The sequence below is a fragment of the Bufo gargarizans genome, chromosome 6 (genome assembly GCF_014858855.1).
Source record: "Bufo gargarizans isolate SCDJY-AF-19 chromosome 6, ASM1485885v1, whole genome shotgun sequence".
In the NCBI taxonomy this organism is placed as follows: domain Eukaryota; kingdom Metazoa; phylum Chordata; class Amphibia; order Anura; family Bufonidae; genus Bufo; species Bufo gargarizans.
This window is the reverse complement of record NC_058085.1, coordinates 107,511,114-107,583,202: the sequence shown is the minus strand read 5'-3', so window position 1 is coordinate 107,583,202 and position 72,089 is coordinate 107,511,114. Positions and strand designations below refer to the sequence as shown.

The following is a 72,089-nucleotide window of genomic DNA, read 5'->3' as shown; positions in this document are numbered from 1 at the left end:
GGTATATAATATTCAAGGTGCACATAGGGTCATTCAGAATAACTTCACACACACGCTACTGTGCATTTCCAAGTCTAATTCTGTCACTAAATCCATACCGGTCACCCAGCGCCTAAATACTAGGCCTCAAATTTATATCCCGCTAAATCTGTCATTACCGCTGTCCTGTTGTGGATGGGCAAGTTATTTAGTGTCCGTCAAAGCACATTTTTTGTTCTGGGTTGAAATACAATTCCCAATTTAGCAATTTCATAATTTAGTGGTTTCTGCTATATCAGAGCTATTTGAAATCTATCCCTAAAAGGGTATATAATATTCAAGGTGCACATAGGGTCATTCAGAATAACTTCACACACACGCTACTGTGCATTTCCAAGTCTAATTCTGTTAGTAAATCCATACCGGTCACCCAGCGCCTAAATACTAGGCCTCAAATTTATATTCAGCTGAATTTGAATACAATACATTGGGCCAAATAATATTTTTGTTGTTGTGGTGAACCATAACAATGAGGAAAACATCTAGTAAGGGACGCGGACGTGGACATGGTCGTGGTGGTGTTAGTGGACCCTCTGGTGCTGGGAGAGGACGTGGCCGTTCTGCCACATCCACACGTCCTAGTGTACCAACTACCTCAGGTCCCAGTAGCCGCCAGAATTTACAGCGATATATGGTGGGGCCCAATGCCGTTCTAAGGATGGTAAGGCCTGAGCAGGTACAGGCATTAGTCAATTGGGTGGCCGACAGTGGATCCAGCACGTTCACATTATCTCCCACCCAGTCTTCTGCAGAAAGCGCACAGATGGCGCCTGAAAACCAACCCCATCAGTCTGTCACATCACCCCCATGCATATCAGGGAAACTGTCTGAGCCTCAAGTTATGCAGCAGTCTCTTATGCTGTTTGAAGACTCTGCTGGCAGGGTTTCCCAAGGGCATCCACCTAGCCCTTCCCCAGCGGTGGAAGACATAGACTGCACTGACGCACAACCACTTATGTTTCCTGATGATGAGGACATGGGAATACCACCTCAGCATGTCTCTGATGATGACGAAACACAGGTGCCAACTGCTGCGTCTTTCTGCAGTGTGCAGACTGAACAGGAGGTCAAGGATCAAGACTGGGTGGAAGACGATGCAGGGGACGATGAGGTCCTAGACCCCACATGGAATGAAGGTCGTGCCACTGACTTTCACAGTTCGGAGGAAGAGGCAGTGGTGAGACCGAGCCAACAGCGTAGCAAAAGAGGGAGCAGTGGGCAAAAGCAGAACACCCGCCGCCAAGAGACTCCGCCTGCTACTGACCGCCGCCATCTGGGACCAAGCACCCCAAAGGCAGCTTCAAGGAGTTCCCTGGCATGGCACTTCTTCAAACAATGTGCTGACGACAAGACCCGAGTGGTTTGCACGCTGTGCCATCAGAGCCTGAAGCGAGGCATTAACGTTCTGAACCTGAGCACAACCTGCATGACCAGGCACCTGCATGCAAAGCATGAACTGCAGTGGAGTAAACACCTTAAAACCAAGGAAGTCACTCAGGCTCCCCCTGCTACCTCTTCTGCTGCTGCCGCCTCGGCCTCTTCTGCTGCTGCCGCCTCGGCCTCTTCCTCCGCCTCTGGAGGAACGTTGGCACCTGCCGCCCAGCAAACAGGGGATGTACCACCAACACCACCACCACCTCCGTCACCAAGCGTCTCAACCATGTCACACGCCAGCGTTCAGCTCTCCATCTCACAAACATTTGAGAGAAAGCGTAAATTCCCACCTAGCCACCCTCGATCCCTGGCCCTGAATGCCAGCATTTCTAAACTACTGGCCTATGAAATGCTGTCATTTAGGCTGGTGGACACAGACAGCTTCAAACAGCTCATGTCGCTTGCTGTCCCACAGTATGTTGTCCCCAAGAGAGCCGTGCCTTCCCTGCACAACCAAGTATCCGATAAAATCAAGTGTGCACTGCGCAACGCCATCTGTAGCAAGGTCCACCTAACCACAGATACGTGGACCAGTAAGCACGGCCAGGGACGCTATATCTCCCTAACTGCACACTGGGTAAATGTAGTGGCAGCTGGGCCCCAGGCGGAGAGCTGTTTGGCGCACGTCCTTCCGCCGCCAAGGATCGCAGGGCAACATTCTTTGCCTCCTGTTGCCACCTCCTCCTTCTCGGCTTCCTCCTCCTCTTCTTCCACCTGCTCATCCAGTCAGCCACACACCTTTACCACCAACTTCAGCACAGCCCGGGGTAAACGTCAGCAGGCCATTCTGAAACTCATATGTTTGGGGGACAGGCCCCACACCGCACAGGAGTTGTGGCGGGGTATAGAACAACAGACCGACGAGTGGTTGCTGCCGGTGAGCCTCAAGCCCGGCCTGGTGGTGTGTGATAATGGGCGAAATCTCGTTGCAGCTCTGGGACTAGCCAATTTGACGCACATCCCTTGCTTGGCGCATGTGCTGAATTTGGTGGTGCAGAAGTTCATTCACAACTACCCCGACATGTCAGAGCTGCTGCATAAAGTGCGGGCCGTCTGTTCGCGCTTCCGGCGTTCACATCCTGCTGCTGCTCGCCTGTCTGCGCTACAGCGTAACTTCGGCCTTCCCGCTCACCGCCTCATATGCAACGTGCCCACCAGGTGGAACTCCACCTTGCACATGCTGGACAGACTGTGCGAGCAGCAGCAGGCCATAGTGGAGTTTCAGCTGCAGCACGCACGGGTCAGTCGCACTGTGGAACAGCACCACTTCACCACCAATGACTGGGCCTCCATGCGAGACCTGTGTGCCCTGTTGCGCTGTTTCGAGTACTCCACCAACATGGCCAGTGGCGATGACGCCGTTATCAGCGTTACAATACCACTTCTATGTCTCCTTGAGAAAACACTTAGGGCGATGATGGAAGAGGAGGTGGCCCAGGAGGAGGAGGAGGAGGAGGAGGAAGAGGGGTCATTTTTAGCACTTTCAGGCCAGTCTCTTCGAAGTGACTCAGAGGGAGGTTTTTGGCAACAGCAGAGGCCAGGTACAAATGTGGCCAGCCAGGGCCCACTACTGGAGGACGAGGATGAGGAGGAAGTGGAGGAGGATGAGGATGAAGCATGGTCACAGCGGGGTGGCACCCAACGCAGCTCGGGTCCATCACTGGTGCGTGGCTGGGGGGAAAGGCAGGACGATGACGATACGCCTCCCACAGAGGACAGCTTGTCCTTACCCCTGGGCAGCCTGGCACACATGAGCGACTACATGCTGCAGTGCCTGCGCAACGACAGCAGAGTTGCCCACATTTTAACCTGTACGGACTACTGGGTTGCCACCCTGCTGGATCCACGCTACAAAGACAATGTGCCCACCTTACTTCCTGCACTGGAGCGTGATAGGAAGATGCGCGAGTACAAGCGCACGTTGGTAGACGCGCTACTGAGAGCATTCCCAAATGTCACAGGGGAACAAGTGGAAGCCCAAGGCCAAGGCAGAGGAGGAGCAAGAGGTCGCCAAGGCAGCTGTGTCACGGCCAGCTCCTCTGAGGGCAGGGTTAGCATGGCAGAGATGTGGAAAACTTTTGTCAACACGCCACAGCTAACTGCACCACCACCTGATACGCAACGTGTTAGCAGGAGGCAACATTTCACTAACATGGTGGAACAGTACGTGTGCACACCCCTCCACATACTGACTGATGGTTCGGCCCCATTCAACTTCTGGGTCTCTAAATTGTCCACGTGGCCAGAGCTAGCCTTTTATGCCTTGGAGGTGCTGGCCTGCCCGGCGGCCAGCGTTTTGTCTGAACGTGTATTCAGCACGGCAGGGGCGTCATTACAGACAAACGCAGCCGCCTGTCTACAGCCAATGTGGACAAGCTGACGTTCATAAAAATGAACCAGGCATGGATCCCACAGGACCTGTCCGTCCCTTGTCCAGATTAGACATTAACTACCTCCCCTTAACCATATATTATTGGACTCCAGGGCACTTCCTCATTCAATCCTATTTTTATTTTCATTTTACCATTATATTGCGAGGCTACCCAAAGTTGAATGAACCTCTCCTCTGTCTGGGTGACAGGGCCTAAATATATGCCAATGGACTGTTCCAATGTTGGGTGACGTGAAGCCTGATTCTCTGCTATGACATGCAGACTAATTCTCTGCTGACATGAAGCCAGATCCTCTGTAACGGGACCTCTCTCCTCTGCCTGGGTGCTGGGCCTAAATATCTGACAATGGACTGTTGCAGTGGTGGCTGACGTGAAGCCTGATTTTCTGCTATGACATGCAGACTGATTCTCTGCTGACATGAAGCCAGATCCTCTGTTACGGGACCTCTCTCCTCTGCCTGGGTGCTGGGCCTAAATATATGCCAATGGACTGTTGCAGTGGTGGCTGACGTGAAGCCTCATTCTCTGCTATGACATGCAGACTAATTCTCTGCTGACATGAAGCCAGATTGTCTGTTACGGGACCTCTCTCCTCTGCCTGGGTGCTGGGCCTAAATATCTGACAATGGACTGTTGCATTGGTGGCTGACGTGAAGCCTGATTCTCTGCTATGACATGCAGACTGATTCTCTGCTGACATGAAGCCAGATTGTCTGTTACGGGACCTCTCTCCTCTGCCTGGGTGCTGGGCCTAAATTTATGAAAATGGACTCTTACAGTGGTGGGTGACGTGAAGCCTGATTCTCTGCTATGACATGAAGACTGATTCTCTGCTGACATGAAGCCAGATTGTCTGTTACGGGACCTCTCTCCTCTGCCTGGGTGCTGGGCCTAAATTTATGAAAATGGACTGTTGCAGTGGTGGGTGACGTGAAGCCTGATTCTCTGCTATGATATGAAGACTGATTCTCTGCTGACATGAAGCCAGATCCTCTGTTACGGGACCTCTCTCCTCTGCCTGGGTGCTGGGCCTAAATATCTGACAATGGACTGTTGCATTGGTGGCTGACGTGAAGCCTGATTCTCTGCTATGACATGCAGACTAATTCTCTGCTGACATGAAGCCAGATTGTCTGTTACGGGACCTCTCTCCTCTGCCTGGGTGCTGGGCCTAAATTTATGACAATGGACTGTTGCAGTGGTGGCTGACGTGAAGCCTGATTCTCTGCTATGACATGCAGACTGATTCTCTGCTGACATGAAGCCAGATTGTCTGTTACGGGACCTCTCTCCTCTGCCTGGGTGCTGGGCCTAAATTTATGACAATGGACTGTTGCAGTGGTGGCTGACGTGAAGCCTGATTCTCTGCTATGACATGCAGACTGATTCTCTGCTGACATGAAGCCAGATTCTCTGTTACGGGACCTCTCTCCTCTGCCTGGGTGCCGGGGCCTAAATATCTGAGAATGGACTGTTCCAGTGGTGGGTGACGGGAAGCCAGATTCTCTGCTATGGGACCTCTCTCCAATTGATTTTGGTTAATTTTTATTTTAATTCATTTCCCTATCCACATTTGTTTGCAGGGGATTTACCTACATGTTGCTGCCTTTTGCAGCCCTCTAGCCCTTTCCTGGGCTGTTTTACAGCCGTTTGAGTGCCGAAAAGTTCGGGTCCCCATTGACTTCAATGGGGTTCGGGTTCGGGACGAAGTTCGGATCGGGTTCGGATCCCGAACCCGAACATTTTCGGGAAGTTCGACCGAACTTCTCGAACCTGAACATCCAGGTGTTCGCTCAACTCTACCCCTGAGCAAAGGGGACCTGAGATTGTGACTTTGGGGTTTCATAAGCTATAAGCCATAATCATCCAAATTATAACAAATAAAGGCTTGAAATATCTCGCTTTGCATGTAATGAGTCTATCTCATATGTTAGTTTCACCTTTTAAGTTGCATTACTGAAATAAATGAACTTTGCACGATATTCAAATTTTTCGAGTTTCACCTGTACTTACAAAAATGTGAGGGGTGTACTCACTTTTGTGAGATACTGTATAGATCATCAATTTTAGATTGCTGGGGGTCCAACTCTGGGAACCCCGGCCAGTCAGCAGTTTTATGGGGCCACAGAGTTCATGCAAGAACTGCAGCCTCTTCAATGTTTACCTCCATCTACCAGCAGCGCCACTATCTAGCACCGCTGTAATGATATGTACAGGTAGATGGCCCAAGGTAAGCATGTAAGAGGATACATAAGTATAGACCATCAATATGATTCTGAAAAACAGTTAAAAGGGTTTCCCCACTTTTTAAGTAAATAATTTTGCAATAGCTAAATGATAAAATACATGGAAGATATATACGATTTTGGACCAGACCTCCCAAGTGTCCCTCTTTTGGAGGGACAGTCCCTCTTTTTGACCCAAGTTTATCTGTACCTCTTTGCTCCTTAAATGTCCCTCTTTTTGATCTGAGAGATAGATTTTCATTATTACATTAACAATATTGACCCAGAAAGTGTTTGTCTGGTTCCTCTCTATATGTGAGCCCACCTTGTATATTATTTCATTATTTGATGCAGTTGGGATTTAAGAAATTTCTATATTCAGATTATTTGTGCAGTATTTTTTAAGAGAAAACAATTGAAGAGTATTGATATGCTGAAATTGGATATTTCACACAATGAACCATAATTGTATCCAAAAAGTTGCAAGGTATGTTGGATTGTAGTATTCAGGTTAAATTGCTGTGTTGGCACTTTGCGATAAATAAGTGGGTTTTGGGTTGCAGTTTGGGCACTCGGTCTCTAAAAGGTTCTCCATCACTGGTCTAAGCTCTCTGAGACCACCACCAATCAGGAGAGCTTCACTCTCATTTAGGTACAGTGCCACATCCATAATTGCAGTTGTTCCTGGTACTACTGTTCAGCTCTGTCCTCTTTGTTCTACTTATAAATGAGATTACCAGTTGTTAATCCACTCCTGATCACACATTGGTGGCCTATATGGCTACATTCACACACAACATATTTGTTGCAGACATTTCTGTGACTGTTCTGTGTGTCTATATAGGACTTCTAGAAATCCATGTATTTGATTATGAAAAATTCACAATAATGGAACAGATTTTTAGTCTGAGAAATGTCGGCAAAAGATTTGACACATGAATATTTCCTGTAAAGGATAAACCATGTCCGAGGAAAAGAGGAAAAGCTCTGATACTTTGTTTTCCACTTTCTTATCATTTTGATTGCTACTTGCTTTCTGTGAATGCAATATTTGTATTTATTTCAAGTGCCTGTAGCACTGTTGAGTCTCATTCTTCTTACAGCTAGGGATTTGCTGCAATTTTATATAGTCCAGATAATATTTTGTGACCTAAAGGCCAAGTTCACACTTGACATTCATTGCTCATTGCTGCATGTTATGAGAGCGGCTACTTCTCCTGCCAAAGCAACTGTACCGTGACCGAAGCCAAAGCACCTTTGCTCTTAATACTGTGCCCAAGTAACAATAGTTTATGGGGCTTTGCAGGATTAGAAAAACATGGCTGCCTTCTTTCACAAATAGTCCATAGGTTGTTTGTGGCATTGCATTTAAAAGGAACCTGTCACCAGTTTTATGGTGTCCTAACTAAGGGCAACATAAATAAGTGACTGATTCGCTTAGCAAAATGCTGGTTCACTTTCTTTAATTGACCCAGTCAATCTGCCAACATCTTGTATTGAAAAGCTCCAGCTGATAATGATGAGTCATGCATATTCATGAGCTCCTGACTCTCCCCGCCCACCTGCTGCTGAATGACAGTTATTTTCCATATGAATCAGCAGCAGGTGGGCAGGGGAGTGGCTATAGCTCTGAATTAAATATACGCTGGACTCAATGACATCACGCTGGACTCCAATCAGCTCATTAGCATGTGGCATGCGGCATCTTTGTGTGTATATTATGAGGTAACCATCTGTCACACCAGTAAGTGAATACATCTAAGGCACTTTTTAGTAGTTAATGATTGTATATAATTAGTTAGATTATAATCAAATATCCACATGACAGGTTCCCTTTAAGTCCCATGTACTTTAATAGAGATGAGCTCCAATATCACAAACAACCCATGGCACTTTTTTCAGCCATTTTTTTTTTTTTTTTATCCTGTACAGTGCATTTAAAGAAGTTGTCCAGTATTTAACAAGAAAAAGAGTCTGTGTGTGTAAGGAGGTTTCCCAATGAGGACTATTGGAGCACTTGCCATCCGCTCCAGGAGAATGTATTCTTGAACTGAAAGCCATACTTGCCAACTCCCCCAGAAAGTCCAGGAGGCTTCTGGAGAAAGGGGAGAGCTCCCAGACTCCCTCATTTCTCCCGACAACTTGGTTTCTTCTCAAATATTTCTCCCAAGGGCAGCATGGAGGCTGCTTTGTCCTGGAAGGCGGCCCACCACAAACTGTACCTGAATGTGAGCTTGGACTCTGCATCCTTGAATATGTCTATGGGGGCATGGTCCAAGAAAAGGGGAGTTTCAAAGCTGCACTCTCTGACCTCCTAAATGCCAGCACTGAAAATTTGGCAAATATGCTGCAACCAGCAGAGAAGTAGCTGGTGACCACCCTCTTGTTATGTTATATCATACTATGTACAGGCTGTGTAGCATATAGCAAAACATAATTTTTCTCAGCAATGCGGGCACATATGAACATGGGACCAACACAGATGCCTTCTGTTGCCAGGCGCACATGTAACAGGTCAGCCAGTATTATAGTAACAAATCTGATGATAGATGCCCTTTAAAACTGTAGTGGTGTAAGGGTACAACCACATGGCGCGCTCAAGGGCCATTCAGGGCACGCCATATTGTGGTCTAATACCGCACGGCTAATTATATAACATATATGTATAATATATCTAATAGCAAAAGCAGAATAGAATGACAAAAAATATTAAAGATTACATCTATTTTGTGAGTCCTGCTTATTAAAAATTTTGCAGAAAAGACTAAAATCATAACCTCATTGCAGAGCTGGTGAGGAGGAAAGGAGGACTGGGGCTCTGAGTCCAGGATGTATATATTTATATCTCAGGCAAGTGTCTACATTTACTAAGGGAGGATTTGCATGTTGTGGTTTTTATTGCAGTAAATAATTATTGCAAAAACAGCAAATTGCAATAAAAAATGCATGCTTTTTACCACGATTTACTGTGAGTTTTGTGATGTGATAATTGTCTACACGGCTTACATGTTGATTACCATGTTTCACCTGTAAGTACTGTAATCACATGGGTTTTTATTTGATGCCTTTTTGACACTCTTTTTTATTACTGTGGCAAAAACTTTAACATGTAAATCCAGCCTGTAGATTTCTGCTAGGGGTTTGTTCTTAGCATCTACTCCTCTTTAAATAAAATTATATTCTTTGATGTTGTTTCTGATCAACCCCAGATAATTTCACATTTTTCCCCCCTTATGCGCTACCATTCGGCTTCTTGATTATTATAAAACTTATATTTGTGCCATGACTACAGCCAGATAAAAGCTTTATGTCTGCCACTCATAGAGATATATGCTGTTGTTGGCTCCCCTTCCTCATGGACTGATGCGAATGAGAACATCCACCTGTGTGTGAAATATGTCAGCACTACATAAATTATGGATAATAAATTAAATATTTTATAGGGGAGAAACAGCTCTATATTTCACACTTGATTGATTACAGAGCTCTCGGGGCTCCATCTAGTGGGCAGTTTTGCAGCTACAGATGTCTTTACGCCATTCCTGTTCAAGTAGAAAATATTGATTAAAGGGGTTGGCCACTTTCTGGTTACTAATGACCAATGTGTGTGTAAGATGATTGACACATACTAATATAGCCTTCGTTGAAATTCTGCACCATTTCCTATATTTCAAAAAGGCAAATCACCACTATGTGATGTATTTTCCATTCAAATGCACTTCACCTGTTATGTGTACTGATCCACGGTAGATGTTTCAAGGCAAGATACTGTAGTTTTCAATGATTAATTTTATTACTCAGGTATTATATTTCATGGATCAGAATACATTACTCATGTCTGGCTGATGAATTCCCATCATACTTTGATATTTCTATAAATTCTTGCTCAGGTCCATTTCCTTCATCATATACGATGGTGTGTTTTGCACAAAGCTCAAATACTGAAAAACACTTGTTTTGCTTTCTATGTACTATTTGCCCTTTCCATTTCCTCGCGATTATTGTGTATCCTTCAGCTTTACTGGGATTCAGTAAAGACGCTAACACCTAGTAATGACAATATGCTGTACCACAGATGACCTAACCAATTTTACAGCTAGAACAGCATTTAACTACGTATTTATCTACTCTTATCTATGCATCTATTTGTCTGCAACCCATGCCCACCACTGCCTCACTCACTCTTTCTGTCATGGCCAGCAGCTGGGTGCCACTGCCCCTTACCCACAGCGGCCCTGGCCACCGGTGTCCTGTGCTGCTCTGGCAGGCCACAGCTTGAACTTCTATCTGTAGGCTGGTATCTCTACCCATAGGAAGCCCATTCCCAGGCTCTGAAAAGGCCATTGCACATGTCCAAGTGTTTCCCCATCCTGTGGCTGGCTGTGTCTGAGTATTTAAGGCACCTTACCCAGTGAGAGGATATTGAGAGCTTTAAGTTTCTAGCTTGCTAGTTTTAAAGTGAAGGTGTGCTAATCTGATTGACTGCCCATGTACGGTACCTTTGCCTGTTCATCGATTCTGATCATTCACTGACTCTGATCAGCCTCTGCCTGCGCTGACTATAGCCTGGCTGCTGTATTGATCCATAGCTGCCTGCCCTGACCTAGGACCAGTTTCATGGAAATGCACAAACTGTCCAATGGTATTTTTTATGTATGGTGGAGAGTGGGTTAAAAATGAAAAAGAACACATACTAAAACCACAAGACAATGCGTGCAAAGTTATTTTTCCTGTCAAAAGGACAGACACCCTAACAGAACAGATAATATTGTAAGTCATTCTAGCCCGTTGGGCACCACCAGAGTCTGTTAAGCATCAGATCTGGCACTGTGATATGGTTTCGTTTTGGAAACCATGACGCATATGTGATCAAAGCCTAACATTGGGCGGGTGGAGTCCACTTCTTTCCTGCTGACTGTATTGCCAGGAACCAAGTGCTAGTGATATGATTATTAGCCACGTTTCAGTAATGCTATTATATTTCTGGTACCAGCAGCTGCCAATAGCGCGGAGAAGGACAAGAAAAGGACGTGCAAGTCACAAGTAGCTCCTCAACCACCGATCTCTGATATTCAGTATAACCAAGACTCTTCTGGAATATCTGCTTACTAAAGATAATTCATATGACATATTATTAGTGTTGAGCGAACACTCATAGGACTCACACTGGGGGATTCCCTCACTATACAGCGATCTGCTGCATAGACCTCAGTGGGACCCGGCACCCTGCTCTGTTTCTCCCATTGAATTCCATTGTGCTCGGGTGCTCTGTAGAGCACCCAAGCATCGCAAAGTGTTCTACTCGAGCACCAGAGCACCTGAGCACTTTGGTGCTTGATCAACACTACATATTATTTTTCATCATACAAGTGAATGGGGGCACTGTTCCAGTAATCAGGGCTGTATAACACCAACAGATTATCTGACCAATCAGACCAATAGTTGGTGTGTATAACAAAAGATATAAATGGCTATCTGACCAATGATTGGTCAGAAAATCTGTTCGATAATCTGTGGGTGTAATAGAGCCCTAAGGATGGGTCCTCAATACTTCAGTTCTGGAAAACACTTGTTAGGGGATTGTCCAGGATTAGAAAAACATGGCTGCTTTCATCTAAACACAGTGTTGCAGTGAATAGGACTTAGCAGCACTATTAGGAGCGTATCAGGGGAAGCACCTGCTATGGGACCCGAACTCAGAAGGGGCCCATCCAGGAGGGGGACTAAAAGATCTTATTGTCAGGGCCCCCACAATAGTATTATACAGTGGCCTTATATACAGTGACAGTATGTACAGTAACATAACATACATTATATACAGTTGCAAGAAAAAGTATGTGAACCCTTTGGAATGATATGGATTTCTGCACAAATTGGTCATAAAATGTGATCTGATCTTCATCTAAGTCACAACAATAGACAATCACAGTCTGCTTAAACTAATAACACAAAGAATTAAATGTTACCATGTTTTTATTGAACACACCATGTAAACATTCACAGTGCAGGTGGAAAAAGTATGTGAACCCTTGGATTTAATAACTGGTCGAACCTCCTTTGGCAGCAATAACTTCAACCAAACGTTTCCTGTAGTTGCAGATCAGACGTGCACAACGGTCAGGAGTAATTCTTGACTATTCCTTTTTACAGAACTGTTTCAGTTCAGCAATATCCTTGGGATATCTGGTGTGAATCGCTTTCTTGAGGTCATGCCACAGCATCTCAATAGGGTTGAGGTCAGAACTCTGACTGGGCCACTCCAGAAGGCGTATTTTCTTCTGTTTAAGCCATTCTGTTGTTGATATACTTCTATGCTTTGGGTCAATGTCCTGTTGCAACACCCATCTTCTGTTGAGCTTCAGCTGGTAGATAGATGGCCATAAGTTCTCCTGCAAAATGTCTTGATAAACTTGGGAATTCATTTTTCCTTCGATTATAGCAATCCGTCCAGGCCCTGACGCAGCAAAGCAGCAACAAACCATGATGCCCCCACCACCATACTTCACAGTTGGGTTGAGGTTTTGATGTTTGTGTGCTGTGCCTCTTTTTCTCCACACATAGTGTTGTGTGTTTCTTCCAAACAACTCAACTTTGGTTTCATCTGTCCACAGAATATCTTGCCAGTACTGCTGTGGAACATCCAGGTGCTCTTGTGCAAACTGTAAACGTGCAGCAATGTTTTTTTTGGACAGCAGTGGCTTCCTCTGTGGTATCCTCCCATGAAATCCATTCTTGTTTAGTGTTTTACGTATCGCAGATTCGCTAACAGGGATGTTAGCATATGCCAGAGACTTTTGTAAGTTTTTAGCTGACACTCTAGGATTCTTCTTCACCTCATTGAGCAGTCTGCGCTGTGCTCTTGCAGTCAAATTTACATGATGGCCACTCCAGAGGAGAGTAGCAGCAGTGCTGAACTTTCTCCGTTTATAGACAATTTGTCTTACCGTGGACTGAGGAACAGCAAGGCTTTTGGAGATACTTTTCTAACCCTTTCCAGCTTTATGCAAGTCAACAATTTTTAATCGTAGGTCTTCTGAGAGCTCCTTTGTGTGAGGCATCATTCACATCAGGCAATGCTTCTTTTGAAAAGCAAACCCAGAACTGGTGTGTGTTTTTTATAGGGCAGGGCAGCTGTAACCAGCACCTCCAATCTCATCTCATTGATCGGACTCCAGTTGGCTGACACCTCACTCCAATTAGCTCTTGGAGATGTCATTAGTCTAGGGGTTCACATACTTTTTCCACCTGCACTGTGAATCTTTACATGGTGTGTTCAATAAAAGTATGGTAACATTTAATTCTTTGTGTGTTATTAGTTTAAGCAGACTGTGATTGTCTATTGTTGTAACTTAGATGAAGATCAGATCACATTTTATGACCAATTTTTGCAGAAATCCATATCATTCCAAAGGGTTCACATACTTTTTCTTGCGACTGTATGTGTAGGAAACAGATGGAGGGGGTGGTCTGAGAGAGCAAACTTGAGCCCGTTCAAATAGTTGCAGTGGGGCCCAGTCATGTCAAGTTACGCCGCTGTGCATCACCCACAACCTATGGACAGCTGTGGCACTGTTGCCAGACAAAAAGCTATGTTTTTTTCAAATACTGTTCAACCTCTTTAAAGATAGTCTGTCAGCTGAACTAAGGACTATTATATTCAGTATTACACGAGTAGTACTGCAGATAGAGTCCAGTTTTCTGGAGTGAAAAAGTTGCAAAATGAGCAAACATTTTTGTGCAAGTGGCGTTCCGCCACTTTCCATGTGTCACAGCCACATTTATCATCTAAGCTGAAATCTATGCCGGTCATGGGCTTGCTTAGATTTCAGTACAGGCACATGGACAGCCGGATGCTGCACCTAATTTATGATGAGATGTATGTCTGGTTATCATATAATTCTGGCCCAGAACTTCAGCAGAGATTTGCCTCCTGCTCATGTGTAGCCATGTGGGAGAGGACTGAAGATTGGAAGAGGTGAGTACAGTATTGTACATGGGAAGATTGCAGTTATAGAGGACTTGTATGAAGTATAGTACATGGGAAGCTGTGTAAAGTGGGCTTTTTGAATGGTGGGGCATGTTCCCTGCTCTGTATTTGGAAGTCCTGTGGCAATCACTGTATGTGCGGACATGCAGTTATCGCTATCTGAATTGCTGTGTAACATTGTCAAGGCTTTAAAGTTAAATGAGTTATCCAGCAATGTATAATGATGACCTTTCCTCGGGATAGTCAGCAGGGGTCCGAGTCCTGGCACACCCGACGATCATCAGTTTCAGGGAGCTTTGGTGAGTGCAGCCGGCTCCCGGCAGCTTTCCACGCACAGTGCCATACATTGTATAGCGCACAACAACAGCTGGAGTGCTATCCCTGGTATAGCGACTGTGCTTGGTATTACATTTCAGCCCATTCACTTCATTGGAGCTGAGCTGCAACTAGGCAATGTGACTGATGTAAAGTGACTTCACAGTGGCCCCCCACTGATCTTATATGGATGACCTATCCTCAGGATAGGTCATCAATAATAATTACCGGGTAACCCATTTAACTTTTTAAAAACTTTTTAGATGAAGTTTTTTTTCAATTCTAAATTGCTGAGAATAAAATTGTGGCATGTTGTACGTATTATGCAGGTATTATTACCTAGTAGTGTTGCTTTTAGATGCATACGAACACAGGAAACAGTAGATCTTTTTACTGAAGTTTGAATCTTGAATGCCTATATATGTTGCCTTTTGGAGGCACTTGGAGCACCTATACTCTGTGTACCACCATACCATGTACGTGAACTCACTAAATTTGAGACCAGTTTCATAGAAGGCTTTTGATACATGCAAGTTTTATTTATTTAGCAATCACATTTTTATACAATTCTGTTTACCACATTGAATTAACAGTATGATATCTAAGCAATTTGCCTCTGTGCCAGTATGTACTTTCAAAAAGAGGCATAAAGTGGCACAAGTCTGATGGCATCTAGTCTGTCTTGTTTCCTTGCTCAGCTAACATTTTATAGACGCAATAAAAAAAAAAACATCCGTCATTCATGACTAGAGATGAGCGAATTTAAAAAAAATTCTATTCACCAGTTCGCTGAATTTTTCGGGAAAAATTTGGTTTGATCCGAATATATTCCCGGTGAATTATGCTAAAAAGTTGCTATTTCCTGGCTGCTGAGAGCCTTTATAGTGGTGTAGAACACTGTGCCTTGCAGTAACACGCATAGGGAGTCTGCTTTAGTAGTGAAATAATATTGTGAGTCCGTATGACATGCAGATGACAGGTGTCACTCATAGAATCACTGCACACTTCACTTATTTCGGCAGTCACGGGGCCAAAACTGACCAAATAACTCAAGAAGAAGCACACTCATTTTTCATCGTAGCCAGCTGATTCCACATAGATGTCTACAGAACCCGTTCTATTAAACGCATTTACAAGTAAAGCCCCCCACAGAGTGGAGAGGGTGTCAGCAGTAAGTTTGTTTTGACGTCACTGATTAATTTGCCCTTCCTCAGAACAATAACCCACAAAAAACGATGCTGTCTGTGGAGCATACACCTTTACTCGGTCAGCATTTGCTCAATAATCCATCAGTATTTCTAATGCTAAAATAAAACAGGAGTGGATCTAAAACAGAGATGACACGTAAATGGAATATTTGCAAGTCTTCTGTGTTTTGTACCTACTCCTGCTTTTGGCTACCAAATCATAAGCCAACTCTGATGGGACCATACAGGCCTTGCATTAATATATTTTTTTATAACATATTATATAACATCATTAATAATTTTCCAAATAATCTCCCCACCCACCACCTTTTTTTTTTTTTTTTGCAATGCGTCTCTCCAGAGGAGGAGCTAAAAACCAAAACTGAAAAGGGGGATTATTTCCAGATACCCCATATCCTAGTCCATTTTTCCTCTATATTTCTCTGTTTGTAAAGAACCCTCTCATATCTCTTAATCTTGTTCACCGAGTCTGGAGTTGGCAGCAGTATAAGGAGGCCATCGGGTGCCACAATGACCGAATCTGGAGGAGACGGCAGCATGAGGAGACCACAGAGTGGCCAAATGACAGAGTGTGGAGGTGGCGGCAGCAGCAGCATCAGAAGGAGGCCACAGAGTGGCACAATGACAGAGTCTGGAGGTGGCAGCAGTATGAGGATACCACAGAGTGGCCCAATGACAGAGTGTGAAGATGGCAGCAGCAGCATCAGGATACCACAGAGTGGCAAGTTGACATAGTGTGGAGATGGCAGTAGCAGCAGCATCAGGATACCACACAGTGGCAAGGTGACATAGTGTGGAGATGGCAGCAGCATCAGGATACCACAGAGTGGCAACGTGACATAGTGTGCAGATGGCAGTAGCAGCATCAGCATCAGGATACCACACAGTGGCAAGGTGACATAGTGTGGATATGGCAGCAGCATCAGGATACCACAGAGTGGCAAGGTGACATAGTGTGGATAAGACAGCAGCAGCATCAGGATACCATAGAGTGGCAAGAAGAAACCAGTCTCTTTTGTCAAAGTGTTGGTGTGGCACCATGGATGATCTAGACTGATGCATCAGGCATTAGTGGATGGAAATCCTGGCTGATCCATGCCTGATTAATCTTGATAAAGGTCAGTCTCTCCACATTTTGGGTGGACAGGAGAGTTCTCTTTGGGGTAACTATGGCCCCGCCGCACTAAACACCCACTCTGATGCCACACTACTGGCCGGGCAGGACAGCTTTTCCAGGGCAAACTCTTCTAGTTGCGACTACAAATCCAGTTTGGCTGCCCAGTAGTCCAGCGGATCTTCAATGTGGGTTGGCAGGGTGCTGTCCAAATATGTCACCACCTGCTGGTTTAGGTCCTGCCCCAGGTCTACCTGCTGCTGCTATTGAGTAGCTTATTCACTATGCGGGTGAAGAAAGCTACTCATCAGTGACTGTAGACTCAGGCTGCTGCTGATGGAGCTGGTACTGCTCCTGCCACCCCACCCCTCCACAGCAGCCATGGCAGTGGAACGTGAGTTCAGAGGGCCCCACCGGTCAGACCTGCGAGAGGATGGTTGATGGCGCAGATAGGTAGCGGCCAACTGACTACATAGGATGTCTCTGTAGTAGTTCAGTTTGTCCTCCCTCTCAGTGGGTGTAAAAAAGGCCCCCATTCTGGACCGGTAGCGAAGGTCCAACAAGGTGTAGAGCCAGAAGTCATCCCTCTGCCGAATGGTGACAATTTGGCTGTCACTACACAAGCAAGTGAGCATGCATCGGGCCATTTGTGCAAGTGATTTGGAGGGACTCCCTGCCTCCACCGCATACTGCCACGGTGTGTCCCAGTCCTCTGTCTCGTCTTCCTCATCGCCCTGGTGCTCCTCTGGCTGCTCCTGCTTCTCCTCTCCTGTCACCTGAGTAGAAAAACTATTTCAATACACATTGCCTGTGCTCCAATGTCCCCCTCCCTCTCCTCCTCCTCTTCGAGTTCAGCCCCCACAGAGCTCATGTGGCCGTGAGATATAGGCACCACATCTCCAGTCCCCTGACCAGCCATTGTTACCACAATCTGTTCCAGGACATGAAGCAGTTGAATGACGTCGTTCATTCCGTAGTCCTCAAAGGGCCTGAGCAAACGGCAGGTGTCACACATGAGCTGCCACTGGCTGACATCTAAGTTACACAGGGGAGTACTCCTATCCGCTTGCATCATCAAGAAATTGTTGATGGCCTTTCTCTGTTTGTATAGTCGGTCCAACATATGGAGGGTGGAACTCCAACGAGTGGAAACGTTGCATATTATCCTATGTTGGGGGAATCTATTTGGCTGCTGCAGCTCAAGGAGGGTATGCTTTGTGGTGTATGAGTGGCTGAAGAGCATGCAAAGTTTCCTGCCAATTTTTAGGATGTCTTGCAGATGGGTGGAGCCACTTGACAACCAGATTGAACATGTGTGCCATGCAGGGCGCATGGCTCAGCCCTCCTTGACACAGCGCCGACACAATGTTCTTCCCGTTGTCGGTCACCATGGTTTCAGGATTCGATTTCTTGATGAAGGACACAAAGCAGTTCCTCCCCTGTGTGACTCAGTTCGCCCAGGTAAACGAGGTGCAGAACAGCGTGACACCGCTGTGCTCCGCAAATGTGGTATACTGGAGGGGCACTGTGAATTGTCCCTGCAGTGGAGGCTGAGGACACGGTGGAGGATGAAGAGGCAGAGGCGGACATTGTCGCAGGACCAACGGCATGACAACGTGGAGGAGGAAGTGGCGTCACCTGCCCAAGTTGCTGGTGTGGATGTGCAGGAACCACATTCACCCAGTGGGCCGTAAAGGACATGTACTGTCCCTGACCGTAGTTACAGCTCCTTACGTTGGCGCTGCCGTGCACTTTGGCAGACACTGACAAGCTCAAGGACTGGCCCACCTTCTGTTCTACATATTTGCTTTTTTTGGCAAAGAGATGACGGCTTGGGACTCTCCACCTCGGCTCGGCACAAGCCATCAGTTCTCTGAAAGGTTCAGACTCCACCACTTGGAAAGGAAGGGACTGCAGCACCAGCAACTTGGACAGGAGCACGTTCAGCTTCTGCGCCATTGGATACGTGCACGCATACTGCTGTCTCTTGGCAATCGCTTCGGTGAGCAATAGCTGATGGAATGACTGACGAGGAGGAGGAGGGGCTGGAGCATCTGGACCAGCAGCAGATGGGAATGACAGACAGCTCCCTTCGGCTGAGGTGGTGGAGCCTTGACTGGCTGAAACCGGGTGCATGCCACTAGGTAATGCAGCGGTTACTGCGGCAGGCTGGACCACCACATCAGAGCCACGGTTCTCCCAGGCCACTATATGTTTAAGCAGGGCTGTAGTGCCAACATTGGCACCCTGGCCACGCTTTACCTTCTGCCCACAGATTCTACATATGGCCACATTCACCTCCGCCGGCGGCTTAACAAAAAACTGCCAAGCCGCCGACTCCGAGTAGGTGATTTCCCCCACAATAGTCTGCACTGACTGACTGCTACCGCCGCTGCCTCTGTGAACCCCTGCACCATTACTTCCCAGGCAGGTAGGCTGCTGTGAAGCAGGTGGTCTACCCCGGGCACGTTTGGCTCCCGACCTCCCACTGCTGCCACTCCTACTGGCTCACGGGCAAGCTGCCACCCTCTTCTCCTGATGATGATGAAGCCCCTTCTGCACCCGGCTCCCAAGTGCGATCGGCTTCATCATCATCGAGTAATGTCTGCACGTCACTGATGTCCTCCTCAACAGTCTCTGGGTCAGAAGCCTGACTGCTCGCAACACCAGCTCCCACGCCACTCTCCTCATCACTACTTGCCCGCCTAGCGGAGGAAGCGGCAGATGTCTCCTCCAGATCTTGGCTGGGCAGTAGCTGCTGACTGTACTCTAGTAGCTTGTCCTCGCTGAAAAGTGGAGACGAGCCCACAGCATATAATACTTCTCTGGGTGAGGGAACAGAAAAGGACAGAGGCAGGTTGAGGACAGGTGAGGGCACAGGGCCTGCTCCCGGGCCATGCCAACTAAGGGTCGTGTTTGACGAACCCACCAACTGTTGGCTGGGGGTGTCTGATGTCACTTGGGATGAAGTGGATGAACGAGTTAACCAATCAAGAACCGCTGGGTTGTTGGTTAAGACTCGACCGCTAGATAATACCGGAAACTCAGGCCTCTTGCTGCAACACCTGCTGCCAAGCCCCCTTACTCTGCTGCGACCTCTGCCTGTGCCAGAAACATTTATGCCTCTGCCACTCCTCTGTGCATGGCCTGGTACTTCTCTGTCTGACATACTTTTAGCTGAACTAAATAAATTAAAAGAAAATTAAAACACCCCTAAAAGCGACAAAAATATATATTTTTTTGTACTGAAATAGGCCACTAAACGCTTTTACCACAAATAACTGCACCAGTGAAGTGCGTATATATTTTTCTTTTTGTACTGAAATAGGCCACTAAACGCTTTTGCCACAAATAACTGCACCAGTGAAGTGCGTATATATTTTTCTTTCTGTACTGAAATAGGCCACTTAATGCTTTCAAGACATATAACAGCAGAAGTGAACTGAGAATATATTTTTCTTTATGTACTGAAATAGGTCACTAAATGCTTTTACCACAAATAACTGCACCAGTGAAGTGCGTATATATTTTTCTTTTTGTACTGAAATAGGCCACTAACTGCTATCAACACATATAACTGCAGAAGTGAACTGAGAATATATATTTCTTTTTGTACTGAAATAGGCCACAGAACGCTATCAACACATATAACTGCAGAAGTGAACTGAGAATATATTTTTCTTTTTGTACTGAAATAGGCCACTAAACGCTTTTACCACAAATAACTGCACCAGTGAAGTGTGTATATATTTTTCTTTCTGTACTGAAATAGACCACTAAACACTTTCAACACATATAACTGCAGAAGTGAACTGATAAAATATTTTTCTTTTTGTACTGAAATAGGCCACTAAACACTTTTACCACAAATATCTACACCTGTGAAGTGCGTATATATTTTTCTTTCTGTACTGAAATAGGCCACTAATCGCTTTTACCTCTAATAACTGCACCAGTGAAGTGCGTATATATTTTTCTTTCTGTACTGAAATAGGCCACTAAACGCTTTCAAGACATATAACTGCAGAAGTAAACTGAGAATATATTTTTCTTTTTGTACTGAAATAGGCCACTAAACGCTTTTACCACAAATAACTGCACCAGTGAAGTGCATATATATATATATATTTTTCTGTACTGAAATTGGCCACTAAATGCTTTTACCACAAATAACTGCACCAGTGTCACGTGCCGGGGGTCTCCAGGAGGACAAGGCAAAACAGGCCAAGGACCACGGAACACATAACCATACAAAGGAACCAAGACACGTGACAATGACAATAATAGAAGACCTCAGTGTACTGAACCAGATCAGTGGGTGAGAACCCACTGCGCCACTGACTAGCAATACTCTGGAGGGGCATAACTAAGCAACACCAGGTCTTCACTAGCGCCTCTGGTGATGAGGATAGATTTGAGCCACAGAAGTTGCCAGCGGCTACTCCAGAGTGTAAACCAAGTCAGTGGCAGCAGGAGCCGGCGGCAAGGAGATACCAGACAAGGTACCGACAGTATATGAGCAAGGCATGACATGGTACAGAACAGGGAAAAGACATAGAGACAGACAAGGCATAGCAAGGCAGAGAATAGGCATTCAGGCATTTCCCCTCTGGGGAACACAGGAACCCTCTTCCGAAGGTGGACATGGACTGACAAGAACAGAAGCAGACATGAACAGAATACCAGAAGCAGCAAGGACTGCCAGACAGACAATAACAGGAACATGGAACAGACATGAACAGGAACAGATGCAGATCAGCTCTGCTAGGCTATCCAGATGCAGAAAAGCTCTACTAGGCTATCAGTTGCAGTTACGCACTGCTAGGCGAAAATGGACAAGACGCAGTTGCGCACTTCTAGACGAACAAATACAGAACAGAAACAAGGCATGATACAAGGCATGGTAGAAAGCATGGACAAGGCATAGCAAGGTACAATACAGGGACAAGGCATGGCATGGTACAGGAAAGGACAAGCCATAGTATGATACAGGACAGAAGACAACAATGCAGAACCAGGGATGTAGATGGCCGGACTACTTGGGTTAGCAGCAAAAGGCAAAAACTGGCAAGGCAAACATAGACAGACCTGACAGAGCATAAGGGTGAAACACCCACAAGACATGACAAAGACAGACTGACTAAGACTGACCTCAACGCTCCACGCTCAAAGGCAGAAATAGCAGCCTAACGAGCGCACCTGAAAGGACACACCCAGAACCAACCAGGGTATGTTAACCCTATCAGAACCAAACAGGGAGGTACTAAATCAGGTCAGGGGTAACCAGAAATCGCAGCCTACCTAGCTGCGATACAGGATGTTGCCCCTAGCAACCAGCATGCAAGGAACACCACAGCCAGTATGCAAGAGTGCAATAGACCTGAATACCCACAGGGAGACAATACAGCCAAAGGGAGGTACACGTACACACACGGGCAGGAACACACAAGATACCGCAGCCAGCACGCAGCCAAAAGCAACCAGACTACATGGAATCACCTGCAGCGAGTACGCAAAAAGCGTGCAGCCAGCCTGCACGGCAAACCACGTCACGGTGAACCGCACCGTGACAACCAGTGAAGTGTGTATATATTTTTCTTTTTATACTGAAATAGGCCACTAAACGCTTTTACCACAAATAACTGCACCAGTGAAGTGTGTATATATTTTTCTTTCTGTACTAAAATAGGCCACTAAATGCTTTTACCAAAAAGAAATGCAATAGTGAACTACATATATATTTTTCTTTTTGCCCAGAAATACGCCACTAAACGCTTTTACCGCAAATAACTTCAACAGTAAACTGCGTGTATATTTTTATTTTTGTACTGAAATACGTCACTAGACGCTTTCACCACATATAACTGCAGAAGTGAACTGCGTATAAATTTTTCTTTTTCCACAGATATAAGCCTTTTCGACGTAGCACTTGCACCCCAAGAACAAATTGCTGGAATGACAGAGCTGTCTAATGACTATTTGAATCCCCAAATAATCTTTCCCTGCACTTGTAAATTGCTTTTCTAGCACTGTCCCTAGCAACTTCTGACATCTCTCCCTGCACTAAGATGCTGTGAAATAATTCCTCCCTATCCTTTACCTGCACTTATAAATCGTTTTTTCAGTTTTTTTGTTCACAATGAGGTTTTTCCCATTGCTGTCCCTAGCGCCTTCTCACGTCTGTCTCTGCACTCAGAACACTGGAAAATGGCAGAATCTAATATGGCTGTCATATTTATAGGACTGTGATATCACAGGGCTGGCTGCTGATTGGCTGCATGCATGCATGTCAATCTGGGTGATCCCGCCTTCCTAGAGTTCCTTGACCCATGTCCTCAGTCCTCACACATGTAGCCGCCATTTTAGGAAAAATCGCGATTCGTCACCACGAAGCGCGAGGAAATTTGCATTCATTGCGAATCAAATTTTTCCGGAAATTTGGATCGAATTCCACTTCGTCTGATTCGATTCGCTCATTTCTTTTCATGACGTTTCCAACTTTTCTTTTTCCAGTACTTTTACCATGTGAGAACATCAATATGACACATTTGGGGGTACGTTTTTTTTTAAATGATTTGCATTTTGATCATTTTTAGCCAAAATAGTTTTTTCAGTTGGTGTTCATTAAAAATTGTCAACAACTTTTTTTCTACACCTTTCAGTTTCATTGAATCTGCAGACTGTTGCTTCTCCTTCTCAGTGTAAACCATCACGCTGGGTTCACACCTGAGCGTTCGCGATGGAGCGCTCTGTATGCGCGATTGTACGGGCGTTTGCAATCGCGCATACAGAGACAAGCGAATGCCCATTGTAGCGCGTTCCCGAAAGTCTATGTACGGGAACGTGCGACAAGACGCCCCAAAGAAGCTCATGTACTTCTTTGGGCGTCGGGCGTTTTACAGCGCGATCGTACGCGCTGTAAAACGCCCAGGTGAGAACCATGCCGATAGGGAAGCATTGGTTTCTCCTTGTTGAGCGTTTTACAGCGCGTAGGAACGCGCTGTAAAACGCTCAGGTGTGAACCCAGCCTCAGTGAACCGCCCTGTCGATTGGATCTGTAGACCTTATCATTACTTTTCTAACAGCTCATAAACATTCATTTAAGCTAAATTCTTATTGAACTCAGGGCTGCATATGCCATGAGGGATGATGATGCAAAATATATAGAATTTAGTAATAAAGCAATGCCCCAAAGGTGTCCAAGCTGTAGGTCCTTGATGTTGAACAAGAAGTCAGTATATGCATTTCTAATCCAAATAGTTTATTTTAGTTGGACTTATATAAAAAAAAAAAGTTATTTTAGGTAAATTAATGCTAGTCTTTTAATCTGCAGCCTTAGATCTTCTTCTTAGGAGCTGTTATATACTGTACATTGACCACACATGCAGTCTAGCCATTGAATCTCGGTTGACTGGCTTTGTATATGCCTTATAACACCACCTCAGTAATAGCCATGGCTCCAGTATTGAGGGTTTGCACAAGAGAGTAGAAACCCTTTAAAAAAAATAAAAATGAAACTGCTATCATGGTTCCTGAACATAAGGCTATGTTCACATCTTGATATATGTGTGTTCGGTGAATTCACCAACTTAGGCTAGTTTCACACTAGCATTAAAGAGATCTGGCAGGGTGCAGCCTACCAGAGCTCTCTGGATCTGGCAATTCTGGCGGCTATCTGATGCCCGCTGGCCCAATTAATTATAATGGGGACCAGTGTAGATCTGGCCGCAACCCAGAAAATATGCAGAGAATCGGTCAGACAAAAACCGCTGTGCCAGGTTGCAGACAAATCTCCACTGGTCCCCATCTTTTTAACGGTAGTGTGAAACTAGCCTTTTATGTAGCGTCAACATATTCTGCAACAATTTACAAGTCACAGACACATATACAAAATAAGACCTTAAAGGGGTTATACACGTTTGGGGGAGAGTAGCAAACCCTCCTCCCCTCTTGACAGACCTGCGAGGGGAAGCATACTTCCCAGCTTACCAGAGCTGGAAGTTTACATCAAGAGATCTGAGCACAGCAGCTAAGGCCTGAGAATGCAGTAGCTGGGAACCAGAGGGGAAGCAGGTAGGTATGCTTTCCTTCAAAGGTTTGCCAACCCCCCCCCCCCCCCCCCCAAAAAAAAACAACAAAAAAACATGCACAACTCCTTTAAGTAACAGACTATTTAACAATTTAAACAAAATAAATGAGGGTTGTGCTTGTAAGAGCTTATGCCTTATGTGTTATGGCCATAGGCCCACATTCACCTGGTGGAGGCCATAGGAGTGTCCATTATTTGTTTACTGTGTAGGAGTGTGCAGAAGACTTTGCTTTCCTATACAGTAGGCTACTGTGTGGTGCATTTCTTACTGTGGCTAATTACCAACATATGTTGCAGAAAACTACCATGATATACTGGTAATGCTAAAGTTTAAAGTGACATTTTAACACAACCTAACATTCAAGGGCTCGAGTGTCCTGTTTCATACAAGTACTGTATTTTCTAAAGTAAAACTATTTCTTATTTGTGGCCCCAAATTTCTTCTCCTCGGAAGGTTTCAGATGGATTGCATCTACAAAGTAAAGCTGTTGGTTTCCATCATTAGTGAAGTGCGGGTATCTCTGCTTGATCCACAGCGCTGAGCATAGTAGGTGGTAGAGATGCAACCAAAGTTCTTCAGCAGGAGAAGGATGTCGTTCCTGAAATTAACCCCAACAAATGCATAGATGATTGGATTAAGGCAACATCTTATGAAGGCAAGGTTGCTGGTAATGATGATGGCAATATCTTTCATCTTTCTTGCATTACAGGGCATCTGACGACTTCCTAGAAAGTCCGTGGTTTCCATGAACATGACCAGTGTGTAAGGGAGTTGAAATATCACAAAGGCCAACACAACAGAGATTATAACCTTGAGAGCCTTGTGCTTTCTAAAGTTTCTGCCAGTTAGTAGGGTTATGATAATAATGGAGTAACAAACAGCCATTACCAAGAAAGGTAATACAAAGCCAAGAATTATCTGAAGAAAATTGCTCATGCTCTTGACCGCACTGGTGATATCTTCTGGGAATACCATCTTACATATATACAGTCCATCATGTAGTTTGGATTCACTGTAAATCAATTCCGGAAGACTGAGTAAAACAGATGCCAACCAAAGAAACAGGGTGATTATCTTGCTGCAGTAAATGGATCTTTGACGCATAGTAAAGGCCTTGATTGCCCGGGTAATTTCAATGCACCTGTCCACACTTATACAGGTCAGGAACAAGAATCCGCTGAAGAAATTGATGGCATACACGCCCTGTACCACTTTGCACGTATGGGTCCCCAACACCCAACCTTTAACTGCGCTGACAGACATAAAGGGAAATGTCAAGAGCAGAAGAAGGTCCGCCACTGCCAGGTTAATCAAATGGATATCAGTCATGCACTTTATTCTCTTGACAAATCTGTATGTCAAAAGAACCAAAGTATTGCCAGACATACCTATCAGAAATACTAGGCTTTGTACACATGGTTGAAAGACTTTGCTGAATTCCTGTATGCTGCTCACATCACAAACCTCTGGAATTTGACTGTCATAATCAGAAGACACATAGTAATCTGTTGTGTAGTATTGTAAAGCCTGTAAATAAGAAGAATATGCAATTATTTTTTTTATAAAATGAAGCTTGTATGGCATTAACCCCTTCCTCCCGTATGCATTTTGAAACTTACAGATTTTTTTCATTTTTTCTTTCTCACATTCCGGGAGTTATAACTTTTATTTTTTTCCCGTGTAGCTGGATGAGGGCTTGTTTTTTACAGGACAAGATGTAGTTTTTCATGGCACCATTATGGGGTACACATAATCATTGATTAACTTTTAATACCTTTTATAATTGTATAGTTTAGGTCTTACAGATGCGGCATTTATTTTTTTTTCCATTGGAAACATCATAGATCAAGATCAACTGATGGTGGGGATCCGACATCTGGGACCTTTGTCTGTCTATCAGCTGTTTGAGAAAGCATGGCGCTTGCAGTAGCGTTGTATCTTTTTTGTAGCTTTTCTTAGGTCAGTGAATGGGGCTAAGCTACGATACCAAGCACAGTCGCTATTAAATGTACGGCACTGTGCTTGGTAAGCTGTGAGGCAGGCAATGAATTACAATACACAATGTAGTGTAATGCATTGTAGAGGGGATCAGACTCCCAAAAGTTGAAGTCCCATAGTGGGACAAAAATAAAACGTGAAAAAGTGTTTTACATAATAAAAAAAAAAAGTTTCAACAAAAAAAAGACATAGACATATTAGTGACTGTTCTCACGACCATGCCGTTTTTTGGGGATCCGCAATTTGCGGAACGGAACAGGAGGCCCATTATAAAAATGCCTATTCTTGTCCGCAAAACTGGCGACCCATATACGGAACGCAAAATACGTTTGTGTGAACAAGCCCTTAGGTATTTCAGCGTCCGTATTGACCTACTCTATAACAATCATACGATCTATCCCATCAGATGAACACTGTAAAATAATAAATAAAAACTGTGCCAAAAAACCTATTTTTGGTCACCTTGCCTCACAAAAAGTGCAATACCAAGTTGTCAAAAAGTCTTATGTACTCCAAAATGGTACCAATCAATCCGTCACCTCATCCTGCAAAAAACAAACCCCCAAATAAGGTCATCACCAGAAGAATAATCAAAATATGGCTTTCAGAATATGGCAACACAAAAACAAGACTTTCTTTTCAAAAATGCTTTTACTGTGTAAAACTTAACAAAAACAATAGACATATTAGGTATCGCCGCATCTTTAACAACATGCTGTATAAAAATATCACATGATCTACCCTGTCAGGTGAATGCTGGACAGCCATTTGTTTGTCACCTCACAAAATAATAAGTGTAATACCAAGTTGTCAAAAAGTCATATATACTCCAAAATGGTAATCAAACCGTCACCTCATCCTGCAAAAAACAAGCCCTCAAACAAGTCCAATACCAGAACAATTAAATAAATATCTTTTTCAGAAAATGGTGTTGCAAAAATATGATTTTTCTTTACAAAAATGCATTGTGTAAAAGTGGTAAAAAAAAAAAATATATATATATATAAATTGGTATCATTGTAATTGTGCCGACCTGCAGAATACAGATAACGCATCATTTTTCCCGCACATTGTACACCGCAGTAACAAGACACAAAAAGCAATAGCAAAGTTGCTGCCATTTCTTTATCCTGCTCCGCAAAAAGCTAAATAAAAAGCGATGAAAGAGTTGTATGTACCTCAAAATAGAACTAATGATGGCAACTCATCGTGCCAAAAAAGTAAGTCCTGACACAGCTCCATTCAGAAAAAAAATAAACATATGGTTGTCAGAAAATGTCTGTACTGTTCCCCAGAGGCTGTTCAATAGGAACATGGTGCCCATAACCTAATCCATCAAAATCTGCGCAGCAAAAGCTAAATGGTGTTCTTTCCTGAACCCTGCAGCGTACCCAAACAGCGGTTTAACTCCACATTTATGACATTTCCGTACGAAGTACAACCCACCTAACAATTTAAAGGCCATAGTATGTTTCAGATGCCGCACAGTGGGCACAGCAATGCCATATCTGTTATAAACTTGCAATTTTCATTTTGCACATCCCCATGCTCATTATTTTTTGAAAAACACCTGTGGGGTGAAAATGCTCACTCCACCCCTAAATAAATACATGGTGGTATACTTTTCAATATAGGTTCACTTCTCAGGGGTTTCATTTATTATTTCACCCTCGCTCCTCTACAGTTGTCAGCACAAGATGCGTAAATCACCACATTGGGCCTCAAATGTGCATGGTGCTCTTTTACTCCTGAGCCCTGTTGTATGTCCAAGCAAAAGATAAGGGCCACATGTAGGGTGTTTATAAAACCAGGAAGCACGACATAATAATTAGGGGGCTTGATTTTCACACTGGTATACATTGGGCACAACATATTAGGCACTCAAATGGCATATCTGTGGAAAATTTGCAACTTTCACTTTGCACCATCTGCTGTTAATAAATTTAGCAAAACAACTGTTGGGTCAAAATGCTTACTACACCCATTGGTAAATACTGTGAGGGGTGTGGGTTCTAAAATAGGGTCATTTCTTATTTTTATTTTATTTAGGGTCCATTCACACGTCCGTAATTTGGGTCCGCATTCGTTCCGCAATTTGCGGACCCATTCTTTCAATGGGGCTGGAACAAATGCAAATCCATATTTCCTGGATCCGCATCCGCATTTTCGGGATCCGCATCAGTTTTTTTGGGATCCGTTTTTTCAGGATCCGCAATTTTGTTCCTGAAAAAAATAGAACATGTTCTATTCTTGTCCGCAATTGTGGACCAGAAAAGGCATTTTCTATTAGGCCCCTTTCACACGGGCGAGTTTTCCGTGCGGGTGCGATGCGTGCGGTGAACGCATTGCACCCGCACTGAATCCTGACCCATTCATTTCTATGGGGCTGTGCACACGAGCGGTGATTTTTACGCATCACTTGTGCGTTGCGTGAAAATCGCAGCATGCTCCTCTTTGTGCGTTTTTCTCGTAACGCAGGCCCCATAGAAATGAATGGGGTTGCGTGAAAATCGCATAGCATCCGCAAGCAAGTGCGGATGCGGTGCGATTTTCACGCATGGGTTCTAGGTGACAGTCTATTCACTGTATTATTTTCCCTTATAACATGGTTATAAGGGAAAATAATAGCATTCTGAATACAGAATGCTTAGTAAAATAGGGCTGGAAGGGTTAAAAAAAATAGTTAACTCACCTTGTCCTCTTGGTCGCGTAGATCCCGGTCGGTCTGTTCTTTAGCTGTGGGCTGAATGACCTGTGGTGATGTCAGATCACATGCTCCATCACCATGGTGATGGACCATGTGATTGGAGCATGTGATCTGACGTCATCAAAGGTCCTTTAGCCCAAGCCCACAGCTAGCAAAGAACAGACCGGGAACGAAGTACGCGAACAAGAGGATAAGGTGAGTTAACTTTTTTAATTTTTTTTAACCCTTCCAGCACTATTATACTATGTATTCTGTAGTCAGAAAGCTATTATTTTCCTTTATAACCATGTTATAAGGGAAAATAATACAATCTTCAGAACATCAATCCCAAGCCCGAACTTCTGTGAAGAAGTTCGGGTTTGGGTACCAAACATGCGCGATTTTTCTCACGCGAGTGCAAAACGCATGACAATGTTTTGCACTCGCGCGGGAAAATTGCGCATTTTCCCGCAACGCACCCGCCTCTTATCCGGGCAAAAAACATGACGCCCGTGTGAAAGAGGCCTTATAGTGTCTGTGATGTGAGGTCCGCAAATTGCGGATCTGCAAAACACTTACGGACGTGTGAATGGACCCTTAACCTCAGAGCCTCTGCAGTTGGCTGTATAAATCCCCAAACTAGGCCTCAGCTGCACATGACACTCCTTCCCTTTTGATCTTTGCGGTGTGTCCATACAGCACTTTTCAACCACATATGGGTTGTTGTCCTGTTGTAAAAAAAAAAGTAATTTTCACAGCTAAGGTTTTCTAATTTCTATGAAATACCTGTTGGGCCAAGGTACTCACTAAACCCCTTTAAATATTCCCTGGGGCTGTGAAAAAGAAAAAAATTAAAGCAATATTTTCTTGTAAAATATGTAATTTTGTTTATTACAGCCAAGTGTTGCTAAATTCAATGAACCGCCTGTGAGGCCAAAGTGCTCACTACACCACATGGTGGGTGTAGTTTCCAAAATAGGATCACTTTTTGGGGTTCTCTACTGTAGGGGTGCACCAGACGGTCTTCAAATGTGACATGGTGCCTGAAAAAACCATTCCAGCAAAATCTGCCTTCCAAAAATCATATGGAGCTCCTTCCCTACTGCCCCTTGCCATGTGCCCATACAACAGTTTATGACCACATATGAGGTGTTTCTGTAGAATCAGGGTAATATAAATTGAGATTTGTTTGGCTGTTAACCCTTTCTGCATTAGAGGAAATAATTGATCAAAATGGAAAATCTGGAATTTTTTTATTTTACCTTCATTTTCCTATAACTCTAGTGGAACACCTAAAGGATTAGCAAAGTTTGTAAAAATCAGTTTTGATTTAGTTAAAAAAAAAATAAGATTTTTTTCCCCAAGGAAAATAACAATGGAGATTTGCATGCATGATATTTTTGGGAAACTAGTATAGACCTTGATTTGTTAAAACTAGCCATGTCTATTGTACTAAAAAGGTATGCCTCAACTTTATGCCTAAAACATGGCATGAAAGAACTGTGTTGACCACAATCACTTGAACATTTGAATTTGTACTATGCAAATTGCAAAAATGTCTCCCTGCAATTGTTAGGTTGCTTATTTCAGATCAGTATATTTTTCTTATTGCATTGTAATTGTTTTACTACTGAATCAAACAGCTGGTGCTGAGTAAGGCGTTTTTCTTTTTTCTTTTTTGCTTAACAGCTCTGATTTCCTTCCTGCTTGGTCTTTGTTGGTGTATGATGAACTGATTTCTTGTTTATGCTGGTTAATCTATAGATTGCATGGTATCTAGTATCTAGGCTGCTGACACCTATTGTTGTTTTAACCATAAATGTTATGCTTTGCTGTCTGTCCACAGAAATTAAATTCATTACATGATTTTGAGTCTAGGCTGGTTTGCTCTGTTAAACGGAACCTGTCACCTGGATTTTGTGTATAGAGCTGAGGACATAGGTTGCTAGATGGCCGCTAGCACATCCGCAATATCCAGTCCCCATAGCTCTGTGTGCTTTTATTGTGTCAAAAACCCGATTTGATACATATGAAAATTAACATGAGACGAGTCCTGTCCCTGACTCATCTCACGTACAGGACTCATCTCAGGGTAATTTGCATATGTATCAAATCGTTTTTTTTACACAATAAAAGCACACAGAGCTGTGGGGACTGGGTATTGCGGATGTGCTATCGGCCATCTAGCAACCCATGTCCTCAGCTCTATACACAAAATCCAGGTGACAGGTTCCCTTTAAATGTGAGGAGCTTGCAGGATAATTTGTCTGCTTGGTAGGTCTGTAACTGTGGCAGGAACTAATCTTCTGCACCTTTCTGTACTTCTGCTGTATGGGGACAGAATAGCTGAGGAGGGTATGGCTTCTCCTAGGTCTCTGGACTTACTCTCAGGTGGTTTCTCAGGGAATGCTTTCGTCCTGGAACTCTGGAGGTTGTAGTTTCTGCTTTCTTCTTCCAGCTGAGGCTGAAGGTTCTCAGACTGGGTATGTGGTCAATGTCAATTCCCCTAGCAGGGGGTGGGCTACACTAAACCTAAATTCCTTCTCCTCCCATGCTGCAGTATGTGGGAACAGTCCACACCTCCACAGAGGGGGAGCTAAGTTGGAATGAACCATTCCAGACTAGATTTACTAAACTGTAACTAATACCTTACCAATGCATTGCTGCCACCTGCTGGTCAGCCTGGAAAATTACAAGGAAATATTGTATTTAAAGGGAACCTGTCACCGGGATTTTGGGTATAGAGCTGAGGACATTGGTTGCTAGATGGCCGCTAGCACATCTGCAATATCCAGTCCCCATAGCTCTGTGTGCTTTTATTGTGTAAAAAAACTGATTTGATACATATGCAAATTAACCTGAGATGAGTCCTGTCCATGACTCATCTCACGTACAGGACTCATCTCAGGTTAATTTGCATATGTATCAAATCGTTTTTCTTACACAATAAAAGCACTCAGAGCTATGGGGACTGGGTATTGCAGATGTGCTAGCGGCCATCTAGCAACCCATGTCCTCAGCTCTATACCCAAAATCCCGGTGACGGGTTCCCTTTAAAGTGCAGAAGTGTTTATTCCTGCCAACCATTGCTAAAACCTGCTGGGACCAAAGACCAAAGCTGTATACTGCTTGGATACGAGTTACCTTCAGTAAAGAAACGTTTAAACTTCATCTAAAGGTCTACACCTCATTTCTGCTGCAAAATTACTCCTACTATCACTACACTAAAATTTATTGCAAGTGAGCCAGGAATCCAGCCGTACCCAGGTAGGAGACACTGTTGACACAATTATCACCACCTATAGAGACATTATAGGCCATTACACCACTCTGGCATTCCGAACCTGGGATGTGCATTATAACACCTTGGGAGGGCCCTGTGATAGTACCCTGCGCACGCTGCAATTGATGTCACAAACAAACTATAGAGTATTATACACCCGTAACCTCTCCCACTGCATAAGTGGCATCAGCGTGTACCCCATATCCTGCTCATTGCACATACTTGCCAGCTACAGCCTGTCAGTATATTTTAGTAGTATCTCTGGGTTTCTTACGTGACCAAGCAATGCCTCACTACCAGCCAGTGATTACAGTACACTTACATCTTCTCTGATTGGAGTTGTTCCAATATGGCCACAGCATCTAAGGTGTTCTATGCATGCACTTGGTCTTTGGTGTCAGCTAGTGCTATTTAAAGGGACACTTTTGTCTAAAAACAAATTTGTGTCTGTTTTTCTTTTTCATTTTAGCAGTGCTATGCCATTGAGAATTAAATACAAAATACTGTCCTTGTGTACCAATTAGCACACAGATATAGAACTCCAATCTAAATAGGGACTGCACTGTCAGTTCACTGCTGCTTTAAAGGGATTCTGTCACCAAGTTTTGGGCTATAGAGATGCGGACATGCACGGCTAGATCGCCTCTAGCATGTCTGCAATATATCTGTCCTATAGGGCTGTGTGGTTTTAATTTCTTTAAAAAAGGATATATAAATGAGTATAGATATGTAAATGAGTCTTGTATGTACAAGGGGCTGTACTAACCTTCCTGGAGCCCAGCCATGCCCAGCTACGCCCGCCTGTGAAGGAGCCCAGCACCACCTATGTCTCCTCCTTTCATCAACTATAGATAGCCGCAAACTCGCGATGCGCGAGCTCGCGCATGTGCAGTTTTTTCCCTGAGGCTGATGCCGGCATAGGGAAGGAACACTATACCGGCACTGCGCATCGCGAGATTACGGCAATCTATAGTTGATGAAAGGAGGAGCCCTATAGGACAGATATATTGCGGACATGCTAGTGGCGATCTAGCTGTGCATGTCCGCAGCTCTATAGCCCAAAACTTGGTGACAGAATCCCATTAAGGGAAATATGTTATATGTTAGTTTAATAGTAGATTGTTGAATTAGGATCCAGGCTCCATTGTTCTTCTGATAGGCCTAGATAAAGATGTCCACAAAAGAGCATTGCTCTTATCAGTGTAAGGTGTGATGCTCTAATTGAGTATTATTAATATTGTTTTTGATACATGTGTCCCCCAAGAAGCCAGAAAAGACCCCTGAGGACATTTATACTTCCATACTTTACTGCTCCCAACATAGTTTTGCTGCATTTCAAGAAGCCGCCACTAGGGGGAACTCAGTATCCAATGGTTCTACAGGTGCCATTGCATTCTGTGGTAACTGTATAAATTCCTGTCCAGTATTATACAATATGAAGGGGAGCAGAGGATTTATTTCTTTATAAAGGAGCTTTATCAATATATGTATTGCTGTCTGGTGTAAATACATTAAGAAATATGATGTTCAGAATATGTTCCACTTTTTCAGAGACAGAGGGCAACTATTTTATTACATTTTTTAATAAAAAAATTATTTCACTTAAAGGGAAGTCCCACAAAAAATATTGTACAGTTTTTCAAACCAGCATCTGGATCTGAATACTTTTGTAATTACATGTAAGGAAATTACAAATGTATTATAACTACTGGGTTATTCAATGAAATGTATCTGTATAGTGTCACCTACCATGAAATTTCTCTGTCCTGCTCACTGAGATGGAAGCACATGCTCAGTTCCATCCTTCAACTGCCAACAGCTGCAGCAGAAGGGCCATGCCCACTGAGGAAGGTCAAGAACCCAAAGCTGACAGCTCGAAATAAATCTAGAAGAACTATTGGAGCAGTGAATAGGGATCTCTGGATCCATGTAGATAAAGGGCTGGTTCTCACTGTGTTAGAATGAGGTTGTCAGGCAGGGTCGTTGCTAGGTTAAAACATTCGGGGCCTGGACCCCTGATGTTTTGTCCCAGGCCCCGAATGTACTGCCTGCCAGATAGATCCAACTGTATTGCCATCCTCAGGACAGCAATACAATTAAATCTAATCCCCTGCAAGAGCTGAAGGACCTGCGATGATGTCACAACCATATGACCAGTGCAGGAGAAGACGGCTCAGCAGCAGTGTTCCCTCTAAGGTGCGCGGGTGCGCGGCCGCGCATCAATTATTGTGCCCCCGCTCACCACTTTATAATGTCCGCTCAGCGCCACCTGCAGTCATCATGATGATGACTTCTTCAGCAATACGTTCAGTGTGCGGCGCCGCCTCCACATATTTCTGCGCTACTGCTGCAGCTCCTCCGTCTTTTTCTGACCGGAAGAGGAGAGGAGGACTGAGCAGCACGAAGCAGCAGGGCAAGGTAATGTGGAGGTGGAGCTGTCTTTTAACCTGAGGGAGGCTAAAGTGGTTTTACCCTGCTGTGTCAGGGACAGGGTAAGACGCCGCCTGCAAAGTGAAGACATTAAAATCTCCCTGAGTGTTCCCATAGATCACGCGGGAGCAGAGTGCAGGGTAATTACAGAGCTTCATGTTACATTTAGTTGAACAGGACACTGCACAGCCCTTTGAATGAGAAATGTATCATTTTATGTTTGCAAAGTGAGGAGGGCTTCAGGCTTTCACTGCATGTCTCCCACACAACATTACCATTCCCTTCATATCCCAGTGCCTCACTCTGCCCTCAGCATGGTATGTAGCTGGAGGGAGAAAGCAGGACCTTACCACTATGTAGGGTACAGTAGGCAATCTCCACAGCACATACCACATAGGTTGCAGCCTGGCTGTGCAGCACCTTCTTCTTCTGCAATACAGAAGAAGCAGCAGCAAAGAAAAGTAAAAGTTCAAATGAGACCACAATGTTGTCTTTATAGTGTTAAAGAAACTATTCACTCAATGAAGGACAAAGGCATATTTTATGTTCACCATCATATAACCAAGTGCAAAATAATAATTGTTACTTATATAATACTGCCTCTATGTACAAGAATATAACTACTATAATACTGCCTCCTATGTACAAGAATATAACTACTATAATACCGCCTCCTATGTACAAGAATATAACTACTATAATACTGCCTCCTATGTACAAGAATATAACTACTATAATACTGCATCTATGTACAAGTATATAACTAATATAATACCGCCTCCTATGTACAAGAATATAACTACTATAATACTGCTCCATTGTACAAGAATATAACTACTATACTACTTCCTCCTATGTACTAGAATATACCTATTATAATACCGCCTCCTATGTACAAGAATATAACTACTATAATACTGTCTCCTATGTAGAAGAATATAACTACTATACTACTGCCTCCTATGTGCAGTAATATAACTACTATAATACTGCTCCTATGTACAAGAATATAACTACTATAATACTGCTCCTATGTACAAGAATATAACTACTATAATACTGCTCCTATGTACAAGGATATAACTACTATAATACTGCTCCTATGTACAAGAATATAACTACTATAATACTGCTCCTATGTACAGGAATATAACTGCTATAATTCTGCTCCTATGTGCAGTAATATAACTACTATAATACTGCCCCTTCTTGTTTGCCTGTCCTATCGCCCACCTTTGACTAAGCATTGCCCATCTCTAAGTCGACCGCGCTCAGCAGCGGCCAAGGCTTAGAGGGAACACTGCTCAGCAGTGAAGAGAAGTCCTGGGAAGAAGCTGTGGTGAGGTCTGCTACATGAGGAGAGATAAGTGAAAGGGTAGATTACGCAGTGTGAGGGGCAGAGCAATGTTGGGAGTTGTAGTTATTTAACTGGGACTATATGTTAGAGCTGAAGGGAGGGAAGTTATTTACATGGGACAGTAGGGTGGAGTGATGTTATTTACATGGGACTGAAAGTTGAGTGAGTTATGTTATTTACATGGGAATGCATATTGGAAGTGGCTGGGGCAGGGTGAGTTATTTACATGGGACTATATGTTGAAGGCGGCTGTGGGAGGCAGTGATATTATTTACATGGGACTGAATGTTGAGGGGTAATGTGATTTACCTGTGAATGCATGTTGGAGGTGGCTGGGGAGGGGGTGATTTTATTTACATGGGACTATATGTTGAAGGAGGCTGGGGAGGGGGTTGTGTTCTTTACATGAGACTGTATGTTGAAGGCGGCTGGGGAGGGGGTAATGTTATTTACATGGGACTGTATATCGAGGGGGGCAGGAGAGATGGTGTGATGTTATTTACATGGGACTGTATTTTAGAGGGGGCTGTAGATAGAAAGGGATGTTATTTACATGGGACTGTATATTGGAGGGGGCTGGAGAGATGGTATGATGGTATTTACATGGCACTCTATGGCGGAGAAGGGAGATAATGTTATTTACATGGGACTGTATGGTAGAGGGGCTCAGGAATTATAATTTTCGAGGACAGTAAATGGAGGAATATTACTACAGGGGGCATTATTAAAACTGGGAGGGCTTCAGGGCGAGCATTATAACAATAGGGGGCGATATAAATACTGGGGGCACTGAGGGGGAATTTAAATCCAGGAGACATCAGGTGTTCTTATTACTACTGGGGGCTCTATAGGAGGGACTTATAGATCCACATTATTTCTACTAAGAGCACTGTGGGGGTCTTATTACTACTGAGGGGTCAGTATATAGCTTTATTACCACTGGGGGAACAACAGGGGGGCTCTGTAAGGGCATCATTAATACTGGAGGGCTCTTCAACTAATGGGGACACTCTTGGGGAGCATTATCACAGTTGGGGGCACTGTAGGGGGCAGTATTACTAATGAGGGCATTCCAGAAGGGAATTACTATTGGTGGGACTATGAGGAGCACTATTACTATGGGGGGGGCACCATTTTTTTTTCAGGATAGTATTTGGAGGTACAGAAAAATGAGGAACCTAAGATGTCTGTGTGTCACACTCTGTAGCGACGAGGCGCGGCTGAGAGAAGTTGGTCGGACGGAATGGAGAAGATGATGACAGAGAAGATCTACATCAGAGGAGACGTCACCTAGGAGAAACTGGATGTGAGAGGTACGTGCTGCTGTATAGCTATAGCAGGCTTAGGGGTCGGTTGGTCGACTTAGAGAATTGGGCCATATGCATTGGGGCTTGGGCCCTGGATCTTTTGAGACTCTAGCAACACCCCTGTTGTCAGGTACTAGATCATGTATGATTTATATTTTTTACATTATTCAAGGGATAACCCCTTTAATAAAAATACAAATTACTTAGAAACCCAGGTAAAAATGTCTTGCACTCCATGTTGCCTGGGAGTGTTTGACACATATGGGTGAGGTGGAATGGGGGGGTCTATGATAAGTTTTGCTATGGGGTCCAATGAGATCTGTGTACACCCCTAATGCCTTGCCTTGGCTGAATATTAGTGTTAGGTAGTTGTAGTGATAGAATGGAGCAGGTCAACAATCAATTAGATCCCATGCCCAAGGTCTTGCTTTTGCTTGTGATCATCCCAAATATTATTTTACTTTCTTTTACTCATTTCTATACTGTTGATATATTCCACAGACAGTGTCAATCGTTAACAGTGATTTATCCACGCGCTACATTTAGAGCTCCCTCCTAACAAAGCTGAAAGCTAGATATGTTACTTATATTCATTCTCTGTGGTTGCCACCTCATATCATTAGAGCAGCGTCTTTCTTTCTCTGCCAGTATGGGCTGGTACCCGTTTTACACCTTCAAGAATCCCTATGCATGCTGACTCATTTTTTGCCTCGTATTTCTTGCTAGTGGCAATTAAATTTGAAATATGCCTATATCTACATTTCTATATCTTCATTTTCTAGATGCCAGCAGGATGTACTCTTCAAATGAATATTGTTTGATTTCTACTACTGTAAAGATCTTTATATTATTCATTTCAGTTGGAGTTTACCAGTGTGCCAACATGTCATTAGTCTTGTTGCTGTATGTATTTTGTAGACATTCAACTCTATAGAATATATTTTGTGGATTTTGAGTAATGTTGGGGATAACGTTTTTACAGACAGTGATTGGCTGCAGTGGGCTTGTATGGACACACCACATTATCACTGGAGCCCTGTCGAGGACCAGGGACGCTTCGGCATGGGGGAAGTAAGGTGAGTATTAGGCTGGGGCTACATGGCAACATGTATTGCATTACAGCTTGTCTCACAAAAGTTGTGTGACCAAAAACATTTGTCCAAATCACAGAAAGGTTGCAGGCAAATTGCAGTCGTATGTGACCTGCATTGTCGCGCTTGAAACAGCATCCGCATCCAGCCAAGAATATGACTATGAAAATTGTAGATTCACACTGAAGGAATTATATACATAACAAAAAAGTGTCAAACAACTGAAAATATATGTCATATTCTAAGTTCTTCAAAGTAGCCACCTTTTGCTTTGATTACTGCTTTGCACACTCTTGGCATTCTCTTGATGAGCTTCAAGAGGTAGTCACCTGAAATGGTTTTCACTTCACAGGTGTGCCCTGTCAGGTTTAATAAGTGGGATTTATTGCCTTATAAATGGGGTTGGGGCCATCAGTTGCGTTGTGGAGAAGTCAGGTGGATACACAGCTGATAGTCCTACTGAATAGACTGTTAGAATTTGTATTATGGCAAGAAAAAAGCAGCTAAGTAAAGAAAAACGAGTGGCCATCATTACTTTAAGAAATAATGGTCAGTCAGTCCGAAAAATTGGGAAAACTTTGAAAGTGTCCCCAAGTGCAGTCACAAAAACCATCAAGCGCTACAAAGAAACTGACTCACATGTGGACCGCCCCAGGAAAGGAAGACCAAAAGTCACCTCTGCTCATCCGAGTCACCAGCCTCAGAAATTGCAGGTTAACAGCAGCTCAGATTAGAGACCAGGTCAATGCCACACAGAGTTCTAGCAGCAGACACATCTCTAGAACAACTGTTAAGAGAGACTGTGTGAATCAGGCCTTCATGGTAGAATATCTGCTAGGAAACCACTGCTAAGGACAGGCAACAAGCAGAAGAGACTTGTTTGGGCTAAAAAACACAAGGAATGGACATTAGACCAGTGGAAATCTGTGCTTTGGTCTGATGAGTCCAAATTTGAGATCTTTGGTTCCAACCACCGTGTCTTTGTGCGACACAGAAAAGGTGAACGGAAGGAGTCTACATGCCTGGTTCCTACGTGAAGCATGGAGGAGGAGGTGTGATGGTGTGGGGGTGCTTTGCTGGTGACACTGTTGGGGATTTATTAAAAATTGAAGGCATACTGAACCAGCATGGCTACCACAGCATCTTGCAGCGGCATGCTATTCCATCCGATTTGCGTTTAGTTGGACCATCATTTATTTTTCAACAGGACAATGACCCCAAACACACCTCCAGGCTGTGTAAGGGCTATTTGACCATGAAGGAGAGTGATGGGGTGCTGCGCCAGATGACTTGGCCTCCACAGTCACCGGACCTGAACCCAATCGAGATGGTTTGGGGTGAGCTGGACCGCAGAGTGAAGGCAAAAGGGCCAACAAGTGCTAAGCATCTCTGGGAACGCCTTCAAGACTGTTGGAAGACCATTTCAGGTGACTACCTCTTGAAGCTCATCAAGAGAATGCCAAGAGTGTGCAGAGCAGTAATCAAAGCAAAAGGTGGCTACTTTGAAGAACTTAGAATATGGCATATTTTCAGTTAACACTTTTTTGTTATGTATATAATTCCACATGTGTTAATTCATAGTTTTGATGCCTTCAGTGTGAATCTACAATTTTCGTAGTCATGAAAATAAAGAAAACTCTTTGAATGAGAAAGTGTGTCCAAACTTTTGGTCTGTACTGTATGTGACGGAGGAGTGGGCATGGCCTGTCTTTCGGGTCTAGTGACACCTTCTCCCTTGCTTTTCCATGTGCATCGTTTGAACAGAGGCTTGGCACGCAATATGTTTGTTGGGGAGTGAAGGTGTGTTGATGGGTTCGTTCTGCTCTATTTGGCAGCCCTGTAATAGCCCTGATAGGTGTGAAATAAGCAATACTGGTGAGGGACAAATTATCTCACCTATGAGGGCACTCTTATCCTGTGGCGTCCACCTATTGGGCCTTGATAGATGTTAAACAAGCATCACTTTTGATAGACATATCAGTTCACCTATGAGGGCACCCTCATTTTTGATGGATGGTTTATTCCAAATATCAGGCCCGGATGAATGTTAAACAAGTTTTCACCCATCCGCTTTAATTGTGGCTCAGTTTGGAATAGGGTTCGAGCTATCATCTGCCCCATGAACCACATCTGTTGATCCATACATCGGGTCTGTGAGTATACTGTATAACTCATCTGGCAACACCCAGCATAATGGTAGGATAACTTTATTACCATGTTATCCCCTGTGTATTTGGTGGCCTTATGATGACACATGGTATGAATAACTATCTGTGGATCTGGTTCCATTGTATCTTATTATTTTTTCAATCAATACGTTTTTATTGACTTTTTTGACATAACACTGATCAGCAACGAACAGTTACATAGTTGGCACTTCACATAGCCACATTGGCAGCGCCAACCGAACCGTATTAAGGTAAAATAATACATAGCATGAAATAAACAACAAAAATAAATCATAAAGTAACGAACAAAGAAATACATTCAGTACATACATGGGACTAACAAATACATACTAGTGCACAATATATCAGGTCTGAGCGTAATAGACAGACTAAATAAGATCAATCAGAGGATTGTACAGCGAGCCGGGAAGAGCTCCATGAGTTCCAGTTTCTCTGAAATGCTGCGAATGAGCAGCCAGCCCTCGCCCACATCCTCTCATGTATGTAGGTGGAGTTAAGTTTGCGAGTGACATCTGATAAGCTAGGGATACTCTGGGTTTTCCAGTTTTGGGTAATAGCCAATTTGGTGGCCAGGAAAAGATGTCCCAACACCACCCCAACGCCTCGTGGCAATTTATCCATATCGATATAAAGGAGGGCTAGTTCAGGAGTCGGCGGGAGCTGGGTACCCAATAGATCTGAAGCCAAGGAGAAAGTGGATCTCCAAATCCCATGCAGCAGTGGACATGACCACAGAATATGATATAAAGTACCCCTCTGGCCACAACCCCTCCAACACAGGTGTGAGGATCCTGGGAAGATATGGGACAGGCGATCCGGGGTATAATACCATCTTAACATAGTCTTCATCAGGGATTCATAATGTAAAGTGCATCTAAGGTTTTTAGAGATAAAGGCAAATGCTGAGGACCACTGCTCATCCGAGAACGCCAATCCCAGGTCCCTCTCCCAAGAATGTAAAGGAGACGTTTTAGTAAAAGACCCTTTATTCCCGAGCATGCTATATAGGGGTCGGAGGCGAGTGCAATATGGGGGAGCAAGTGACCAGATCTTAAATATTTCCTGATTACAAAGAAGCCTAGGGGGAGCGTTTGCTGTAAGGAAATGCCTAATGCACAAATATTTGTAGAAATCCGTGTTTGGTATCTGGTATTCCTTGTGTAGGGACTCGAAGGAACGTAGGGTGTCAGATACAAACAGCTGTGAGAAAAGATCCAATCCATTCATTGCCCAGGATGAGACCGAGATGTTAGGGATTAGATGGTTGAGCACAGTTATTGGAGCCGAGGGTGGGAAGGGTCCGGGTATTGGAGAGCACAATTTGTGGAATTGGGTCCAACTCCCCAATGCCATGGATACAAGTGTCGAGGATGAGGAGGGTCGATGGAACGATGGATGGAGAGCCGCCAACAGAAGAGATTTAAGGCTACCAACCGAGGACAAAGCTGTCTCCAATTGCACCCATTGCTTGGAGTGACTCTCCATCCACCACTCCCTCAGCTGGGAGACTTGCGAGGCCAAGAAATACTCATAGATATGCGGGAGGCCCAGTCCCCCGCGACGCCTGTCTCTCTGCATTATCGTAGTTGCAATCCTAGGCCTATGTCCTTTCCATACTAGCTTATTAATCAACGAGGTACATTTCCTAAAGAAGCTACTTGGTGGAGTAATGGGCAATGTTTTAAATAGGAACAATAATTTGGGAAGGACGAACATCTGAAACGAGGTGATTCTCCCCACCCAAGACACCTCATATTTGGAAAGGTTGGAAAGATCTTTTTCCAAAATTTCTAAAAATGGGACATAATTTATGGCATATAGCTTCTTAAATGATGCTGACAACTTAATCCCCAAGTAATCAATCTGGCTATCCTGCCAGTCCAAAGCAAAGGTATTTTTAAGTGTTTTTACCTGTTCAGGGGAAATATTTAATGGAAGGGCTTGGGACTTAGAAGCATTGAGTTTGTAAAAGGAAAGGTTTCCAAATTGGGAAATGATATTAATAGCAGCAGTGAGAGATGTTTGGGGATTAGTCAAAGTTAAAATAATGTCATCAGCATATAAACTGACCGTGTGGTCCTTGTCCCCAATCTTGATGCCTGTTATCTCCAAGCATTGTCTCAAGGCTTGGGCTAGGGGCTCAATGGTCAGGATGAATATCAAAGGGGATAGGGGGCAACCCTGGCGGGTACCATTGGAAATGTCAAACGGGTCTGAAAGAGCCCCATTGACCCACACCCTAGCACTAGGTTGGGTATATAATGCTTTGATAGCCGCCAGGATGGCCCCAGAGAATCCCATCTTCGATAGGACTGCAAAGGCGAATGACCAATTAATGCGGTCAAACGCCTTTTCGGCGTCCAATGTGACCAGCAAAGCAGGAAGTTTCGATCTCTCTATATAGTCCAACAAGTTTAAGGTACGTCTGGAGTTATCTTGTAACTGCCTACCTCTTACAAATCCAACTTGATCAGCGTGGGTAAGGACTGGTATATAAGGGGCTAGGCGATTCGCTAGAATCTTCGCATATATTTTTGTGTCTGTGTTTAGGAGCGATATCGGGCGGTACTTCTTTGTGTCGTCTGCGGGGGGATCAGTTTTGGGTATGGTAACTATAGTCGCTTCTAACATCTCCTTAGGAAGACCGCCTGTGCTCATGGTGTGACAGAAAATTTGGCATAAATATGGGGAAAGTTCCTTTTTAAATGTCTTGTAGTATGCATTCGAAAACCCATCTGGGCCGGGGGCTTTGTTATTGGGAAGTTTAGAGACAACGTCAAGGATTTCCTGTTGCGTAATAGGGGAGTTCATATTCTCTAATTGAGTCTCGGTGAGGCTAGGAAGAGAAAGAGAACTCAGAAATTGGTCAACCACTGCTGCCGTTTGAGGGGGGGTTCCAGTTTGTGGCTTCAAATTGTAAAGGGCCTCATAAAAGTTTTTGAAGGAATTTGCGATTCCCTGGGGGTCTGCTACTTTTTTACCCGTCTGTTGAGACGTAATGAAGGGGGTCTTAGCTTTAACAGATCTCTCTTTCAGTCTACGAGCTAATAACTTACCGGATTTGTTGTCTTGCGCATAATATGTCGCGCTAACTACTTTTAGGCGCTTCTCATACTGATAGAGGAGGCAGTCTTTTAGTTGAAGGCGCAGGTTCTGTAATTGGGTCCCAACTATGTCTGAAGGGTTTATTTTATTGCTAGACTCTAAGGACTGAATCTGTCGGGTTAAAGCAGTAATACGCTCTTCTCTCTCTTTTTTTGCTCTGTAACCAGACTTTATAAATAGTCCCCGCATGAAAGCCTTGTGGGCATTCCACAACGAGAAGGGGTTTGATACAGACCCGTCATTAATACGGAAGAATTCCTCCAGACCCTCAAGCAGTGTCGATTTGTATTTAGGGTGCTCCAGCAGGAATGTATTATTGCGCCAAGGGGAGTAAGGAGGTCGATTAGTAGATTCGCTAATGGTCAAAGTGATGGGAGCGTGGTCGGACCACGTAATCAATTCTATGGAGGAGTGTGTGGCATTTCGCAGGAGGTGACGATCAACTAAGAAAATATCTATTCGGGAGTAGGTATGGTGGGCATTCGAAAAAAACGAGTAGTCCCGTTCACTGGTGTAGCCTCCAAACATCGTAGAGGTCCTCCCTCAATAAGATCTGGTTGAGACTCTGCGGGTGAGCTCTATTTTTGGATGTTGAATCTAAAGAAGGATCCGATATAGAATTAAAGTCTCCCCCCCAGAGGACCAAGCCAATTGCAAAAAGTGCAATTGGTGTTTGTTAGGGACATAAACGAATACTAATGTGTACTTCACATTATTTATAGTAGCTATCAGTATAATATATCGGCCATTCTGGTCCTCTATGGATCTGGACAACTGAAAGACAACTGAATCCCTAATTGCGACCATCACACCCCTCTGTTTTTTTTTAAAATGGGAATGGAAGATATGGGGGAAATGAGAATTTTTGAGTCTGTGGGCATCCTCCTTCAACAGGTGCGTCTCAGTTGCACAGATAATATCCCCTCCCAGAGCTCTTGTTTCCTTCCACAGCATAGACCTCTTAAATGGGCTATTCAAGCCCTTAGTGTTAATGGCGATTACTTTAAAGACCATGTTGAAAGAAGACTATGCTGTGGAGGCCCAGCACACCAATAATATGTGATACATTGCAAATGAGGGTATCTCGTAGCAGTTATGAACATCCCAATATGCGCATGTACTGAATAACAGGACGTACAAGAAAATTCTGATCTGCATAACTCAGATAGCAAATCTAGAATAACAACCAAAAGAAAACTAACACAAACACGGCATAAGATGCCGCAAATCATTCGTCAGGGCAAATCTCGGCTCCTGGCCGGGAAGGACTGCACGACACTACCATGTCCAATAGTGTATTAATGGACCCACGATCACCTGTCAACGATGAGATTTCCTCTTCTGGGATACTAGTTGCCAACCAGAGTCCAGGGGAGCAGATGAGCTGTGTCTTTGGTCCGGGACCTCCATCGGAATGTTCCAAGAGTCCAGAAGCTTCTTCCCGGATTCTAAAGAGGTGACGACGTGGACAGCTCCCTGGTGATGGATCAAGACTTTGGTCGGGAACCCCCACTTGTAAGGAATGGAGTTATGCCGCAGAGTTGAGGTAAAGGCAGCAAGGGATCTCCGCTGTTGAAGAGTGACGGCCGACAGATCAGCAAAGATTTTAATTTGGCTATATGGAGAAGGCAATGTGCCTAGCTTCCTGGATGCTGCTAGTATGGCCTCTTTAATATGGAAAAAATGAACCCGCACCAGGACATCTCTCGGCGATGTGCTAGGAAGGTGTTTCGGCCTCATCACCCTGTGTGCTCTGTCCAAAGTAAGATCATGAGGAGAGAGATCCGGTATCAGGGCCGTCATGAGGCTCTGCAGATAAGGGGTTAAATCTTTAGGTGCAATGTCCTCAGGAACCCCACGGAACTTAAGGTTATTCCGGCGGGACCTGTCCTCCAGGTCCACCACCTTAGCCTTGAGCCGATCTATTTCTTCGGATAAGTCGTTGTGGGCATCGATGAGCTGGTTATGCGACGAAGCGAAATCACCCATCTTGGACTCAATATGATCTACCCTGCCTTCCACCGCCACCACCGCCGCCTGGAGCGGGCGGACCAGGGCGGTCAAGTCCTTGTGCATGGTCACTAAGAAGGACTAACATGTCCTTTAATAGGTTGCTGGATGCAGGCTTATCGTCGGTCGGAATCGCCTGTATGGCCGGGGTAGTGTGGTCACTCACCTCCCCGTTCGGTGCCTCTACGGACTGCTGCAGTCGCATCTGGCCTGTCTCAGGCGAGCTTGAAGATGGCGCCGGTACAATGGCGCGCTTTTGCGGGCTCCCCGCTTGAGATCCGCGGGACGCTTCGGGCTGTGTAAACCCCGTCGGGGATTCAGATGGAGCAGGTAGGAGTTGACCGGGCCCTGCGTCTTGCGAGTCAGCCATCGTGTCGACCTGAGAAATCCTCCGTGTCTCTGGGGCATCAAGGCCTTGCTGGCTGTGCTGAGGGGAAGAGTCCTCAGAAGGGGCGCCTTTACCGAGGTAAAAGTCCAGCTTTCCCTGGTTTTTCATAGACCTCTTGCCCCTAGTCATCATCCGGACCGACTGTGGTCTCTCAACTTCAGTTGGAATTGAAGTAGTGGGTATAAATAATCCCGCTGTCGCTGATGTAGTGCCGGAGCTCCAACTCACGCAGCCATCTTGCTCGGCCGGCAAACCACGCCCCCATCTTATTATTTTTTGCCGTTTAACTTTTCGGTCTAATCCCCTGAGGAATCCTCTGTCCATTAGTAGGAGGAAACGCGTCAGGAATGGCTTTATATGTGTGCATTCTGGGACTGGCTTTACTGAGATATAGTAAATACGTCCAAGGATAGGCCAAGGACATAAGGAAAGTGCAGTCCTAGACACGGGGAGCATCTACCACTAAGGTGCGTCCCCGGGATGAGCAGTTTGGAGCGTGAGATCAGGGACAGTCTTATATTTTTTACACAGTCTCCCGGAGTACTCATCCCACTGCTTGAGCCTATGTAGTTTTTGGTGATAGCTTTTTGCGGTGTATAGGATCTTTATGGATCCGAGTTATATGATTTTATTGGATGTAATAAAAGTAACGTTTTAGATTCTTGTCTTCAGTGATATCCTGACTAATCATATGGCCCTCTATAATATTGCATAGTCTGGATAAAGAATGAATACAAAATGATGTAATTGCACATTATATATTAAAAACGTCACTTAAAAAAGAAACGCTGGTGTGCCATAGATTCCTCTATTTATACAGACTGCATTGTCACCTATGATGGAAAAGTCATGTGCGACTGGTGACCAAAAACCCAACATTGTCGCATGGTAGACGCGTATCACACTTTGCATTGCAACCTCACTTGATGAGATGTCACAATGTAATATACGAATTTTCATCCTGTGTGACTCATGCTGCTGTGAAGCCCCAGCCTTGAAATTTTATGTGATCAGCTTTTTTATTTAAAAAGTATATATATATATGGGGTTTGATAAATTAGTAGGTTGAGCTCCAGAGTCCGAGCTGGAGGTTCTTATAAGAGGATTTAAGAATCAGAAAAAGTTATTGACCCAGCATATTATTCAGGGTCTCGGTCACAAGTTTATGCAGCCTTTAGATTTAACTTTATATTCAACAATAATAATATCCCAATGCACTAGTAATTTGGAACTAAATCGAACCAGACTAAGTTTTTGATTTATTAAGTTTATGAAATGAAGTTATGCATTTTTGTATGTTAAAAGATTGCTGCTTGGTTGGACCGATTCACATGCTGGCAGAAGTTAATACTGAAAGAAGCCATTTGTAACGAAAATTATATTGTACCGCCACTTCCAATAAGTGTGGTGGTATCGGTTTACACCCACAATATGTACTGATAAATTTTTGTAAACTGGATTATTTAAAACATAACCTTTACTAGGTCGCTTAAAATATATTTCATACAGGGTGAGAGACAGAAATAACAACTAACATAATAACCTCCACTGTATCTCATACACCAATGAATATATGAAAAAATGGTTGGATCTCACCTCATCCGAGTCGGATCCACAATCGCAGAGGGTGGTCCTAGCAGTTGGTGGTGCCTGAGACCGGTGTGACCGGGGTGCTGTGTAAGTGATGGCAGTGTTGACCTCCTATTGAACCCTATTCTGGCTTTCCTGCCTGCCTAGGGGTGGGGGGCTATTATTCACACCTGCCTAACACAATGGAGCACCCGCCCCGACAGGGGCGACCCCACACCGAACCTTACCCTCGGTATGGGTCTGGTATTCTATGTAACCCTATTACATTGCCCTACATGCCATGTTTCCATCTTCTATCACAGACATCATCAGGGGACTTCACATGTATTCAAGGGTATTCAAAGATCAGGGTGGTTTTAACCTCCAATCAACTACAAATAAAATTACAAACATACACTCAGTATGGGTCATTAATATTATTGAGCAATGCAGTCAATTCCATTCAGTGCACTTACTCAGAGATCAGGGTGGTTTTCGCCTCCAATCAGTAGGACAGTTGGTGACTCTTATCCTCACTGGAACATGGGAAGTGTCCCATGTCAGTAGCTGTCTCACCCAAACTAACGATGGTCCGGGTGAGCATTAGGTAGTGTTACTTGCCTCCTCTTATCCCCCTCTTCCGTTCGGTATCCGCCCTCCCTGATTAGTTAACTCACCTGTCCGAGTCGCATGTTGCTCCACGTGGAACGCACGCCGCTCGCGTGCGTTCCACCGGACCGGAAGTTTAGGTCACATGGTGCGGACCGAGCGGAAGTGAGGTAAGGGTCTGCGCCTGAGCGTCGCTCGTTACATAGCAACACCTAGGCTCAGAGCGCACGGCCCAAATACAAAGCAATTGATGACTAGCCTGTTGTTTACATACATGCACAATCGCATCATACGGATTTAAATTAGCAGGACCGCCCAGCTCACGCCACCATACTCTCAATATCTGACGTCTGTTGAGTCAAGGGCATTAATGTGTTTTAATTTTAGAGTACATTTAACGATTTATGGATTCCATGTATTTTAACCTCAATGCTTATTATGGCGAGGTTCTATATTGGATCCCGCACACTCATTTATAAAGGCACCCAGGATCCGAAGGGAAACCCGCCTCATATTTTTAGATGACGGGTTTACCGTTAGTTCCTGCCTGCCCTTGTGTAGAGGGCATGCTAAGTGCATGAGGAAAAAAGGGGGTCATCCCCCAGACTAAAGCATCACCGTCTCCACCCCGTCTGCGTCCTCAGTCAGACCACATACGCTTGCATATGTCTAGGGGGGCACATGAAGTCCGAGGAAGGCACAGATAGGTTACAGTTCCCTATGGCAACACCATTCATAGAAATGTTATAAAAAGCAACAAAAATGTTGTTGTTCATTTAGGCCTGCCGGGTGAACTGTTTTAAGATAAAAAATCCATTTCGCTTCGCACTGTAAAATTCTCTTATCAAAATCCCCTTGTCTAATTCCTGGTTTGATTAGTTCGATTCCCATAAAAGATAGGCAGTCAAGTGTGCCATTGTGTTCAGTGTTCACATGACGTGCCACTGATGTATCTCTCACATTTCTTACATCGCCTAAATGCTCTCCAACTCTTCTCCTTAGTTCTCTACCTGTCTTTCCCACGTACTCTTTTCCACATTCACATGTGATTTTATATACTAGACCTGTGCTTCTACAGTTGATGATATCCTTGATGGGATATATTTTGCCTGTATTATTGCTTCTAAATGACCTTGCTTTGGTCATGAAGGGGCACGCTACACATTTTCCGCATTTAAAATTACCACTAATCCCCTTCTCTAGCCATGTTTTTTTCTGGGGTACTGGTGTGTAGTGGCTGTGCACCATCATGTCACGGATACTTCTTCCGCGTCTATACGTAATACTGGGGCGCGTTTTTACCACTTTACAAATATCAGGATCCATTAGGAGCACATGCCAGTGTTTCGATATAATCTCTCTGATGGCCGAGGAGCAACCATTGTACGTGCTAATGAGGCGGATCTCCCTGCTTTCATTAGAGCTACCATACATGGGGGTGTCTGCTGGTGGGGATAAAAGAGACATTCTATCTTTATTCCGGGCCATCTGAAATGCCGGTGTTAGTACACCTACTGGATATCCGCGATCCATGCAACGAAAGAAGCCATTATAGTACAAATGCCTCTTACGCTAATCTGAAAATTTCAGTGGTTTTTGATCATGAGATGTTTGGTTTCAGGTTATCTGTTCTAAAACTGGCTATTGCGAAAGCTAAGAAAATTAGCAAAAAAGAATGTTTGGGCTTTACTGAAGAAAAAACATCTACACTTAAACATCAAATCATGTCTTTTGTTGTCTTTTTTTAATCTGTATAGCTCAAAATTGTGTATTGAATAATTTTATAATATATCTCTATGGGGTCTTACCTCTGTTTTTCTCATACAGATCTCCAAACTGCTTACATATATACAGTGGCGGGCCTAGAGTGTTTGGCACCTGGGGCGGGTCCATTCTCTGGTCCCCCGCCCCCAATACTTGACCACATACCTCTTACATCCAGGGATATCTCCTGTCATGTAGACCTTCTCTTTCCTCTTCTCCTCCGTTAGACCACCATGACAAATTCTTTCAGCCGCATCTCGTCTCTTCAGAGTTTGTAACACAGACACGTTAGATTTCTCAGTTTTTACATCAACCTCCCCATCCTGGTGTCCCCACAGTGTTATCCTGCTGCCACTCCCAATACTGTGCCCATTGTGCCCCCCCAATGCCCTAGGTACTATACTGCTGAAAAAATAGTGACCCCAGTAGACATAATTGGGGTCATTTATCAAACTGTTGTAACGTAGAACTGGATTTCTAAAAGAGCTGTCAAAAATGAAAGGTGGAATCTGATTGGCTGCTATGGGCAACTAAGCCAGTTCTACTTTACACCAGTTTGATAAATTACCCCAAATGTCCCTATAGTGTCTACAGCAGCTATAATGTCCCCTAGAGTGCCCCTAGTAATAATAACACCCTATATTGTGCTCCAGGTAATAATCCCTGTATAGTGTCCCCAGAAATAATAGAATTGCTCCTACAGTACCTCCCCAATAACAACACCCCCATGCTGCCCCCATATAGTAATTTCCCCCACACTGCCCCCCCATAGTAATCCCCCCATAGTAATTTGCCACCCCACACAGTATTTTTCCCCAACACTGCCCCCACACAGTAATTTCTCCCACACTGCCCCATATAGTAATTTGCCCCACATAGTAGTTTCCCCCACACTGCCCCCCCACAGTAATTTCCCCCACACTTCCCCCCACAGTAATTTCTCCCACACTGCCCCCACATAGTAATTTCCCACACACTGCTCCCACACAGTAATTTCCCACACACTGCCCCCCACACAGTAATTTCCCCCACATTGCTCCATATAGTAATTTGCCCCACACAGTAATTTTCCCCACACTGCCCCCACAGTAATTTCTCCCACACAGTAATTTCCCCCTATAACAACGCCCCACACACAGTAATTTCCCCTACACTGCCAACTACACAGTAATTTCCCCCACACTGCCCCATATAGTAATTTGCCCCACATAGTAGTTTTCCCCCACACTGCCCCCCCACAGTAATTTCCCCCACACTTCCCCCCACAGTAATTTCTCCCACACTGCCCCCACATAGTAATTTCCCACACACTGCTCCCACACAGTAATTTCCCACACACTGCCCCCCACACAGTAATTTCCCCCACATTGCTCCATATAGTAATTTGCCCCACACAGTAATTTTCCCCACACTGCCCCCACAGTAATTTCTCCCACACAGTAATTTCCCCCTATAACAACGCCCCACACACAGTAATTTCCCCTACACTGCCAACTACACAGTAATTTCCCCCACACTGCCCCATATAGTAATTTGCCCCACACAGTAATTTCCCCCCCACACAGTAGTTTCCCCCACACTGCCCCCACACAGTAGTTTCCCCTACACTGCCCCCACACAGTAGTTTCCCCTACACTGCCCCCCCCCCCACAGTAATTCCCCCCACACTGCCCCATATAGTAATTTGCCCCACACAGTAGTTTCCCCCACATTGCCCCATATAGTAATTTGCCCCAACATAGTAATCCCCCCCATAATTATTTGCCCCAACATAGTGATCCCTCCCATAATAATTTGCCCCACACAGTATCCCACCATAATATTTTTCCCCCACATGTCCTCCTGTATGCCTTTCACATGTCCCCCATGTCGTCTCCCAAAGTTGGCACATAAGATAAATTAAAAAAACACACAAAAAAACGAAAAGCTAAATACTCACCTGCGCTTGCAGAGGAGAGGAAGGCACGCACACTTCAATGTGCTGCTGCTTCCCAGCACAGGCACGCGTGATGATGTAATCACGCACGCCTGCGCTGGGATTTTACTACTGCATAGGCCTCAGGCCTACTAGCCCTGAAGCCTATGGCAGTGATCGGCGGCAGGGCAGGGAACTATGCGTTCCCGTGCCCCGCCGCAGTATGTGGGCGTAAGCGCTCCAGCAATGCGCGCTTCCATTCGTATTGATGGAAGCGCTCATTGCTTCTGGCACCCCCCTGAGAGCCGGCACCCCCCGCCTCCCCCTAGGCACGCCACTGCATATATTTCAAAGTTCTCTTTGGGACCTTACTGTGTTTTCTCTAATAAAACAGTATATAGTAAGTTCATAAGCTCCCCCTAGTGGTAGCTACAGGCAGTCAAATCTTTTTCATCTAAGGGAAGTCTGTCAAATTCATTTAGCCTTCCACACGTATAACACCACTGGGCCCCTGACTTTAAAACTAGTTTAAAGAAGCACTCCAAACTTTTTTCCATCGGGTCCCCCATTTGTAACACTGCTAAGTCTTAGGGCAGTGCAGTGAGATCCCTTACAAGCTTCTTTATTCTGCATAAAATGACTCTAGTGCTGTTGGATAATGTGATCTGTAATCTAATGACTGCACTGACTCAGCAGCATCTGCTTTGTCAGCCAGAAGTAAGATTCCCTATGCAGGTCTATGAGAGCCCTGATATAAGCCTACAAAAGGTACACAGCTGCCATTTCAACTACTCGGCCCTCCAAGGCTGTGTTCGCAGAGTGTCATTCGAAGGATAGAAGGAAGGGAGCTCTCCTCTGTCTAAGGGCTCAGCCACAAGACCGTATGTATTTTGTAGTCTGCAAAACACGGATCTGCAAAAAATATGGATGAAATCTGTTTGCATTCTGTATTTTGTGGCACGGAACAGCTGGTCCCTAATAGAACAGTCCTATCCTTGTCCGTTATGTGGACAATAATAGGACATGTTCTTTATTTTTGCGGACATATGGAAACGGAATGCACATATTTTGCGGACCCATTGAAATGAATGGTTACGCGTACGGTCTGCAAAAAAAACTGAACGGACACGGAAAGAAAATAAGTTTGTGTGCATGAGCCCTTGGCTTTGAGATGCCCCTGTTGCTATTTATTGTGGCATGTCAACGATTAATCTGCTGGGATCAGAGTTATCTCCAATCCTGACAGTGAGAGCTGGGTCCCAGCTGTATAATACAGCTGGGACCCACAAACAATGGTGCAGGCATATGATTACTGCACAGAGTGTTAACTATGATAATAATGATACATCACAGAGTGGGAAGTGGTTATCTAGAACTAGCAAGACAAGAATATGGCTGTCATACTGGTTTTCCAATTCTACACCTACTATCATGATGAGTACCCTCACAGCAGCAGTAAACTGATAATGACTAGTAAACTGACAATCACCTATCTATATAGGACGTACTGTCATTTGCTTTGACTGCTAATGAAAAACATTTTATATTTAATTCTCAATGGCTGAAAAGGAAGTTTTTAAAACTCCATATACCCCTCCAAACACTACTTTTTGATTTTTTGAGTGTGCCTATAAACAAGACCTATCACTAGTAGCAGCATGTTTTTTTTAATAGATCATTTGTCCCACAAAAGTATATATTTTCTAAATGCTTGATTAACAAAAATGTAAATAAAACCTGTGTATACTTCCTGTGCCCTGTATGCAAATGCCATGACTCCCTGTTGGATTCAGGTCCAGGTTAGGTGAATACTGGCATGCTTAGTGGTCCCCCCCCCCAATGCAGTATATGGAGTCCCCTGACGGTTTTCTGAAATTGTAGTATGCTCTGGGTGTGGAATTTTTCAAGCATTTTTCACTAGACTTTGAAATAAAACATGAAAAAAATCTAAAACATCTCCAAGTATAACATTGTGTAGCTAAAAACACCACCCCAAAAATGCTTTTAAAAATGTAGAAATTTCATGGTGTTTTATAGAAGCCATAAACAAGAACTAGCCTGTTTTCATGGGTTTGTATTCTTGTAGGCTTGGCCATTGTAGCAGCAAGTAAGAAAAGTCATCCTGAATACCTAAGCCCCAAAAGTTTAGGGTCATGTTGTGTAATCTCTAACCCTAAGTTCACACCTGAGCGTTTTACAGCGCGTTCCTACGCGCTGTAAAACGCTCAACAAGGAGAAACCAATGCTTCCCTATAGGAATGGTTCTCACCTGGGCGTTTTGCAGCGCGTACGATCGCGCTGTAAAACGCCCGACGCTCAAACAAGTTCTTGAGCTTTTTTTGGGGCGTTTGTCGCGCGTTCCCGTACATAGATATTCGGGAACGCGCGACAATGTGTGCACGCCTGTCTCTGTATGCGCGATTGTAAACGCCCGTATAATCGCGCATACAGAGCGCTCGTTTCAGAACGCTCAGGTCTGAACCCAGGGTAAAGGTATATAGTTGTATGAAAAAAAAAAAGTACTTTAGCCCCTTTGGTGTGACAAAAGTGGTTATTTGTCAAAACTGGTGCTAGGGAAAACGAGCTTAATCAGATGGACCTTTTCATTTTCCAAAGAAGCTGTGAAAAATGAAAGGTGGAATGTGATAGGTTGCTATGGGTAACTAAGCCAGTTTTCGTTAGCGCCAGTTTTACTTAACACCAGTTTTGATAACTGTTCCCCTAAGTGTCAGTGAGATTGGCTTTGTACAATTTTAGTTTTTTGTTTTATTTTTGTTTTGTTGATTAGCTATTATAGTTCATGAGCTGGAACGCTTCAACTGTAATTCTTATGTGAAAACTGTTACAGTTTTCTCTCCTTCTCACTTTGTAGTTACATGTTGATGTTCTAAAACTGTAGAAATTTTAAAAACAGTTAAATGTAAAAAATAAAAAAAACATTATATCTATATATCCAATATACTGTATGTTCTAGAATTAGAGACCAAACACATTGTTAAAATGTCACCCAGAACTTTACACTTATTCGCCTTCATGCAATTTTGCGTCAAACTATACATTTTATCCCTATGATTCTATCTACAATATGGGCCATTAAAAATAGAGAGACTAGCTTTGGTAATATAAATATCAAAATGATTGTTGGAATAGTCACCCCTTCCTTGACATTCCTGTAGTGGGTTATAACATGGTCCATGTCACTTCCAAAAGCTAGTCCAGGAGATTGTAGCAATAAAATGTATAAAATGGAACCACTTCACAGAGATCAGAGAGCCCTATCATAAAACCTAGAGATAGAGTTAGGATCCTGTACAAACCCTTCATAGACCTGACAGAACCATTAGAGGGGTTATAAAAAGGCTAGCGTCCTCTCCAGTAGAGATCATACATAAAACCCCTACAATCCGATATACATCAAAAAATACTTGGCCCCTACAATCCGATATACATAAAGGAGCTCATCATACACACCCTTAAAAAATTAAGATTGATAGCCTGCTGGTGACCCTCTAAAACATTAGGGGTGAGGGCCTGCTGCTGAGCTGACCATCAAAAAAATGTTGTGGGCGAGGGCCTGCTGCCGAGCTGACCATCTGTTGTGGGTGAGGGCATGCTGCCAAGTTGACCATCTAAAAAATGTTGTGGCCGAGGACTTGCTGCCGAGCTGACCATCTAAAAAATTTTGTGGGCAAGAGCCTGCTGCCGAGCTGACCATCTCAAAAATGTTGTGAGCAAGGGCCTGCTGCCGAGCTGACCATCTAAAAATTTAGGGGTGAGGGTCTGCTGCTGAGCTAACCCTGTAAAACATTATGGTTTAGGGCCTGCTGAAGACCCTCAAAAACATTAAGGGTGAGGGCCCACTGCTGAGCTGACCCTCGAAAACATTAGGAGCCTAATAAGCATGTTGATATGATTGAGGAGGAGGTCGAGAAAAGGGAGATTGAACCATATACCCTTTTTAGTGGTGGAAGGGGTGCACGGGAATACAGTGTATTCAATACACCATAAAAGCCACATTTAGAGTGCCTTTATATTCAGCCGCCTACCTCTGGTGGAGTAGAGAAGTCAGGGGCAATCCAGGCCATGTTCATTTCTATAAGAGTCAACCAGTCAGCATTTTCAGTTGACAGGCATATGCGCTTATCAGTTATTATGCCCCCAGCAGCACTAAATACACGCTCTGACAAAACGCCTGCGGCGGGGCTTGCCAGAGCCTCCAAGGCGTAGAGCGCGAGTTTGTGCCATGTGTCCAGCTTGGACATCCAATAGTTGTAAGGCACACAGGGATCACTGAGGACGCTGACACGGTCTGCTACGTACTCCTTCACCATCTTCCAAATTTTTCCCTCCTTGTGACACTAGGCCGCGCATCAGGTTGAGGGTGCTGACGGGGTGTCATAAAACTGTCCCAGGCCATGGAGAGTGTTGCCCTGCCTCTGTTGGAACTGCTGTGTGTTCCCCTCGTCTCCTCTCCTTGGTTGTCCAAGGAACTACGTACTCTGCAGCCAGCTTTGCTAACTGGACATTTTGGGAGCAGTTTTTCCACAAGGACCTTCTGGTATTGCACCATTTTGCTCGTCCTCTCCACCAGAGGAGTGAAAGATGAGAAGTTCTCTTTGTAGCGGGGGTCGAGAAGGGTGAACAACCAGTAATCAGTGTTGGCCAAAATGCGTACAATGCGAGGGTCACAGGAAAGGCAGCCTAACATAAAGTCAGCCATGTGTGCCAGAGTCCCAACAGACAAGACTTTGCTGTCCTCATCAGGAGGATGACTCTCAATCTCCTCATCCTCTTCCTCCTCTTCTACTCATCCATGCTGAACAGATGGAATAAAACTTCCATGGGTACTACCCTCTGTAGCGGAGGCAAACATCTCCTGCTCCTCCTCCTTCTCATCATCCAATTTGCGCTGAGAAGACGAACTGAGGGTGGTCTGGCTATCACCCTGTGTACTTTCTTCCCCCATTTCCACCTTAATTGTGAGCAGCAAGCATTTGAGTAGACACAGAAGTGATAGCATTATCGCCGCTCACTATCTGTGTTGATTTCTCTAAGTTGCGTAAAACCTCACAGAGGTCAGACATCAATGCCCACTCGACGCTTGTGAAGAGCGGAAGCTGACTGGAAAGGCGACGACCACGTTGAACTACTGCCCTCTACTGCTCACAAAGCCTGGCCAACATGTGTAACGTCGCGTTCCAGCGCGTGCTCACGTCGCACAACAGTGGGTGAGCTGGTAATTGCAAGCGCTGCTGCAACATTGCCAGACCAGCGGAAGCTGTCGATGACTTGGGGAAATGTGCACACAGCGGATGATGATGATGAGACACAGTTGCCAATAAGTCAACCGCAATTAGTGTCTCAAGAGGTTCATGATAAGGATGAGACACAGTTGTCAATAACTAAGGTTTTTGCTAGGTCAACAAGTCAGGAGGATGACCAGAGTGAGGAAGTGGAAGAGGAGGTGCTGGACGATGAAGTCACTGACCCAACCTGGGAAGGTGGCAAGCTGAGCGAGGACAGCAGTACAGAGGGGGATGGATCCGCAGCACCGCAACAGGCTGGAAGAGGCAGTAGGGTGGCAAAAGGGAGAAGGCGTCTGCAACTGTTCCCTGGAGCACCCCCTTGTGGCAATGTCCCATGCCAAGGGGTAGGTGTTCCGCAGTCTGACGCTTTTTAGAGGAAAGTGCGGACAATAAAAGAATTGTCATTTGTTAACCTGTGCCGAACCAAAATGAGCAGGGGCGTGAACACTAGCAACCTCACAACCACTAGCATGATCCGCCACATGGCATCAAAGCACCCTAGGCACATCACATGGCATCAAAGCACCCTAGCACCCAATAGGTGGGCCGAATGCCTGGGTCCACAACCAGTGTCTGCGGGTCACACCACTGCCTCCTCTTCCCCTGTGTTACGTGCTGGCCAATCCCGTGATGGCCAATCCCACAGTCAATAAATGTGCAGGTAAGTACTGCCATTCACTGTAATGCCATAGCAATGTTGGCTACTGGCATTACAGTGTGCGGGGAGGAGAATCGAACATCGTGCTCGAGCACATGCGGTATTCGGCCAAACACTGCGATGTGCCGAGCATCGTGATGCTCGAGTAAAATTAGTGTTTGGCCGAGCATGCTCGTACAACACTAGTAAAGACCTTGATATATCTTATGGAGCGCTTACATGGTGCAGTTTTTGTACAGCATGCAAGAATTGGTCCAAGGAAAAAAAGAAAGGCTACAAGACTGAAACAATCAGAAGCACTGTCGAAGGGAAGGATTATAAATTAAAGGGACAAATAACATGTGAACATGCAGGAGTAATATATGTCCTAGAATGTCCTTTTCACCTTCAATACATGGGCAGGACTTTAGATTGGGTCAGACTGCACTTTTAATTGTTTCACCTTTACCAATTGTCTAGTTTGCGCAGATCCGCTACCTTTTTTCTTTTGCTTTCTATACGGAGGACTGGGATAACTCCAGATAGGATCTTGCAGAATACAATACGCATGTGTATTAAGAAATCACCAATAATAATCTCTCTTTAATGTATGCCCACCACTTCATGGGGGAAGAGGTTGAAGCCAGAAAAATATTAACAACATCATACAACTTGGTTGGGTCACTTCCCTGTCTCATTAGAGGTCTTAGACCCATACGTTGGTCTGTAAAATCATGACTGGCCCTTATGCAGTATTTTGTGCTGCACTGTGGTATTTGGTTCTGTTGGAGCAGTATTTTGTGCTGAACTATGGTATTTGGTGCTACAGCAGAGTGCAGCACAAAATATTGCCTTAGCAGAATCAAATACCCCAGTGCAGCATGATATACTTTCCCAGCAGAAGTTTTAATGGGATAGTATATTAGATAGCACTGTGTTTTTTTGTTCTGCTTTGGCAGCATTTTGTACTGCACTGTGGTGTTTGGTTCTGATGGGGCAGTCTGTCTGTCTATCTATCAAAACATTTGCTTTCTTATATGTATTAGGGTAAACTAGGAGTCAACCGGTGCTTATATTTGCTTCCCTGCCCTGTACTAGTCATTGCACTAGTTGCCCATACAGTATATAAACTAATTTAAATGCTCATTCTCACCCACAAAGCTATCCATTCTGCTGAACTCCCATCTCCTCTCTCATATTTTCTACCATCCTACCTATGCTTTACATTCTGCAAATTACTTACAACTAACAACCACCATAACCCAAACCTCTCAATCCCATTTTCAAGACTTCTGCCAAGCTGCACCAGTTCTCAGGAATGCTCTACCCCAAGCAATTAAGTTAACCGCTTGCCGCCACGCTAACGCCGAAAGGCGTCATTGCGGCGGCTCTCCCAGGTCAAACTAACGCCGATTGGCGTCATCTCGCGTGATCCGAGATTTCCTGTAAAAGCGCGCACACAGGCGCACGCGTTCACAGGAACGGAAGGTAAGCGAGTGGATCTCCAGCCTGCCAGCGGCGATCGTTCGCTGGCAGGCTGGAGATGCGATTTTTTTAACCCCTAACAGGTATATTAGACGCTGTTTTGATAACAGCGTCTAATTTACCTGCTACCTGGTCCTCTGGTGGTCTCTTTTGTTTGGATCGACCACTAGAGGACACAGGTAGCTGTGTAAAGTAGCACCAAACATCACTACACTACACCCCCCCCCTGTCACTTATTAACCCCTTATGAACCCCTGATCACTCCATATAGACTCCCTGATCACCCCCCTGTCATTGATCACCCCCCTGTCATTGATCACCCCCCTGTCATTGATCACCCCCTGTAAGGCTCCATTCAGATCTCCGTATGTGTTTTACGGATCCACGGATACATGGATCGGATCGGCAAAACGCATACGGACGTCTGAATGGAGCCTTACAGGGGGGTGATCAGTGACAGGGGGGTGATCACCTCATATACACTCCCTGATCACCCCCCTGTCATTGATCACCCCCTGTAAGGCTCCATTCAGACGCCCGTATGTGTTTTACGGATCCACGCATCCATGGATCGGATCCGCAAAACACATACGGACGTCTGAATGGAGCCTTACAGGGGGAGATCAGGGAGTCTATATGGGATGATCACCCCCCTGTAATGCTCCATTCAGACGTCCGTATGTGTTTTACGGATCCACGCATCTATGGATCGGATCCGCAAAACACATACGGACGTCTGAATGGAGCCTTACAGGGGGGTGATCAGTGACAGGGGGGTGATCACCCCATATACACTCCCTGATCACCCCCTGTCATTGATTACCCCCCTGTAAGGCTCCATTCAGACGTCCGTATGTGTTTTGCGGATCCGATCCATGTATCCGTGGATCCGTAAAAAACATATGGACGTCTGAATAGAGCCTTTCAGAGGGGTGATCAATGACAGAGGGGTGATCAGTGACAGGGGGGTGATCACCCCATATACACTCCCTGATCACCCCCCTGTCATTGATCACCCCCCTGTAAGGCTCCATTCAGACATTTTTTTTGGCCCAAGTTAGCAGAAATATATATATATTTTTTTTCTTACAAAGTCTCATATTCCAATAATTTGTGTCAAAAAATAAAATCTTACATGAACTCACCATACCCCTCACGGAATCCAAATGCGTAAAATTTTTTTAGACATTTATATTCCAGACTTCTTCTCACGCCAAGTTAGCGGAAAGGGAGACTTTGTGAGAAAAAACAAAAAAACAAAAAATTCCGCTAACTTGTGCCCAAAAAAAAATTTCTATGAACTCGCCATGCCCCTCATTGAATACCTTGGGGTTTCTTCTTTCCAAAATGGGGTCACATGTGGGGTATTTATACTGCCCTGGCATTTTAGGGGCCCGAAAGCGTGAGAAGAAGTCTGGGATCCAAATGTCAAAAAATGCCCTCCTAAAAGGAATTTGGGCCCCTTTGCGCATCTAGGCTGCAAAAAAGTGTCACACATGTGGTATCGCCGTACTCAGGAGAAGTTGGGCAATGTGTTTTGGGGTGTCATTTTACATATACCCATGCTGGGTGAGAAATATCTTGGTCAAATGCCAACTTTGTATAAAAAAAATGGGAAAAGTTGTCTTTTGCAGAGATATTTCTCTCACCCAGCATGGGTATATGTAAAATGACACCCCAAAACACATTGCCCAACTTCTCCTGAGTACGGCGATACCAGATGTGTGACACTTTTTTGCAGCCTAGGTGGGCAAAGGGGCACACATTCCAAAGAGCACCTTTAGGATTTCACCGGCCATTTTTTACAGATTTTGATTTCAAACTACTTACCACACATTTGGGCCCCTAGAATGCCAGGGCAGTTCAACTACCCCACAAGTGACCCCATTTTGGAAATAAGACACTCCAAGGTATTCCGTGAGGGGTATAGTGAGTTCCTAGAATTTTTTATTTTTTGTCCAAAGTTAGCGGAAACTGATGATTTTTTATTTTTTTTCTTACAAAGTCTCATATTCCACTAACTTGTGACAAAAAATAAAAAAAATCCATAAACTCACCATACCCCTCACAAAATACCTTAGGGTGTCTTCTTTCCAAAATGGGGTCACTTGTGGGGTAGTTATGCTGCCCTGGCATTCTAGGGGCCCAAATGTGTGGTAAGTAGTTTGAAATCAAAATCTGTAAAAAATGGCCGGTGAAATCCTAAAGGTGCTCTTTGGAATGTGGGCCAATTTGCCCATCTAGGCGGCAAAAAAGTGTCACACATCTGATATCGCCGTACTCAGGAGAAGTTGGGCAATGTGTTTTGGGGTGTCATTTTACATATACCCATGCTGGGTGAGATAAATATCTTGTCAAAAGACAACTTTTCCCATTTTTTTATACAAAGTTGGCATTTGACCAAGATATTTATCTCATCCAGCATGGGTATATGTAAAATGACACCCCAAAACACATTCCCCAACTTCTCCTGAGTACAGTGATACCACATGTGTGACACTTTTTTGCAGCCTAGGTGGGCAAAGGGGCACACATTCCAAAGAGCACCTTTCGGATTTCACCGGTCATTTTTTACAGATTTTGATTTCAAACTTCTTCTCACGCACCTGGGCCCCTAAAATGCCAGGGCAGTATAACTACCCCACAAGTGACCCCATTTTGGAAAGAAGACACCCTAAGGTATTTCGTGAGGGCATAGTGAGTTCATGGAAGTTTTTGTTTATTTGTCACAAGTTAGTGGAATATGAGACTTTGTAAGAAAAAAATAAAAATAAAAAAAATCATCATTTTCCTCTAACTTGTGACAAAAAATAAAAAGTTCTATGAACTCACTATGCCCAGCAGCGAATACCTTAGGGTGTCTACTTTCCAAAATGGGGTTATTTGTGGTTTTTTTCTACTGTCTGGGCATTGTAGAACCTCAGGAAACATGACAGGTGCTCAGAAAGTCAGAGCTGCTTCAAAAAGCGGAAATTCACATATTTGTACCATAGTTTGTAAACGCTATAACTTTTACCCAAACCATTTTTTTTTTTACCCAAACATTTTTTTTTTATCAAAGACATGTTGAACAATAAATTTAGCGAAAAATTTATATATGGATGTCGTTTTTTTGCAAAATTTTACAACTGAAAGCGAAAAATGTCATTTTTTTGCAAAAAATTTGTTAAATTTCGATTAATAACAAAAAAACTAAAAATGTCAGCAGCAATGAAGTACCACCAAATGAAAGCTCTATTAGTGAGAAGAAAAGGAGGTAAAATTCATTTGGGTGGTAAGTTGCATGACCAATAAACGCTAAAGTTGTGGAGTGCCGATTTGTAAAAAAGGGCCTGGTCACTAGGGGGTATAAACCTGTGGTCCTTAAGTGGTTAATTCACAACATACACAGTTTTAGGCGCTTCGTAACACCACATCTTTTTAGGTTGGCCTATCACATCCCCTAATCTTGCTATTCTCCATTCACCATCATTCTTCTGAACCTGATCCATCGTCAAACAGCCACGCTCCATGCACTCCACTCAAATGCACTAAAAACACAAACAAGCAGAATCCCTGCTCTCAGCGCTCTGGACCTTTGGCTTTCACCAGTCCAAGTGTGTGGAGTGTGGACACGAAGAAAGCATATGGGATTCACGATCAGACAACAGAGTTCAGATGATGAATGCCGAAGGTGTAGATTGCACAGATTTTGCCCCCCCCCCCCTTTCTTTTTTCAAAGATTTATGTACTCTTTCGGGAGTGTGAGCAGGTTATTATTATTATTATGACAGAAATTTTCATAATTGTATAGGTCACAGTAAAATTTCTTCATTTTAGTATCTGATCTACAGACATATATCACTCATTATCTTATGATTCATCACAGTTTTCCAATGTGTCTGTAAAACTGTTCATTTTTTTATAAATTGTGTAGAAAAAAAGTAAAAATCAGGTGGACATCCCTGCTATCTTATCTAATCAATACTATCTAATCTATACATACATAACCATTATTTTTTTTAAATCAGTGTTCCTCACCTCCTCATGTAGCTCATCAGGCTTCATTGTGTTGAGTTTCAGGCTGCTTCAAGAGGTCAGGTCGCTGTGCTTGTCTTAGTTAAAATCTGCTTTATTAGGTATTCTCCCTCCTCCCTTTCCTTTACGTTTAGTTTTTTTATGCTATTTTTGAACCCAAGAACGACTTCAAGCCAAAGCCATGTATGATCAGTTCCTTGCGTTGGTTTCAAAAACTGTATATAAAAAAAAATGAATGTGTAAACGCATACTTATATTTTACACCTGTAAAAAAATTATCCATAATCAAGCACAGCTTTAGTTCAGTTTTTATTTTGTTTGTCCCACCTCACTTTTTCCATAGCATGTGAGTCAATGTTTGTGCAGGCTGGATTTCATTATTTAGTTGTTTTTTTTTACCCGGTTTTAAAGCCAAAACCAAGTGTTAACTAAAAGAGAGAGTAAATGTAAAGGACAGATACTATTGCAACTCTTTCTTCAATCCACTCCTGGCTTTGGCTTGAAAACCTGCATAAAAAACCTTAGGGGGGTCATTTATTAAGAACAGTTTATTAATAAAGCCCTTGTGCTGCAGTGTCCCTAGCTGTCTTACATTTTATACCTGGCATGAGCGGGGAAAAGTTGCCTGAAATACGCCAATGATTGCAGGTTTGTCAGTACAGTACTGATGTGAAATGATAGTCCAGTATATCAAAATGCTCAATAAATGATTCGTTATTATGAGTCAAAATATCATCAATTTAGGTCTACTATTGGGTATATTATTTTGGACCATTTACAACAAGGGCATTATTCAGTGTTAATTATTTCCAGGGGGAATAATTATTACATTATGCCCAATAATATAGGAACGGCTGATAAATTACTATATATTACATAGGAGAGCTGCGAACTGTTCATACTCCATACCGGCACTCCAGCTATTGATACCACTGTAATACTTCAACTCCCAGCATACTCTATTCACTTCTGTGGGACTTCTGAGAACAGGCAAGAAAGTGTGCCTGCTGGGGGTCATAGTTTCACAGTTGGAGTTGCTGATCCCCGTCCTATGGCATGTGCAGTTTACAGCATAACTGGAGCGGGAGCTAGAAGTGCAGTGGACGCATCCAGCTTCAGTTCTGAGCTCCTCCACTCTGCTCCTTCGAGAAACTCCATTGTCTCCGCTGTGATTTCCAGGTCTACTGTATGCACCATGCGCCAAACTGTGAACAATAGTTTCAGCCCTTGGGTGAACATCAGATAAGATGCAAAAGCCACTGTTAACAAGCGCATGCAGTCATCGCTACTATGCACCTCTTCTGTAATGCGCTACATACTGGCTCCAATCCTTGGGTGAATATCAAGCTGACAAGCATCTTTTCTGCAGCAGCAAGTACTTGTAGTATAGGGTAGCTACAAGGGCATGGGAGGTGGCTGGTCACCACTATTTTGTATTAGCTCCCTCTGGTGGCCAATACTGGAACATATGAAAAGTTATACATTTATTTTTAAGATTTTTTATTCCAAGTAGGAAAAAAGATCAGTGGCAAAAAATAAAGGAAATCATAATATTTACTTAATTATTAAATTATTCCACTACCCTGTTAAATGCACTTAAAGAACATCCATATGCCATTTAAAGAACAGCCTTATTTTTTTAAATTAAATAAGTGTATTTCCCATAAATAAATAAAAATCTTGAGCATGTTGTCATCTCTGTGTTCATTCCTGTGCTATTCCTCCTAAAAATGTATGAATAAATTACCAAGTGGGGGTTACCATTCCCCTTGTCAATAGGTTGTGTCTCTACAGAGGCTCACTCGCTGACTGGACAGTGTGTAGGGACCCACTCGTAAACGGCAACATTGAGATGTCAATTTTTTTAATATATATTTCTAGCAGGAATAAAAGAGGACCTGCACAATATAGATTTCTAAAGAACTAATGCATGATCCAGAATTGTTATTTTATGCAGATTACAATTATTTAAACAGGGCAGTTTTAACACATTGGTAGGTCCACTGCAAACATTTTGTGAGTAGGGCCCCTACCTTCCTGAACATTTACACATCCAATGTACAGTACATACCTTTCCAGTATTGAAAAGCTGAAGGAGGGATAAAAAATGTTTCTTTAACACAACGCCCTGCCTCTAACTCCACCCGATTCTTTACTTATTAGCTGCAGCTAAAATACTAATCGCCTCACACTGGAAGGTGCCTCCCTCTCTCTCACAGTGGCAGGTCAAATGCGACCACATTTATAGATTGGAGCAGTTGGCACATTGTGAATTGGGAACCCCACATATCTTGTGCCATTTACTTTGTAATCCTTACAAGGGTTCTGACACGTTGTCTTGGAATAATTTACAGTCTCAGGGAGATATTTAAAGCTATTTCATATCGTGTTTGCTTATTTATGCCTTTTCCTTCTATTCTGTTTTCGATCTCCATATGGCCTGCCGTCTCCCTTTCCCCCTTCCTCCCCTATTATTTAATGTTTTTCCTTTGTGTTTCTCATTTTTCATCACCTTATTGCTTCTCAAGATTATGTTGACAACAAAAAAGGTGTCAGTGAGATACTGGAGCTGTGCACACTAAGAGTGCCTTCATACATGACGGAAAATCAGTTCCATTCACCGGAATGGGGCTTGCAGGAATCAATGTGCTTGCTGCCCCATTCAAATGAATTTTAAAGCGTGGAAAATTCTGCAACAAAATCCGCAACATGTGATGGCACCCCAAGGGTACGGCCACACAGTCAGATTTCTACATGCAGTTTTGGAAGTCTAAAGTAGGCGTAAATTATAATCCACTTCTGATTTTGGCTTCCAAAACTGCATGCAGAAACCTGTGGCCGTACCCTAACAATATCAAACCAGTAGTTAGTACAAGTAGCACTGTAGCAGCCATAATAATGTGCCAGCAATGAAGCAGTATCTAAACCATCATTGAGGGCAATTTTTTTTTAATAATTGCATTGTATTCATTTTGAGCTAAAACCATTTTTTTTCAATTGATCTCCATTAAAAATGCGGAGCCCCTTTCTCTGTACAGCTTTGAGATTCTCTAGTAACAGGCTCTGTATTTTTACCGTTTCCCGTCAGGCAGCTCAGCTGATGGCTGCTTATCTCTGATCTTTGACCTTATAAACACTCATTATGGCTACATTTTTATCTTGAATGCTGGCTTAAATAAGTGTGTATGACCTTTTAGTAATTTAGAGATAAGGTTTATTAGATGACCGGCACAAAGAGAAAGTACCAGTCACACAGCTAAACAGTTAACCCTTTGTGACAGAGCGGCTTAATATTTTTAATAAAGACCAATTAAAAAACTTTTTTCTAGCTGTAAAAATAAACAAAACTTTATGAAAATTATCTTAGGATAAAACTGGTCTAGTTGCTCATAGCAAACAATCAAGGTATGCAATTATTTTTTCCAGTGCTATTTAAATATGGCTTCATGGATCATTTTCCCACAAGTGGTTGGTGGCTTTACAACACTATGTAGATCAGGGATCAGTAACCTTCAGCACTCCAGCTGCTGTGCTGTGAAACTACAACTCCCAGCATGCAAACTGTCTCAGGCTGTTCTTATACCTCCTATAAAAGTGAATAGAGCATTCTGGGAGTTGTAGTTTCAGAACACCTGGAGTGCCGGAGGTTGCTGATCCCTGATGTAGATTATCTGTTAACAGCAAAAGTGTGTCCAGAATCAGTGGGAAGCCATTACTAGCCAAAAAGGAACTCTCTCCTATTACTTTATCTCAAACACTGGTTTAGCGGAACAGTATTTTTGGATATGATTATGTTGAGAAGAGACACTTTGTGGTTTGAGATCTTCCATCTTGGACAGCATTCAGGTGACTTAGGCTACATGCACATGGCAGTGTTTTGTTTGCGGCCTCCGTTCCGTTTATTTTGCGGATTGGATGGTTTCCCATTCATTTCTATGGATCCGTTAAAAATGTCTTGTCCGCATCCGCTGTCCGTGTTTCCCGTCTGCAAAAAAAGTATTGCATGTCCTATTCTTGTCCGCAATAAACGTTTTGCGGACCCATTGAAGTCAATGGGTCCGCAAAAAAATGTGGATGACCAACGGAAGCCATCCGTATGTCATCCGCATCCGTTTTTGCTGGGAAACCTGTATATATTAAATTTCAAGAATTACAGCCTTCAGTTTTTTTGGCGGACCTAAAAAAAAACTGAAGACACACGGAAACGCAACCTTCAAAATTTGCGGACAAAAACGGAATGGATGTGGATGTAAAAAAAACAGAAACACGGATCCGCTATTTGCAGACCGCAAAAAACAACTGTCGTGTGCATGTAGCCTTAACCTCATATTAAAAATAGTTGAAAAGCCATGAGAATTGCAGAAGTACAGTTTCCTAAAGTACAGATGCTGAACAGAACTGAGGAAGTCACAAGCCATTTGTTCTGAGGTGGCATGTAGGACAGATATGAAACAACCATAGCAACACAATAACCTTTGATATTAAAATGTTATATTGTTCACCATTCAAAACTGTAACCATTTGATATGATGCATAGCTACCTCCAATATCCAATGTGGTCTGTACTCCTGGAGCGAGCATTCACTCCAATAGACCTATTCAGTGACCGCTGTCCAAAGCAGGACTATGTTGTAGCCGTGACCTTCTCTGTCAGATCTCAGGGTCTCTATTCCTCTCACTACTAACCAGCCACTGCACTCTGACATTGCTCTCTTTAAATTGCTTATTTTTCATGTGGATTCTCTCTTGTACTCAGCTTAGTAATCAGTGTGCATTTCCATTGTTTTCAATGTGAATCCACAGTGTAGTTTATAAAGTGTGGATTTCTCTGCCACAGATTTGAAATGAGGTCCCATGTCATCCAAAAGCCTGCTACAGCCATAGACTCAGATCAGAGGAGAGGGGTTGTGGACCCAAAACTGCAGACAGTAGAGGGCGCTTCGGACTTAAAGAATGACCACCAGACCACTTTCAGGAGCAGCGCTGGATGAAAACATTTCTTTCTCAGTTCTGCTGATACTGAAACCGTCCGCATACAAGGCTGTGAAAATATCACCTGATGTTTTCTAGTTTTGCTAATTTGTGACATTTAAATGTTTCAGACCATCAAACTAAGTTTGATATAAGATTAATGAACACTTAGTAAATACAAAATACAGCTTTCAATAATCATTCCATTAATTGAAGAAAAGATTTATTCAAAAACTATGTCACTTAAAGGGGTTCTGCACTTTCATTTAACTAATGATCTATCCTCTGGATAGATCATCAGCTTCTGATCGGCGGGGGTCCGACACCCGGGACCCCCGCCGATCAGCTGTTTGAGAAGGCAGCGGCGCTCCAGTAGCGCCGCGGCCTTCTCACTGTTTACCGCCGGGCAGCTGGCCCACTGACGTCACGACTAGTATCCAATAGCGTGGGCGGGGCTAAGCTCCATTCAAGTGAACAGAGCTTAGCCCCGCCTATCCTTTAAGGTAGGGAACAGTGCAGCCCTAAGCTTCACCACTGTCCCTACTAGTGATGAGCGGCATGGGCAATATTCGAATTCGTGATATTTTGCGAATATTTCATAGAATATTCGTCATATATTCGTGAATTCACGATTTTGAGATTATATTCTTGATTGCAAAAATCCGCAATGTATTATTCGCGTAATACACACGAAATACCGGCGTGGGGTAGGCAAATTTTTTATTGGTTGCTAGGGATGTTGCTAAGCTGTGACAAAGCCTTCTCATTGGCTAGAAGAAGGGAGGGATGATCACCTGATGTGTACTGTTAAAAAAAAAAAAAAAAAAAAAAAAGAATATTTGTGATTACAAATATATAGCATTATATTCTAAATATTCGTGAATTCTCGAAGTGCCGATATTCACGATAAAAATTCACTTTTCGAATATTCGCGCTCAACACTAGTCCCTACCTACTTGGCCGATCCACCCTATACAACGTTCCCCAACTTGACGAAGGTCTTTAACTTAACTAAGTGCAGGGGCCTAGACAAAATGGGGTAGAGAGACTGACAAAGACAGAACTAGTAGATAAAACATCAAAATAGGATATAATCACAGAGTCAGACAACAGACAGGGCCTATACCAGGAAGTGACATCAGAAATATAACTGGCAGTCAGAGGCAAGGTCAAAGCAGAAGTCAAGATCCAGGAGTTCCAAAATGTATAAACGCTGGTGTGACAATGAAGACCAATCAAAGGAGCCTGTTGCTAGCAGCTGCTTGTTTAAATCTCCCACTGACAGGAAGCACAAGACGCTGGAAACGAGTTTGATAAGCCTAGAAGATCTGCTCCATGATAGGCTGACCAGCCTGACTGTCAGTGGGACTGGTTGCCACAGCTGCACCACAAGCGAGAGGCCAGGCTCCCGGCTGGAGCACAGACAGGCAAGTAAGTACATGACACTATCAGCCATGCGAAAAATTGTTGCCTCAAAACTTAACTGGTTGCACCACCCTTGGCAGGACCAACTGCAATTAAAGGTTTGTGATAACTTCCATGAGTCTTTTAGATCACTGTAGAGACATTTTGGCCCATTCTTCTTTGCAGATTTGCTTTAAAGGGGTTGTGCGGGCCATATATATTGATGACCTATCGTCAGGATAGGTCATCAAAGTCTGATCAGTGGGGTGTTCAACACCCGGCACCCCTGGCAATCAGCTGTTTGAAGAGAAGGCGGCTTCCTCTTTTCACTGCACATTATCTCCTCTGGAGCGTTGGTGTAATGTAATTACAAGTACTCACTCCATTCAAGTGAATGTGCAATGTGCCACCCCCAGGGCCGATTGTGTCCCAGGTGTTTAAGAATTGCCCAGTGGTGATGCGGCGATATTAGTGTGTGGCACAGTGCTCCTACCTGGATACCGTTGCTTCCCAGGGTTAGGCTCCGTAGCAATAAAGGGGAGAATAATAGTTAGTGGAATAAGAGTCCAGACTTGGTAAAAGTTTAACAGCTTTACTTGAATAAACTTGCATCCAGACAGTAAGTTTTCTTTCTCTGGCTCCAGCAGGCTTTGGGGTAAACTGTCAGGCAAACTTCGATACCTTGCTTTCTCGTTCTCTGATGTACTAATCTCTGGCTTTGGTTTGATAGCTGGACTTTACGACAGTTCTGGTGCCTTTGAGCGGGGTGCATTTGGCTGTTGACCCTAGTCTATAAACTGTAAGTAGTCATGGTGCTTTATGTGCTGCTTCCCTTGGGAGACTCCTGTTGCAGTCAATTATCGACTCTAGATTCACTATAGCTTCCTGCACCCCCTGCCTTGGTAGGAAGCACGACTAGCCTACTTTTGTCCAAAAGGGGGAAGAATAGAATAGTAAGTTCCATTCTGTCTAAAAATACTCTCTCTGACAGATACACTGCCACCTGCTGGATAACCAGGCATAGTGCATGAAATAACAATACATTAGTTACATAGAAATGAAATTAAAGCACAATATCAAAGGACCTAGAATTAAATATACAGATGACATTATTTGTTAGCATAAGAGACAGTAGCAGGATGAAGGAATGGAAGTGCCCGCTATGGTGTACTACAAATGGGGCAAGTAATTGTCATTTCATTGTGTAATACCCCAGAGTGGCATTACTACTTTTTGCATACCCCCAGTATCTCCTTTGGGTGATCCTGTGTCATCTTATGCATATATTGCCATGTCCTGCATAATGTGTATATCTATTTCCTTGCAAATGTTATGTTAAAATGTAATGTGCCTGGTTTACCAGCAGATGGCGGCAATCATGGCAGAAACAGTCTATCCATTCCAGCCCTGTCTAGAGAGGGAGTAGTTCAGTGTTAGTGAAGGCAGTCTAACCTACCCCATCTTGGGGAGAGGTTGTGAATAGAGCAGCCCCTGTAGGGAAAGGCTGTGTGGCAGCCAGCAGAGCACCTTCTGCTTGGCTAGGCCCAAAGGAAAAAGAGCTTCAGAGCCAGGAGGAAAGATTCCCTGGCTAAAGACATAAAGAGACAGAACAAGATAAAGTCAGACTACAGAAAGATAAGTTGCAGTTACAGCAGAAGAGGAAAAGCTCCTATTTAAGCCAGCTAATAAGATATGAGCGATTTTTTTAAAAAATTTGTTTCGATCCGAATTTATTCATGGCAAATCACGTAAAAAAAGGGCTA

The 72,089-nt window shown here is 43.9% G+C and overlaps 1 protein-coding gene across 2 annotated transcripts; it reads right to left on the bottom strand.

Annotated features, from left to right (window-relative positions):
- Nucleotides 1–24,876: 24,876 nt before the first annotated feature.
- Nucleotides 24,877–63,984, bottom strand: CCR10 (C-C motif chemokine receptor 10). Of its 2 annotated transcripts, none has more exons than XM_044299887.1 (2): nt 63,955–63,984; nt 24,877–26,332 (listed from the first exon to the last, which is right to left on the bottom strand). In XM_044299887.1, the coding sequence occupies exons 1-2, from the start codon at nt 63,979–63,981 to the stop codon at nt 25,277–25,279; spliced, it is 1,083 nt and encodes a 360-aa protein (XP_044155822.1). In that variant the 5' UTR covers nt 63,982–63,984; the 3' UTR covers nt 24,877–25,276. The 2 variants fall into 2 exon arrangements, with proteins under 2 accessions (XP_044155822.1, XP_044155823.1); XM_044299888.1 differs by lacking the exon at nt 63,955–63,984 and adding an exon at nt 31,875–31,984.
- Between the last annotated feature and the right edge of the window lie 8,105 nt (nt 63,985–72,089).

Excerpts from the sequence above, each read along its gene's own strand:
- CCR10 (XM_044299887.1), bottom strand. The coding sequence starts at position 63,981 with ATGAAGCCTGATGAGCTACATGAGGAG. Across the intron at positions 26,333-63,954 it reads CTGATGAGCTACATGAGGAG|GCTTTACAATACTACACAAC; the intron begins GTGAGGAACACT and ends TCTTATTTACAG.